Source organism: Pelodiscus sinensis, chromosome 1, assembly GCF_049634645.1.
Source record: "Pelodiscus sinensis isolate JC-2024 chromosome 1, ASM4963464v1, whole genome shotgun sequence".
Classification (NCBI taxonomy): domain Eukaryota; kingdom Metazoa; phylum Chordata; order Testudines; family Trionychidae; genus Pelodiscus; species Pelodiscus sinensis.
Genome location: NC_134711.1, coordinates 139,360,759 through 139,429,593, shown reverse-complemented (window position 1 = coordinate 139,429,593; position 68,835 = coordinate 139,360,759). Strand labels below are relative to the sequence as shown.

At 48.9% G+C, this 68,835-nt stretch overlaps 2 protein-coding genes across 2 annotated transcripts; one reads left to right on the top strand and one right to left on the bottom strand.

Moving 5' to 3' along the window:
* Positions 1-16,362: 16,362 nt before the first annotated feature.
* LOC142819224 (cystatin-A-like) lies at positions 16,363-29,954 on the bottom strand. The gene is made up of 3 exons (XM_075904523.1): positions 29,798-29,954; positions 19,810-19,911; positions 16,363-16,597 (listed from the first exon to the last, which is right to left on the bottom strand). Exons 1-3 carry the CDS (start codon positions 29,882-29,884, stop codon positions 16,469-16,471), a joined length of 318 nt encoding a protein of 105 aa, XP_075760638.1. The 5' UTR covers positions 29,885-29,954; the 3' UTR covers positions 16,363-16,468.
* Positions 29,955-47,785: 17,831 nt separating this feature from the next.
* On the top strand, positions 47,786-61,638 carry LOC142830764 (cystatin-B-like). The gene is made up of 4 exons (XM_075937938.1): positions 47,786-47,862; positions 57,075-57,147; positions 58,993-59,094; positions 60,434-61,638. The coding sequence occupies exons 1-4, from the start codon at positions 47,786-47,788 to the stop codon at positions 60,560-60,562; spliced, it is 381 nt and encodes a 126-aa protein (XP_075794053.1). The 3' UTR covers positions 60,563-61,638.
* Positions 61,639-68,835: the final 7,197 nt, after the last annotated feature.

Sequence of the window (68,835 nt, the reverse complement as noted above, 5' to 3'; positions counted from 1 at the left end):
CCCTGCATTCTAGTACTCGCCTGGCTGAGGTAATGGCCACCAGGAAAGACACCTTCTAGGAAAGCTGTAGCAGAGAACACGTAGCCAGTGGCTCAAAGGAAGGACCCATGAGTCTTAAGAGGACCAAATTTAGATCCCAGGAGGACACTGGCTTACACACCTGGGGGTAAACCCTGTCTAAGCCCTTGAGGAACTGATGCAGCATGAAGTGTGAGAAAATGGTCCTTCCCCCCGAACCAGAGTGGAAAGCCGAGATGGCTGCTAGGTGCACTTGCATGGAGAAGGAGCCAGGTCCTGGAGCTTGAGCCCCAGGAGGTAGTCCAAGATAGCTGGCACCGGGGCCTCCGTAGGGGGGACCCCCTTGTCACCTGACCATATTACAAACCATTTCCACTTCACCAGGTAGGAAGACCTGACAGGCAGAAGGCTTCCAGCTCCCTACGAGGACTGCCTGGCCTGCTCCAAGCACTGCCTCTCTGAGGCCGTTAGCCATGGAGCTTCCATGCCTTGAGGTGCAGACAGTGGAGGTTCGGGTGTCTGAGCCTGCCAAACTGCTGGGAGATTAGGTTCGGAAACAGGGGGAAGGCCAGAGGCCGCTCCACTGAAAGGGCGAGGAGATCCAGGAACCAATGCTGACGAGGCCAGACTGGGGCTATCAAGATCACTGAGGCCCGGAATTCCCTGACTCTGAGGATTTCTCTGGGGATCAGCGGGAAAGGGGAAAGGCCTACAGCAGGCCAGGGGATCGTCAACAGAGACCCCAGAGACCCCAGGCTGTGCCCAAACAGAGAGCAAAACCAGGGACACTTCCTGTTGAAGCAGATGGTGAACAGGTCCAGGTGGGGAAATCCCCACCTGCGGAAGATGGAAATGTGGAAAGAGGCGTCTTTGAGACCGAGAGCAGCGTACCAGTCTCGCGTGTCTAAGGAAGGAATGAAGGAGGCCAGGGTAACCATCTTGAATTTGGACCTTACTACGAAGGTATTCAGATCCCTCAAATCCAGACTAGGACGCCAATGTCTATCCCGCCCACGGACAAAGGGGCAGAGCATAGCCCTCTGTCCTCAGGTGGGCCGTGAGCATCTGTTCTCCCATCTGCAACCTGGTTTGATAGTGGTCCAGGATGCTAATCACCATGAGCAATAGGGCCAACCTGCTCATGGTGATTATCAGCCTGTACCATGTATCGGGAGAGAAGGGCCATTTGACCTGAAGCATCTCTTTCCCTGCACCACAGCTTTTGGTCTCAAGTGGCTGCATTCTGGCTCAAGAGTAGCAGACCTCATGGCTGGTGGAAATACCATGTGGTATTAAGGGCTTGTTCATCTTAATGTATGTATCTTCATGCTCCTCTGCTAGTGCTTCACTCCTCAATCTCTCTTTCTCTCTCCCACATGCTCATGTTGAAAAGGATCTTCATAATATGATTCTTCCTCACCTTCCTTACATGCTTTGTTGAGCACTGAAATAGTTAACATGCTGACATTTAAAATAGCGTTGCCCTTTTTGGCCCCAGTGGCTAGCCAAAATTCAGTGTGTTGCAGCGTTGTTTCTGTTAAAAAGAGAAATTGATTATATGATTCAGGTATATTCTTGGGTTTCAATTGTTTTTAAACAAAGAATGTACACATAGTCCTGTTTCCCTGCCCACAGTAGAAACAAACAACAGCAGGTGCTCTCTGCAAACCCTGTGCCCAAGAAACTCTGTCCCACTGCTTCCTCCCAGAGAATATTTTCCTTTCAGGAGGCTGGAACGCCATCTGCTGACTTCCTGTCTCCAGTGCCCAGAATCTTTAATCTATATCCTGATCCATCCCTGTGCATTTACTACAAGGGCAAACTTCCGTTTACCTCCCTAAAGTATCTCTGGCCTGCCTTGCCATCTGTTGTCTCGGGCAATAGCTTCCATTTTCTCAAATGCCTTTACTTTATATCCCAGTTCCTTCCGTTCACTCTGAGGGTATGTCTACACTACCCCGCTAGTTCGAACTACGAGGGTAATGTAGGCATACCGCACTTGCAAATGAAGCCCGGGATTTGAATTTCCTGGGCTTCATTTGCATAAGCGGGGAGCCGCCATTTTTAAATCCCCGCTGGTTCGAACCCCATGTAGCGCGGCTACATGGGGCTCGAACTAGGTAGTTCGGACTAGGATTCCTATTCCGAACTACCGGTACACCTCGTTCAACGACAATGATCAAGAGATTTGTCTCCTGCCATCCTTCTCCAGCCTCTGACAAACAGAGGCCAAGGACACCATTTTATCCCCTGGCTAATAACCTTTTATGGACCTAACCTCCATGAAATTATCTAGCTTCTCTTTAAACTCTGTTATAGTTCTAGCCTTCACAGCCTCCTCTGGCAAGGAGTTCCACAGGTTGACTACACGTTGTGTGAAGAACTTTCTTTTATTCGTTTTAAACCTGCTACCCATTAATTTTATTTGGTGTCCTCTAGTTCTTCTATTTAGGGAACTAATAAATAACTTTTCTTTATCAGCCCTCTCCACACCACTCATGATTTTATAGACCTCTATCATATCCCCCTTCAGTCTCCTCTTTTCTAAACTGAAAAGTCCCAGTCGCTTTAACCTCTCCTTATATGGGACCCGTTCTAAACCCTAATCATTTTAGTTGCCCTTTTCTGAACCCTTTCCAAGGCCAAAATATCTTTTTTGAGGTGAGGAGACCACATCTGTACACAGTATTCAAGATGTGGGTGTACCATAGTTTTATACAGGGGCAGTAAGATATTCTGGGTCTTATTTTCTATCCCTTTCCTAATAATTCCTAGCATCCTAGTTGCCTTTTGACCGCCGCTGCACACTGCGTGGAAGTTTTCAGAGACCTGTCCACGATAACTCCAAGATCTCTTTCCTGATTTGTTGTAGGCAAATTAGCCCCCATCATACTGTATGTATAGTTGGGGTTATTTTTCCTGATGTGCATTACTTTACACTTATCCACATTAAATTTCATTTGCCATTTTGTTGTCCAATAACTCAGTTTGGTGAGATCTTCTTGGAGTCCCTCACAGTCTGCTTCTGTCTTGACTATCCTAAACAGTTTTGTATCATCACTGCTTACCTCTTTCTCCAGATCATTTATGAATAAGTTGAAAAGGATTGGTCCCAGGACTGACCCTTGACCTAGTTATCCCTCTCCAATCTGAAAATTGACCATTTATTCCTACCCCAGTCTTCAAACTAATAACAGAAAGTCATTCTTCACAAATCAAATAGTCAACCTATGGAACTCCTTGCCGCAGGAGGCTGTGAAGGCTAGAACTACAACAGCGTTTAAAGAGAAGTTAGATAAAGTCATGGAGGTTGGGTCAATGGAGTGGTATTAGCTGGGGGGTAGAAATGGTATCCCTGGCTTCTGTTTGTGGACGGCTGGAGATGGATGGCACGAGACAAATGGCTTGGTCATTGTCTGCGGTCCATCCCCTCCAGTGTACTTAGTGTGGGCCGCTGTCAGCAGACAGGCTACTGGGCTAGAAGGACCTTTGGTCTGACCCAAAACAGCCCTTCTTATGTTTTTATGTTCTAAGCTCAGGGCTCAGGATCGGGGTCTCACTCGACCACCTTGATTTTCATGCATACCTGCTCCTGGGTGACCAGGCTGGCAGCTATCCTGCCCTAGACGGCCACTTTCCTGTGTCTAGTGTGGAGGTCGTGGACTTTGGAGGCTTCCCCCCAAACCTCGATGAGGTCCACGATCTCTGCACTAGACCAGGTGGGCGCCCGCCTCTTGCGTCCCCAGGCAGGCTCCTGGGAGCCGCCAGCCTGGTCCCAGGAAGAGGCGGAGGGCTGGGTGGCAGCGGGTGGCTGGCTCGTGCTGTGCCAGGTGCAGGGTCTGCTGGCTGGATGCTGGCAGGCTTGCACCTGGCACTGGCACCGTAGCCAGACCGTGCCCCTTTAAGGGCTTCGGGGCCGGGAGGGGGGCTGATGAGTTTCCCTGGTGGTGCCCAGAGTGGCCACCAGGGCAAGCTGGGAAGGGCTAGCTTCCCACTAGTTCGAATTAAGTGGCTACACAGCCCTTAATTCGAACTAGTTAATTCGAACTAGGTGTTAGTCCTCGTGGAATGAGGTTTACCTAGTTCGAATTAAGCGCTCCGCTAGTTCAAATTAAGTTCGAACTAGCGGTTTGTATGTGTAGCGCCTATCAAAGTTAATTTGAACTAATGTTTGTTAGTTCAAATTAACTTTGTAGAGTAGATATTCCCTAAGGCTATGTCTAGACTGGCCCCTTCTCCGGAAGAGGCATGCTAATTTCTAACTTTGGAATAGGGATAAGAGATCCTCCGGAATAGGGCTTTATTCCGGAGGATCATGCCAGTCTGGACGCTCTTTTCCGGCTTTTCCCCAAGCTGGAAAAAAAGTGGCGACCATGTTTATTTAAATCCCGCGGGGGATATTTAAATCCCCTGCGGATTTCCCTATTCCAAAGTTAGAAATTAGCATGCCTCTTCCGGAGAAGAGGCCAGTCTAGACGTAGCCTAATAGATTAGTAAGACAGGATTTCCCTTTATGGAAACCATGTTGACTTTTGTCCAACAAATTATGTTCTTCTACATGCTTCACAATTTTATTCTTCACTATTGTTTCGACTAATTTGCTCAGTACTGAAGTTAGACTTACCGGTCTGTAACTGCCAGGATCGCCTCTAGAGCCCTTTTTACATATTGGTGTCATGTTGGCTACCTTCCAGTCATTAGGTACGGAAGCCGATTTAAAGGATAGGTTACAAACCACAGATAATAGCTCAGCAATTTCCCATTTGAGTTCTTTTAGAACCCTTGGATGACTGCCATTCGGTCCCGGAGATTTGTTAACATTAAGTTTTTCTATTTGTTCCAAAACCTCCTCTAATGACACTTCAATCCGGGACAGTTCCTCAGATTCATCACCCACAAAGGACGGTGCAGATTCGGGAATCTCCCCAACGTCCTCAGCTGTGAAGACTGAATCAAATAAATCATTTAGTTTCTCCGCAATGGCTTTATCGTCCTTGATTGCTCCTTTTAAAGCTCGATCATCTAGGGCATTGGGGTAGCATTTTTTTATATTTAGTTAATTTATTTTATTTGGTGTTGGAGGAAGGAGATTTGTGCAGGATCGGGGCACTGGGTACAAGTAAGAGCAAGAAATCATTTTACTTTTTTTTAGTTACAAGTAATCACCTATGTAATATCAGGGGGGCAGGCTGTCTTAGCAGTTTTTTTTCCTGGCAAGAAGAACCTTTCACCTCTAGGCTGCTAATTCAAAGTCAGGCCAATGAGAACTGGCTTTTGTTACTCTCTGATGACATTTTGATATTATGAGTAACTTAAGTTGGGCTTCTGTTTCTCAGGGTTTAATAATTTCATTGTTAAGTATTTATGTTTAGTAATGTTTGAATTCTAGAGAGATTACTTTTAAGACCTATCAGTTAGCCAACTGATTAATCCACTTAGTGTGTGCCATGTCAACCATATATTGTTTCACTTTTGTAATTAAAATGTTCTGCAGCAGCAAGACAAAGGCTTTACAGAAGTCTAAGTAAATTAGTCCACACTATTGCCTTTAGAACCAAACTTACCTCATCGAAAATTATCCAGTCAGTCGGCTATGATCTACTTTCCATAAATCCATGTTGATTTGCATGAATTTAATTCTTTATAAATCAAATCCATGATCACTTTTTCCCTTATTTTACCTGGGACAGATGTCAGGCTCACATGCCTATAATTAGCTAGATTGATCCATTTATCCTTAGTAAGAACTGGCTCAGCATTAGCTTTCTTTCAGTCTTCTGGTACTTCCCCAGTACACCAAGTCTTATGGAAAGTCAGCACTGATGGATCCGCGTGGTCTTCAGCCACCTCTTTTAAAACTCTTGGATGCAAACTATCCAGATCTGCTGATTTAATAATGTCTAACTTTAATAGCTCCTGTTTAACATTCTTCTCAGATTTTAGTAGAATTGAGAAAGCATTATCATCACCACATGATGAGACTACATCAACTGTTTTTCCTCAAATCCAGAACAGAAATATGTATTAAATAATTTTGCCTTTTCTGCATTATTATTAATAATTCTGTCTTTTCCACCTAGGAATGAACCAATAACATCTGTCACGATTCTTTTAATTCCTAATGGCTGTGTCTAGACTGCAGCCCTTTTGCGGAAAAGGGATGCAGATTAGACACAGAGCAATTGATTTTAAGAGGAATAAGGGATCTTTCGGGAAAGGCTTTATTTTCCGAAAGATCCCCGTCTAGACTGGTGCTTTTTGCCGGCAAAGCCCCGAGCCGGAAAAAAGCGGCAGCTATGTTCATGCAAATGAAGCGGGGGAAATTTAAATGCCCGCTTCATTTTCAATAGCGCTGTGTCTAATCTGCATCCCTTTTCCGCAAAAGAGGTGCAGTCTAGAGACAGCCAATATGTTTTTAAATGCCCTATTATATTTACCTCTATTGGCCACAGATTTCTCCATGTGTCTCTTCGTTTCTCTTATCAGTTTTCTTCAGTTCCTAACTTCTGATTGATATTCATAACTGTCAGCTTCCCTTTCTTCCATTTGGTATCTCTGTGTGTATTTTATTTTTTACAGCTGCCATCACTTCCCCTCTGTAACTCAGATTGTTTTTTTAATTTGCACAGCCTCCGTTGTTGGATTGTGGCTTTGGGGGCACTTTGGGTACGTCTATACTACATGCTTCTGGTGACAGAGGCATTTAGATGAGTCTACCCGGCATAGGAAAATGAAATGGCAATTTAAATAATCGCCGTTTCATTTAAATTTAAGTGGCTGCCGCGCTGAGCTGATCAGCTGTTTGTCGGCTCAGCACGGTAGTCTGGACGCCCTGCAGTCGACATCAAAGGCATTTGACGACCTCCCAGGTATGCCTTCTGGGTTGAGGTTTACCTGGGAGGTCGACAAATGCCTTTGATGTCGACCGCGGAGTGTCCAGACTACCCATTTAAATTTAAATGAAGTGGCGATTATTTAAATCGCCACTTCATTTTCCTGTGCCGGGTAGCCTAATCTACATGCCTCTGTCGCCAGAAGCATGTAGTCTAGACATACCCTAAGTCAGGTGTTCTTAAATTATTCCCAATTACAATCCATATTTCCCTGATTAAATTCTTCATCCCTCTGATTTCACTCACAATTGTTTTCAGCTTTGTGATATTGGCCCTTAAAGTTGTCTGGGTGTGTCTGGGCATACGAGTTAGATTTATTCTCTGTGCACAATATAAACATGATCAAGTCATGGTTATGGCTGCAAGTTTGCCACAGAGGCCATGGAAGCCATGGGTCCTGTGACTTTCTGGGATCTCTCTGACTTTTGCCACCACCAGTGTGGATGGCCTGGGGGTCACCAGAGCACCTCAGGCAGCTCCTGGATCAGCTGCACCAGCTGCTGCTGGGGAAATAGGTACAGCACATGCAGCAGCCTCCCCTCCAACTGCCCCCAGGCGCTCCCACTGGGCTTCACTGGGGCCTTCACTAAAGGGCAGAGGGGGATTCTGTTTCCATGGCTGATTCATTTCCTAACCTCTGCTAAAATAACTGCCCTCAGCCCCCTCAGAGCCCATGTATCAGAGGCAGCAGCATGAGGGGACCAGGCAGGAGCTGTCCACTAGGGGAGCCAGTTTAAAAACCAGAATGGCTTGCAGAACGGCTGCCTGTCACCCCGCGCTGCTGCTTCTGATACAGACCCAGCATGAGCCAGAACTGAACCGGGCTGCCTGCCTGCCTGGCTCCTAATGCACTTTAAATGCAGAGCTGCCATGGGAGTAGGTCCCGTGCCTGGCGCAAGCCAGGACTGAACTGGGCTGCTGGCCAGTCTACTAAAAAAATGTCCTGACAAGCAGCGGGAGGGAAATGCGTATAGTTTATAGCATTAACCTATAAGCTTTCACTAATCGGTTAATCAACAATACAATTACATCCCTAGTTAGGGTTTCTGAGAGAGAGATGGGACAGAAATTGCTCCAGGGCACCCAGGAAACCCCCAGAATAGAACCCAGGAATCTGACATCAGTATTCCTACTGCACTGCGGCCATACCCTGTGGTTCCCCAACAGGCTGTAGGTGAAATGCTCCATAATTCAATTCCAATCTGCATCCAACTTTTAATTTTTCTATTTTCAGGATTTTATTCCCCATTTTATGAGGAAATAAAGTCCATTCTCTAGAGCATCCACTGTCATCAGACAACCCTGTATTCACCCTGCACAGATGAACATTTCCTTTAATTGAATCAGCTTCTAAGGTTTCTGCAGGAAATTAATAAAGCAGATTGATATGTCCTGTGGGCTCAATTCAACTCCTATTGAAGTGGGAGTTTGATTAAACCACACCATTCCACTATAGAGGGAAAACTTAACAACAGTTTTAGAACAAATTGTAAATTTTTGAATTTCCAATGCTTCTGTCAGACCACTGCCTCAGTATTGGACATCTCAGAAAATGAAAGCAAATTATTGTGTTAGCATATTTCTGTATCCAAAATCGTCCTACCCTCCAAAGTGCAGCCATTGCTGAAATGGAAGTTTCAACAAGCTCTCAGTAGTATTTAAAATGTGCTGCTATGTGTGTGAATCACATTCTCAAAAGATCATCCTCAATTGCCATTCTTTAAATATGGGTATATGATATCATAAGTTTCTTGATTCAAATACTATAAGAAATATCTCTTATTTTGAATAAGACAGAAATCAGCAGTTCTGACCTCTTTAAAGATCGGAAATAAAGAGCCTCTGCTATTTTTCTCAAGATTTAGAAAGCCGTTCCTGCTGCCCTCATAAAATTTCAACCTAGATGATTTCATTGTGCCTTTCTAAATCGTTTCTGCTATTTCAGTTGGATAAATTACTCTTTTTCATTTCCTGTGCTTTACTGTTTTATAGTTTTGTTCACACAGTTAAACTGCTGCCTTTCTTCAAAGGCAGTATCAGGACCAAGCCATGGGCCCCCATGCGTTCCTTGCTAGTTACCACCTTGTGGTCAGGAGACAAGTGGTAGTTTTAGGCTGTGTCTAGACAGATCTTGACTTACGTCTACACTGCAAGCACGTTCTTTCGACAGTGAATCAGCATGCTGATCTTCTTCATTGTGTGGATCTCCTTCATACCTGCCTATGCCAGTACCTATGGCAAGTTTGTCTCAGCTGTGGAGGTGATTGCCATACTGGCTGCCAGCTTTGGGCAGCTGACCTGCATCTTCTTCAACAAAGTCTACATCACCCTCTTTAAGCCCTCCCGCAACACCATTGAGGAAGTGCGCTGCAGCACAGCTGCCCATGCCTTCAAAGTAGCAGCCAGGGCCATGTCACGCAAGAGGTCTAACAGTCTGGGTGGTTCCACAGGCTCCACCCCCTCATCCTCCATCAGTAGCAAGAGCAACTATGAAGACCCCTGCTCTCTGCCGACCTCACCTTCTTGCTCCTTAGAGAAAAACACCAATGACACAGCTCAGATGAAGCCTCCACACCTTCTTGCTAATACAGGCAAAGAGACATTCACCACCAAAGGACACACAGGAGGCAGATTGTCAGAGGCTACAGCTAGGGACCCTTGTACTGACACTGTGTTTGGTTTAAAGAAATCAGGATCTGGACATCTTGAAGGAACAAGTGAAAATCTTCCCCCAGCTGGGATTTGTCTACTGCCTTGCCATTGTCAGTCCTGCCTGCCAGACTGCAGCTCAGTTGGTGTAGGTAGCGGGTTAGGCAATTTCATTTTACTCTACTTTTATGCTGATATATAAAACCCCTCTTCCCCACTGTGTATAATAGTCCCTCTGTAGACTACATGTGAGATCTCTAACCGTGTTAAGACCAAGGAAAGGACTTGGCTTTACTAAAACTGGATTTGCAGTTTGACCTGAGAAAAGGGGACTTTTAAAAATACAACAAATAAAGACATAAATATTCCGAATGCTTGGTATAGCCAACAGTCTGAACAAGTAAAGTATTTAATAGGACAGGTGGTGCTCCCTGCTATGTATCTAAGAAGATGTTCCAACCCCTGCTTCCCTTGGCTGCCAGTGTGAGCTGTAGTGAATGCCGGACAGTGTTCTTCATAGACATCAGTGCATTAGATCAAGTCACAAGTGTCCTGTTTGTCTGTTCTAGTTAACATGTCACCTCCAAGCTGCCTTTTTTGTGGAAAGGGGTGACAGCTTGCTCCTGGGGCAGAATGTTGAGCGAGTTCAGTGAGATGTGAGAAAGTAGAAAGAATTATACTGTAAGAAAAAGATGAATTGTGCTGTAATAATTGAATAAGTTGAAGGAATTCTGTTTGTCTTTTTAAGAGGAAGAAGAAAAGTATGTTAATGTTGATTGTAGGTATGCAGATCAAGGTGCTAGCCAATTTGGGCCTAAGTTTAACAGGAAAAGGAACATTAGGTGTTAGACAGAAAGCAATTCCAGATAATCAGGGAGATATAGCCAGGAGATTGCTGTGTGCTTAATATTGAAATGAAGATACTTAACCACACTAATAATGTGAAGTTTTGCCACACCCTTTGATCTTGTTAACTTGGCCTTTTGACTGTATAAATCAAGGGGTTTGAACCTTCTTTGGTGCTCACGTTTTCTGGATGCATTTTAGCAAAGCTTTGCTAAAATAAACAGAGCGGTCTGACAAATCTGTGAGTCCTGTCTGACTTTAACAGATGTATCCATTAGTTACTAGATCCCTATGCTCAATGAAGTGTCTCTCGCGCTCTCACACACTCTCAGAAACACACACACACACACACACACACACACACACTCTCATTCACAGCCACACATTCAGACAGGTGCACACACACCCTCACTTACTCAAGCTAATCAAGATGGGAAAACTGCTCCTCAAAAGTGTGTATGTTTGAGGGTACCTAAAGGAAAAATGAGCATTTGAGGGGCATACATAGACAAAAGGCTCGGTGGAGTATAATGGAAATGCATATGGGCAACCAGATGATTTGGGTTTTGTGCCTATTGAATATTTTGGAACAGCGAGGCTTTTGGAGGATTTATATGGTTGATGAACCAGGGCAAGCGTGGTCCATTTTTCAAGGGGTGTCCTTTGTCTGAAAGGGTTCGGAGAGGAGTAGAAAAGACTTTTAAAGACACTCGCTTTAATGGACTTCTCAAGGTTGACCCAATTGTCACAGATTATTCATAAGACATGCCCATTTGTCTCCCACCCACTTTGAGAATGACTGAAATGAACTTGCATGTGCATGGGTCAGTGAATCCGTGTTACTGTCTGACACACTGGTGACAATGGCGTTATAAAAGGGATTTAGTGCTACATAGATTCCAAGGCCAGAAGAGACCACTGTGATCATCTAGTCTGACCTCCTGCGTAGTGTAATTCACAGAACTTACCCTGAGCGGGGTGGGGTAGGACAGGCAGGAGGGTGGGCCTGTGGGAGTGCAATGCTGGAAGAGAGGGAGCCCTGGGGAGAAGACCTGAGCCAAAGGCTGTGGGAAGACTCAGGTATGGAGGCCCTTGGATTAGGGCAAAAGGAGTTGAGAACAAAGCGTTCCCAGGTGGGGACTCGCTGGGAGTGCCCCAGAAGAGGGCGATGGGAAAACCCAATGTACGTTTGTCTGTTGTGACCCCAAACAAGCCACTTTTCCCTAGTGTGGCACCGTGCACCAGCCATGTGATTAGAAGGCATTGTAGGGTTTGCAGTCCCAGCTTAGATTAGACTAGAGCATTTCCCTCCATTAATAAATGAACCCCACCCTGGGCAGGTAAACCAGTAGGATGATCCTCATATTACAGGTGGGAAACAACCTTTCTGTGCTTGAGTGACCTGCCCCAGGGCCACACAGTGGCAACGTCTAAACTGGCATGATTTTCCGCAAATGCTTTTAACGGAAAAGTTCTTCCGTGAAAAGCATTTGTGGAAAAGAGCGTCTAGACTGGCATGGACGCTTTTGCGCAAAAGCACTTTTTGCGGAAAAGCGTCTGTGCCAATCTAGACGCGGTTTTGCGCAAGAAAGCCCCGATCGCCATTTTCACCATTGGGGCTTTTTTGCATAATACAGTTCCCAGCTCTCTACACTGGCCCTCTTGCGCAAAAGCATTTTCACAAGAGGGCTTTTTTCCGAACGGGAGAGTCATTGTATTTGCAGAAGAACACTGACAATCTTACATGAGATCGTCAGTGTTCTTGCACAAATCAAAGCGGCCCGTGTAGACAGTCTAGACACAGCCAGTCAGTATGTGAAAGAGTCAGGAAGTGAGCTCACCTGTGCCCCAGTAAGAAGATGGCCCCTCCTCAGCGCCCCTTCCCCTATCCCCAAGCGCGCCTGTGCTAGAATGCCCTGTCCCTGGAAGGCTTTTTTCCCCATGGCATTTCCTGTCCCTTTCTTCTTACCTTTCAGGTGCATGTTGGCAATGAGTTCTTGCACTTGCGGGTGTTCAAAAGCCTTCCTCACGAGAACAAACCACTGAGCCTCGCCAGCTATCAGAGCAGCAAGACGACGCATGATGAGCTGGCTTACTTCTAGGGGGCTCTTTGAAAGAGCCCCTCTCATGTTTATAGGCCGCAAAGTGTTTCTGTACCAATGAAAATGTACTTTAAAATCTTGTCTGACACATTTTCTACAGCTCTCTTCCTTCCTCGCTATCCCTAACTCTCCTCTCACACTCGTGTAAAACAGATGTAGTTCCATTGAAATCAGTAGAGTTATGCTGGTGTAAAATCCAAATAAGTGACTGGAGAAGTGAGCTAACGAGGAAGGGAGTGTAACCAGTACAGCTGTGACGTGGGGCAGAATAGGAATTGGAATTTCTCCTAACCCTATGACAGAATCGGGATGTTCCTGATTAAATCACATTTGTTCTCTGCATATTGTTGTTAGGGAGCTAAGGATGGAGGTCGGGGAGGGGAGCGATCAGCCCCAGCAGTGGGCAGAGTGGGCCTGAGGAGGGTTCAGGCCCAGCTGCAGGTAGCACGGTACTTAGGCAGGGGGAAATCAGCATCCAGCCGCAGATAAGAGTGGCCCAAGGTTGGAGTGTGTGACCAGGCCATGGGTACTACCGAGCTCAGGGGCTGGGAGAGAGGGGCCCCCCTAGCAGTGGGTGGCCACAGGAGTCAGAGTGGGAATCAGTCCCCAAGCTTGGGGGGGTCAGCACCAGCCCCGGCATGATGGGGCTCAGGAGTCAGCCCCAGCTGTGAGCTTAGGGAGTGACGGTCAGTCCCTGAGCTAGGGTAGGAGATCAGCAGGCACAGGAGCAGGATGGGGGACAGAGGTGAGGTCGGCTGCAGGCTGCAAGGGGTGGGATGGGCATGGGGAGAGCCCCAGAGGCACGGAGAGGGCAGCTCAGTTGAGCTGTCCAAGGGAGTTGCAGCTCCCGTTAGCCCCTGGCCACCCTGGTTTCACCTTTAAGAAATTCGGGACAGGGTGTGTGTCAAGCTCTCTACTTTGCTGGAGCCAGGATGAGAACCAAGCCCCTTCTCTTCCCATGCTCTGCGGGAGGCTTGAGTCACTGCCATGCCTGGAGAGCAGTTCTGTGCACCCTCCTCAAAAAATGAGGAGGAACATTAGTTCGGACTAAGGGCTTTAGTCCGAACTAACGCGTCCCGGCGCGCACTTCCTGGTTCGAATCAGCTGTGATTCGAACTAGCGCGCCGACGAGATCATGTTAATGGAGCGCGGGATATTTAAATCTCTGCTTCATTAACTACTTCGGTTGTCTCCATTTGCATCCCTAGTTCGAACTAGGGATGCAGTGTAGACGTACCCTAAGTTCTCAAGCAGCCTGGTTCTCTCTGGGCCTGTGTGTAACTCTCAGTTGCTACGATTGAAAAGATTTTTGTCATCAGTCAGTGAATGGACAGTGCTATTGAGTTTTGCTGGCGTCTAAGGATAAGAGTCTGCTCCCTCCGAGTCCGGTGATGTTCAGTTCACAGGCCCAAACACTTGTCCCAGCTGGAATCCATGTTTCAAGGGCCTGATTCTGACTCGCACTAAGGCTGCTCTGGCTCTTTCTAAAGGAGCCTCAGTGTCAGTAGCGCTGCCAATATTAATGACTTTATGGGTCTCATGCACACAGGAGCGGCCAGGCTGGGTCAGACCACAGGCCCCTCTAGCCCGGTGTCCTGTTTGCCCGCAGCGGCCAATGCGGGTTCCCCAGAGGAAATGACCCGATCGGGGAATCCCCAAGCGATCCATCCCCTGTGGCCCATTCCCACCCTCCGGCAACCAGAGACCAGGGACACTTCAGTGCTCGTCTTTGTGGGAGATTGGAGTGTCTGTCAAAGCACTCTGGGATGAAGTGGGGGATTGTGGGGGGTTCAGAGGGAGGTTGTGAGGAGGCACGTGAGGGGGACGGGCAATTGTGGGGTCTCTGAGGGGGGAGCTGTGGAGTGGTTGGCTCGCAGGTTGGCTCCCTCCCCCCCCCCCCCCGCACGTGCCACGTGTCTCTGACCACGCGAAGTGACGTGTTCTGGGACCCCGGGTGCTCTGGGCACAGCTGCCGGGTCTGTGAGCAGGGCAGGTCTCGAGCCCGGCCAAGCCCGCCGCTCCCACTGCAGGGACCCGAGCAGCAGGTCCGTGTCTCGTGCCGGAGGTGGGGCCCGGTGATGTTGCTGTGGGAGCTGTGTGTGGGGCCAGGGCAGCCACTGGTCATTTCTGGAATCCAGCAGGCTGCACCCCTGGCAGGCACTCCTAGTTGAGAGCAGAAGCTGGGCAAGGGCCGGGGGAGTGGATGCAACTCCCAGCCACTCCCCCCGCCCAGCTGCTGCACGCAGCCACAGGCTCCCAGGGGGGAGGTGGGGCCGTGATCGGCGTGGGAGCCTCTGGTCCTGTGCACAAGCCAGGCAGGGGGAGTGACTGGGAGCCCCAGCCTCTCTGCCCGCCCCCACCAAGCTTTTGCACGCTACAACAGGCTCCCAGCACTGATCGCCCAGCTGGAAAAACAGAAAATACCGGACATTGCACATTCTCTGAATTTTTTTTTACCAGACAGAGGTAAAACCGGACTGTCCCGTAGAATACTGGACACCTGGCAACCCTACCTAACACAGCAGCCCTGCCCCTGGCAAAGGCAATAGGGGCCACCGGTCAGATCAACCCTTTGTTTCACGCTCTTCCACCTGGGTCTCTCTCCAACCCCACCCATATGCAATGCACCTTAGGGGGGCAAGGAAGCCAGCACAGTATATTACGTGCCATTCCTCACGTATGCACCAAGCTGTGGATGCCAGATCTAGGGCTGACGGTCTTGAGACAGACACCTGCTTAAGAGCAAAACCAGACCGTTTGAATGTGTTGGTGGAGCTGGTATTCCTAGAAGCAAGGTGCTGGTAAATAGCTCAGTGCAGTTTATATAATAAGGTATTGACTTCTTACAGTACATGAAGCATCAAGTTGCACATTCACATAAGCTGCCAGTGTGATACTTGCGGTCACAAAAGAATGTATTTACTGCACTGATTCAGGGAATGTTTTTCATCCTGGAAATGGGAAATTTACATTATAGCAAAAAGTCCCACAATTGCATTTGGGCACTTTGATCTTGTACAGTAGAAGCTACTGGGTCATCTTTTAATATGTGTTTGCAACCTTGGAGCCGTGTTGCTCCCAAGATGTAAAAGAGACCAAGTCAGTGAAGTTATATTTTGTCTGGACCAAATTCTGCTGATGAAAGTTACAGGCTTCTGAGCTAATGGGTCAACAGAGGGGAAAAAATCAGGGCATGTCTACACTAGGAAATTATTTTGAAATAATAATAACTTTCAAAATAGCGTGTCCACGCTATAGGGAAACCTTGAAATTAGTCCGAGGCAGGCTCCGTTAAAGTGGATGTGCTACCTTGACTTAGAGCCACAGGAAGCACTGAGGCGTAATTACTTGGAATGACTCTGGGGAGTAGTTATTTCAAAATAGCAGCAGTGGAAAGTCCATACGACCACCATTTCGAAATAACTATTTTGAAACAAGCGTTAGTCCTCCTGGAAAGCAGGAGTTATTATTTTGAAATAACCAGCCGCTTATTTTGAAATAACAGGCTTAGTAATGTGGATGCTCCGCTTGTTATTTTGAAATAACTCCCTAGTGTAGACCAGGAGTTAGTGGCTGCGTCTAGACTGGCATGATTTTCCAGAAATGCTTTTAATGGAAAAGTTTTCGGAACAGAGCGTCTAGATTGGTATGGGCGCTTTTCCCCCTCCACCAACACTATTATTTGTTAGAAGAGTTGTTTAGGAAACAATTTGATTGTTTCTTTAAATTCCTGGGTGAGATAATGTGGGCTCCTTTTTTAGTTTTTGAGAGCAGGGCCTTTGGTGAGTTAGCAGCAGTTGCTTACTGCTGGAATGAACGTACCCTTCTGTTACAAGCAACATGGAAACACAAACTTTGGTTTGAAAATCAGATTCCTTTTATTTTCATTTGTGTATTGGCATGAGCATTATGAGCCGGGACTCTGTAGAAAAAGCAGTAAAAGAGCCCATTCCAAGCGGATCATTCAGAGTTGGTCAGTGGATCACATTTGGTTTTGCCAGTCTCATAGGCAGTAAGAATGATCTCACCTTCAAGGTTTACGTACACCTCCAGGTGTACACACTCATCAGTGCTGTTGTTGACAGAGACCTGAAAGACAAAGCGCATAGGACACCCATGGACTAAGCAGATTCCAAGGAAGGGATGTGTTGGGGAGATGCCTTGCTGAGCCATTGAATAGCTCTAAAATAAAAATTAAATCCAACATGGAATACTCAAGCCCCACAACCTGGGCTGCGGAGACTGTCCCGTGTTAAACCACATGTGTGAACAGAAACAGGCCTTTGTGTCCAAACTAGGGTGCTCCCGAGGATCAGCAAAAATCGAAATGTTATCCCTGAAATCACAAGGTCAAATTCAGCCCTGCCCTAAGAAGCTGCTACTTCCATTGGTTGCCCTGGGAGTTGCACCTGTTTATGCCTGGGCTTAATTTAAGTCCCATTCTTCACACTCCAAAAATGATCCCACTCAACCCCTTATCTTCTGCACTTTGCACATCTCTGTGGGGATCCGGGCAGTCAGGGTGAGTTTGCGTTAGGAAAATCAATCATTTCAAACCTATTTTCCTAAGGCAAAGTCTCATTGACTTCCCTCACAGCCCATGGCTAGATTGGCAGTGGAAGACTTAACCCCTTGCACCCTAGAAGGGCATCGCAGTACAGACACTCGGGGGGGGGGGGAGGGGAGCAAAGAAAGCTGGGGGAAAGGAGATGTTTTCTTCATCTTCTACATGAGAGTCGGTTGACAAAAGCCAGGTAAGAGGCAAGAGGGGAGTAATGGGAAGAAGCCCTTCTGTTGAACCCTCCAGGGACTAGCTGAGTTTACAGCAAGAGCTGACATGCGTTTGCAATTTTGTTGGACATCCGTTTGCTTGGCTAAAGGACCAAACCCAAAGCACCCCACCTCCAGAAAGGAAACGGAGAGCAGTGAGTCCTAGTGGAAGTCAGTGCTTTTGTGGAAATTCAATTGGCCAGTGTAGACAGCTGGCAAGTTTTTCTGGAAAAGCAGCTGATTTTCCGGAAAAACTGGCCAGTCTAGATACAGTCTTACAGATTTATTAAAGAAGTTTATAAATCATATGGTTGCAATGGCTATTGCTCTATTTCTTAACTGCTAGCAAATATAGATCTTAAAAAAAATGGTTACAAACAAAATGAAGATAGAAAATAGAAATAATGGTACCACGTGACAGCTTAATTTTTAAAGAGCTCTATTCTATGTGTACACTTAAGACAAAGGACACATCCAGGTACAATTTTTACCCCCTTCTGTGCCTCTCAACTCCAGCGTATCAGGCCAGGGCCGGTCCCTCAATTCCTAGGAAAGACGAATACGAGGTGGGCGTCCCCATGGAACCTCGGGAGGCCAATCACCTAACCTGACCATCAGATAGGTGGTAGATTGACAATGAGAGTAAATGTGCTGCTGGACCCATCTTTATACCCATAGGGGCCCGTATCTTCTTTCTTATCTAAGATGCCAAATTGTGTTCGTCCGTCTTTGTGATGCCAGTTCTTACAAGGGAGTTTCAACTTAATTTACACTTGCAAGAGAGATAACTAAATTGTGAGTACTGGACATTCTTTACTGGGCGGGAGATCCCTCCCCCCACGGACAGCTGTGTGTTCGTATCAATATAGGTGCCAGCCATGGCAGTTGTCCCGGCCTCGAGGTCAACAATTGGCGTATCTGTTTACAGCCATCCAGGGTCACTGTGAGCTAGCATATCCAGGCCTCCTGTCAAGGCTTCACAGACTATGCTGATTTTACTGCTCTGTGTGCCCTGTATGCTTCCAGGCAAGCAAAGATGGATGTTAGAAGGGGCGTTCCTGACTGGCCACAGTCAGGAGTGTCTTTGTGTGGCTGTTGCCTGAGGCTATCTGAGGCTTGTGCTTAAAGGGACACCCCACCTATCCCTGGGCAGCCAGTTCTCAGGTTTCCCTACTTACCTGCCTATCTCGAGGGACAGCAGAGCATTTTTGCCACTGCATGCTCCGGTTGCCCATACTTGGGACACCCTGCACTCTGCAACATGGAGCCAAAGCTGCCCCTGGACACTCTGGTGCTTCTCCTGGACTCATTGCTGCGAGCCTGGCTGCACTTTCAGCAGGCTGCCATCCAGGAGGTCCATCCGGGGGCTGTCAGTATCCAGGAGGCCCTGCGGGAGAGCTTCCAGCCTGAGGAGCACTAAGAGCCTCCCTGGTCTGCTCCACTGGGGACTTGTGACTCATTCCTCCCTCACGTCCTTCCATTTACCCCTCCCTAACCCCCTTCCTGATGTCAAATAAAACACATATATTGTCATAACACAAACTCTCTTTATTTAACAAAACTGGGGGGGAGCGAATGAAACTCTGGTGGGAGAGAGGAGGGGGAAACCTGGAGGAGGGAGCTGGAAGGGGGAAGCAAGGGGAAGAAAGGGGAGAGAAAGCTCAGGGTCCAGGGTTGGGGGGCAGACTGTTCCTGGGGAGCGGTGGGGGGTGGGGAGCTGGCTGCCAGTGGCTTGCTGGCTCATTTTTTGGGGCCACTGGGTCAAGGGCAGTGACTGCTGGCTCTAGGCTGGCAGGCTTGGAGCTGGCAGAGGCACTGTGGCCAGAGTCAACCCCTTTGAAGGCTCTGGGGAGGGTGGGAGAGAGAGGACAGTTCTTAGCTGAGGCTGGAGTGGCCACCAGGGCACCCAGGGAAGGGCTAGAGGCCCCCTATTACGAAATAAGTGTCTACACAGCACTTATTTCGAAACAGCTATTTCGAATTTGGCGTTATTCCTCGTAGAATGACGTTTACCAAGTTTAAAATAAGCGCTCCGGTATTTCGAATTAAATTTGAAATAGCGGTTTGGCTGTGTAGACGCTAGGAAAGTTATTGCTGTGCAGACATACCCTTGTTGTGCTTACACAATAGCGAAGGCCAGTGCCGGAGGGTGAGAGTTGTAAAAGCCATTGGAGAGTCTGGAATGGAGATTGCCCTCTTGGCAAGCCCAAAATGTGGCAATTTACAGCTGAACACATGTGACACGTGCTTTATAATTACTTAGGTGGGATTCACAAAACCCCCTTCTTTTCTTTTCAACTCATGTAGAGAAATAGCAGCCCACTATCTCGTGTAGAAATGTTAGGTGGGCACTGAAAAAATCACGAGAGATAGTCTCTTCCTTCATTAAAAGTCATCTTGGACCTTTCCCTGCATTGTTTGCTCACCGTTGAACATCTTGCTTCAAGCCTCTGCAAATGACAGCTCCATTCTACTTAAAGTAGAACACTTGGCAAGGCTGGAAGAAGTGGGGGATTTTGTTGAGTACTGACCTTAATTAAGTAGTTTTTTCCTTCAACTATCTGTATCATATATTCAATTGCTACAAAGACTTCATATGTCACGTTCTCTTTCTCTTCCAGTTGTGGCTTCACCTATAATGAAAAAGAATGGGTTAGGATGTGCAAGAAGCTCAGCACACTCCTTCTCATCATACATTTAATGCTTCAGCTTCCCGAAGAAGGTACATCAACTTACATGCAGCAGACATTTCGCTTCTTTGGGCCTTGCTTCTTAACAAACAATTCAACTCACCTCAGAGCTTCCCGCCCTATTTCCTAAGCTCCACAGATCCTGCAACAGGCTTCACGTCCCAAAGCTAAGATTGCTGCCTGGCCTTTCCTGAAAGCTTGTACTTGAAGCTCCTGCTCTCTGCAAACATCTCCTCCTATACCCCCATCCATCCATTGATTTTGGAGTTTGTCCACCTTTTTCCATCCCCATCCTCGTTCCTCCCCATCCCCGCTCCTCCCTCTCTCCTCTGGAGCCTTGACATTTCCAGTGTGAGCTACTCCAGTGGCCTCAGGTCACATGATATATCAAGACTCTCATGATATGTTGACGAAGGAGGCACCTTGATGAGCTCTGAGCCAGGGTACTCCAGGAGTCCTGGTTCCCTGTGGCTGGCAAACAATGGTTAAAGACTGATTTGTGGGCTGGGAATATACTTTGTTAGTGTGGGAGAAAAATCAAATAACTCCAATTGTGTCTAAGGGGGACTGAGGAGGAAATCAAACACTCTCAAAGAAAACTGCTGTAAGGGTTAAACGTTTTCCAGGCCCCTCTCTCTGTAACAGAGAGAAATCATCTTAACTCTAATTAAGACCCTTATAATGCCTCCTATCTCAACTTCATGGAGACTCCTAGGCTACGTCTAGACTGGCATGATTTTGCGGAAATACTTTTAATGGAAAAGTTTTTCCGTTAAAAATATTTCCGCAAGAGCATCTAGATTGGCAAGGATGCTTTTGCGCAAAAGCATCCGTGGCCAGTCTAGACGCGATTTTGCGCAAGAAAGCCCCGATCGCCATTTTAGCCATTAGGGCTTTTTTGCGCAAAAAAATTCTTCCCTGTCTGCATTGGCCCTCTTGCACAAGTATTCTTGCACAAGAGGGCTTTTTCCCGAGCAGGAGCGTGAAAGTATTTGCACAAAAAGCACTGATTTTGTACATTACAAAGTCAGTGCTCTTGCACAAATTCAAGTGGCCAGTCTAGACAGCTGGCAAGTTTTTGTGCGCGCTTTTGCGCAAAATCTTGCCAATCTAGACGCACCCGTAGTCTGTAACAATTTGTCATGTAAACTCTTATCATGTCACAGTTTGTCTTGTAGACTCCTCCCTCAGGTTATCACATGCCTTTGTACTGTAAAACTGACTTCTGGCACAGCTGGTGTGAACAGAAACATCTCAGAGTACTTCTGCTGAGACTTTGTTATGTTAAAGAAAAATAATCAGCAACTAAACTGTCTGAACATATTGTGTAAAGGACCCCTGAAACTGTCTCTCAGGGCTGCTGCTTTCACTCTTGTAGCTGGCAGCCTGCATGCATGCATAATAAAGTTTCCTTTTAGACCTCTCTCCTGCCTCACCGCTTTGACCTCCAGCCTCGGTCCTTTCTGGGGACTCTGTACCCCAGGGGAACGAGATTTCCCTGACATTAGCTAGGACAGGTAATTTACGTGCACGCCTAATTCGTGATTAACATGGAACCATTTGTTTCCATAACTCACACTTGTTCCTATTTGAATCTGTCCATCCTTAAATAAATTCCCTTTTGTTTTACTAATAGAGATGCAGCCATGTTAGTCTGGTCTAGCTGAAACAAAAGACAGAACTGATGGATTTCCATGTCTTTTGTTTTACTGTAAGTAAACTCAAGTGCTGTGTGTGCTAGAGGAGCAGTGATTTAACGTAAAACTGGGAACGGAGGATCTTGGATTTCTGTGGGTGTGCAGAAATGAGGGGCTGGATTGGATACCACATGGGTGCACCTATTGTCCGTGTGCAGGGCAAAGGCAGGGCTGGTGCAGCCCAGAGGCGAGTGCCCCACAGGCTGGTTGTGTGGCAAAGGCAGGACGTGCTGGTGCAGGAGGCAGGTTTGGATAGATGTGTGTGTGCCTGGGGACACTTCAAATGCTGCGGATTTTTAAAAACTTATTCAGTGCCAGGACTTCAAAGCTGTGACATGGATTGAAGAGAGTTTCCCAGTGTAACATACAGCTGAGGGGAAGGGAAGCTTGAGGCTCATCAGTGAGGTAACAGGAACATTATTAACGGCCTTTACAAAGGCTAAGTGCCCACTGGCGCAGTTTAGGGCAGGGCTACTCAACACGCGGCCCGTGGCCTGTTTGTTTGCAGCGGGCAGTGCTGTTTGGGTTTACACGGGGATCAACACACGGCCCACAGGTGGGATCCTTTGAAATGGCCTCCACTGGGAACACGCTCCACAGCGGCAAGGCATCTCTCAGGGTGGGTGAGCACTGACAGATGCAAGTGGACAGGCTAGCTGGGACCGACGGGTACAGGGTGTCAGTGTTTCTAGCCCCCAGGGAGGAGGTGTCGGGAGCACCGGTGCATTGTGGGAAGTGCTGGCTGCTTAGCCTTGTGGGCAGCCTGAGAGGTGCTGATTGGCTCACACGGGCCACATTTGGGTCTGGCACCACGGCTTAAGGCTTCATCTTTATATTCATGCCACTCAGTGTGAAAGAAGCTATTTGCATATATTTGCATGTCTATGCAACCACGCTTAAGTTGTGGACCTTGGTGTAACCACCAGCAGGCGGATTTGAACCTGGGATCTCTGAAGCTTAGTATAAGAGCCTCTTCAATTAGTATAAAAGCCTCTACTGTTGCTGTGGTCTAGATACCACTTTCATTGGTCAGTAAGCACACGAGGTGTGTTGGTTACATAGGCACAATCTGTGAGTATCATTGTAACCTCCCCCTGGGCTTCCAAAGTCGAATAGCCTCGGTCTAGGGCAACTGCACCTGTGTTTCCCCTTGAGGCCACCAAGGGCACCCACTCGAGGCCCACAGCTCCTCAGCCATCACCTCTCTTGGGCAAAGGCCCTTCTCTCTTTCTTTCCTGAGCAGGGAGTCCAGGCTGCACAGCTTCCTGAGCTACTGTGTGATCTCTCCAGCAAGCCAGCCTGCCTGAGCGGGCCAGCACCTGTACGGCTTTCTCTCCAAAGGCTCTGAACAGTGCTGAGCCAGCAGCGACCGGTTATCAACTATTTAGAACAGGTTAGTAACTATTTAGAAAAATTAAACGTACACAAATCCATGGGTCCGGACTTAATGCATCCGAGGGTACTGAGGGAGTTGGTAAATGTCATTGAGGAGCCTTTGGCTATTATGTTTGAAAAGTCATGGAGATCAGGAGAAATTCCGGATGATTGGAAAAAGGCAAACATAGTGCCCATCTTCAAAAAAGGGAAGAAGGACAATCCAGGGAACTATAGGCCAGTCAGTCTTACCTCGGTTCCTGGAAAAATCATGGAAGGGATCCTTAGGGAATCCATTTTGAGGCACTTGGATGAGAGGAAAGTGATTAGGAATAGTCAGCATGGATTCACAAAGGGCAAGTCGTGCCTGACCAATCTGATTAGCTTCTACAATGAGGTAACTGGCTCGGTGGACGTGGGAAAATCAGTGGATGTGATATACCTTGACTTTAGCAAGGCTTTTGATACGGTCTCCCACAATATTCTTGCCAGCAAGTTAAGGGAATGTGGATTGGATAAATGGACGGTAAGATGGATAGAAAGATGGCTAGAAGGCCGGGCCCAGCGAGTAGTGATCAACTGTTCGATGTCAGGATGGCGGTCGGTTTCTAGCGGAGTGCCCCAAGGTTCAGTTCTAGGGCTGGTTTTGTTCAATATCTTTAATAATGACCAGGATGAGGGGATGGATTGCACCCTCAGCAAGTTCACGGATGACACTAAGCTGGGGGGAGAGGTAGATACGCTTGAGGGCAGAGATAGGGTCCAGAGTGACTTAGACAAATTGGTGGATTGGGCCACTAGAAATCTGATGAGGTTCAACAAGGACAAGTGTAGAGTCCTGCAATTGGGACGGAAGAATCCCAAGCATAGTTACAAGCTGGGGACCAACCGGTGAAGTAGTAGTTCTGCCGAAAAAGACTTGGGGGTTACAGTGGATGAGAAGCTGGATATGAGTCAACAGTATGCCCTTGTAGCCAAGAAGGCTAATGCAATATTAGGTTGCATTAAGAGGAGCACTGCCAGCAGATCCAGAGATGTCATCATTCCCCTTTATTCGGCTTTGGTGAGGCCACATCTGGAGTATTGTGTCCAGTTCTGGGCCCCCCACTACAAAAAGGATGTAGACGCATTGGAGAGGATCCAGCGGAGGGCAACCAAAATGATTAGGGGGCTGGAGCATATGACTTATGAGGAGAGGCTGAGGGACTTGGATCTGTTTACTCTGCAGAAGTGAAGAGTGAGGGGGGATTTGATAGCAGCCTTCAACTTCTTGAAGGGAGATTCCAAAGACGATGGAGAGAGGCTGTTCTCAGTAGTGACAGATGGCAGAACAAGGAGCAATAGTCTCAAGTTGTGGTGGGAGAGGTCCAGGTTGGATATTAGGAAAAACTATTTTACAAGGAGGGTAGTAAAGCACTGGAATGGGTTACCTCGGGAAGTAGTGGAGTCTCCATCCCTAGAGGTGTTTAAGTCTCAGCTTGACAAAGCCCTGGCCGGGTTGATTTAGATGGGATTGATCCTGCCTAGAGCGGGGGGCTGGATTTGACGACCTTCTGGGGTCTCTTCCAGTTCTATGATTCTATGATAAGGGGATAGCTTGATGAAATAACTTGATCTTGGTAACTAATTGACCATTCATTATCAATGGGAAATAGGTCAATGGAGGGATGATAGGAGTTACTATAGAGAACTTTCTGGGTGTCTGGCTGCTGAGTCTTGCCCACATGCTCAGGGTTTAGCTGATCGCCATATTTGGGGTCGGGAAGGAATTTTCTTCCAGGGTAGATTGGCAGAGGACCTGGAGGTTTTTGGCCTTCCTCTGTAGCATGGGGCACAGATCAGAGCTGGAGGATTGTCTGCATATTGGGGCCTTCAAACTATTTGAAGGCTTCAGTATCTGAGGGTATGTCTACACTACCCCTCTAGTTCGAACTAGCGGGGTAATGTAGGCATACCGCACTTGCAAATGAAGCCCGGGATTTGAATTTCCCGGGCTTCATTTGCATAAGCGGGGCTCCGCCATTTTTAAAACCCCGTTCGTTCGAACCCTGTGCCGCGCGGCTACACGGGGCATGAACTAGGTAGTTTGAACTAGGCTTCCTATTCCGAACTACCGTTACTACTCATTTCACGACAATGAAACTCTTAAAAGAGCCATTAAGTGGTAATGACGCCATTTGCCAACCCTGAAGTATGAACTGTCCGTTTCTGACACAAACCGTGGTGCATGGCGTATTTACTCAGAACTAGGCCCTTAAATACAATATTTAAAGCAAACTGTAAATAAGGTTGCCAGGTGTCTGGAATTCTACCAGTCTATTTTAATCTGTCTGGTTAAAAAATTCAGAAAATACCGGACATGTGCAATATCCGGTATTTTCTGGTTTTTCGGCTGGGTACTGGTCGGAAGCCTGGCAGGGTCAGGGGAGCAGCTGGGAGGCGGGGCCATGATCGGCACTGGGAGCCTGTCGTTGCATACAGAAGCATGGCGGGGGGGGGGAGAGGCTAGGAATCCCAGCCACTCCCCCTGCCCTGCCCTTGCACGTGACCAGAGGATCCCAGTGCTGATCGTGGTCCTGCCTCCCAGCTGGGAGCCTGTGGTTACGTGCAGAAGCTGGGGAGGGGGTGAGAGTGGCTAGGAACCTCCCAGCCACTCCCCCCGCCCGGCTTCTGCACGCAACCAGAGGGAGTCCCAGGTTGGGAGGCGGAGCCACGATCGGTGCTGGGAGCCACTGGTCATGTGCAAAAGTCTGGCGGGGGGAGGGAGGAATGTTTGGGATTCTCAGCTACTCCCCCTGCTGGGCTGGGAGTGACGAGATGAGAGTTCGGAGACCTACAACATCGTGGTGGATGCAATAACCTTCTGCTTTTGAGCAGAGGGGTTGCGCCGAAGCGGGATGATCTTCTACTGCTGGAAATGTAGCCAGCCTGGCAGCACCCGCCCCTCAGGAGGGCATCTCGAAACTCAGAGTAGGTGTTAACTCTCCCATGGGGAAACCCTGCCCCCTCGCCCCAGCCAGCACACGGGAGAGCATCTATCCCCTCACCCCAGCCACCAGGAGAACCCTGCCCCCATACTTCAGCCACCACATGGGGAGGGATCTCTGCCCCCAGGCACCACATGGGGAGACCCCCCCCAATCCCTTTGCTCCAGCTACCATCCCCACCAGCCCCCACTCTCAAGCCACCACATGACAGAGCTCCCGCCTCCTTTTCCCCAGCCATTACAGGATGGAATGCTAGACAAATTTTTCACCCGCATGTTCAGTATATTTTGGCAGACCGTCTGGGTACCCTAACTGTAAACTGTTGGTGAGGACTATAAAATCATATCTCTAAAAAACACTTGCATCAATTTTTAGATGCACAATTTAGGTATTCATCTTTAACCCTACATGCTTGGATCTTCAGACATATCCGTTTTAAATACATTCTTCAAAAGACCACCCTGATCAAAAATATACATGTTCATTTTAATTACCATCGAACAAAAAAACTTGCTTCCAAAGTCTTGCTGTCCTTTCTGTCCATCCCTGCTGTAATCTTTCTTCTTTCAGAGACACAACTCCCCTTTTCTTACAGATAGTTTGACAAATGAGATTCTATTGTTATTTCAAGCACACACACTACATTAGTGTTCCCTTTTCTGAACGCACAAAACCACTCTAATTAATTTAAAATAATGTCTTTGTTCCCAGGTGTTACATATGCATTGCTTGATGAAGGTTTAAGAGTACAAATATAAAGTCAGCTTAGAAATACCGATTAAGAAAATGTAAAACAGAGAAGAGCTGCATCATGTATTCCATAATATTAACTGTTGTATTCAGCAGGACGACTGACTTACCCTTCTTACAAATTTTTGCAAATAACTGTAATTATTTGGTATATTTGGTATGTCAGGTATATATTATGGTATATCTTATTTGGTATATCAGGTTTTTCCAGGGTATATCAAAAAACCTGTGGCTGACATGTTTTCCCCAAATTTAGTGCTTTTATTTAGGTACCAGTCTCGACAATCTGGCATGCAGTGCAAAACATACTCCATTTTCTTTAGAAATAAATTGTAGAAGAGGGTTTTTTCAGATGTCATTTGCTACATTTGGGTTCAGGCATTAGGCTGGAACAGGTTGAGCAGGGAGGGGGAGGGAATAGAGGAGGGTGACAGCGGGGAGGGGGCGGAGCAGGGGGGAGTATGGGCGGGGCCACAGGCTGGGGAGCTCTCCTCCCCAAGCAGCAGTTACACACACGGCCTAGGACCCAAATGCTGCAATCATGGCCCTGCGCCCAGAACCCCGACACCCCTGTTCTTGACTAAACCTTCCTCCGGCTCCCATGGAACCTCCCCTTCTGCTGCTCTCAGGAGTTTCAGGGCGCTGCACCCAGGCTTTCTGCTTCTTTGGGTGTGGCAAGTTACGCGTCCCCTCAGCCCGCTGCCCTTGTCTCAGACAAACAAGCTGTCCCCTCTCCCCGTTCACAACCCCCCAACCTCCAGCACCATTTACCCATCAGTTAGCTATTGGCCATCAAGGGAGGCCAAGCAGCCAGCTGCCTAGTCCCCAGATTCAGGCCAAGGAGATTTAAGAAGCAATCCATTCGGCTGGAGGTTGTTTCTGGACTTTTCTAAGATTAGGAGAGAAAGGAAGGGAATGCTCGGGGGCCAACACGCTCCACAGATGGATAGGGCCAGGGTGATTGGGGCTAGATTGCACTTAGGACCTTTGGCACCCTGCTGAACAGGAGAATTTTTAGCCCTGAGTTAACACCCAGGCTTCCCCGAGGCGGGTAGGCAAGGCAACTGCCTGGGGCCCTGCAAAGCTCCACTGCTCAGCCTTTGCCTTCAGCCACATGTGGGGGCGTCAACGCCGGGTGCCAGGGCTCCGGCTTCAGCTTTCTGCCCTGGGCCCCCAGAAGTCGAGCGCTGGCCCTGCTCTCTGGTTTATTTTGGGGCCCCCTGAAACCTGCTTGTGGCCCCTGGTTGAGAACTGCTGCTTTAAATCATTCCAAGTGCATGGTCCTTTCCTGAAGTCGTCCAGGTCCCTACATCGCTGCCCTCCAGAGGCTATCGTCTGCTCTCAGTGAACGGGAGGGACATTTGAAACCCTCTGCTGACCCTCATGGCAATGAAAGCAGAACCTGACTTGACGTTTCACCTTTTTGCCACATTTGTGTTCACTGTAAACCGAGTATTGTGGCCTCATTTCTGATACGTGCTGTCTGCAGATTTAAACTTGGCTTCTAAAAATTGGTTATTTTTTTTGAGGAAAAGAGTCTGTTACATTTCTACAATGCGTGCACACAACACCACCAATGTCTTGTACTTCCATGGTGCCTTTTGAGGAAGGCTCTCAATATGTCTTATTAACATGAATTCAACTTTACGGTCCCCATTTGAGGAAGGGAAGTGTCAGTCTCCCTCCTCCCCCTTCAGTCCTCCTTTTAGAGCTGAGGAAGAAGAAGCACAAAGAGGCAACATGATTTGCCTTTGGTCACATAGTGAGTCCATGGCTGAGCCAGGCAGGCCCAGGGTATTTCCCTCCTCCATACTCCCAAACCCAAACAACCTTCAAGGGGCCTTAAATCATTATCGGAAAGGCCAGCGTTATAAATCACAGCAAGATCCTGAGACACTCTGAAAATCCAATGTTTGCCAGGGATCTACCTAGCCCCTGGGCTCCTAGAAGGTTATTTGTTTTTTTAAATAGTGGAATCCAGGGTCTCTGCAATACCCACTCCCCTCTTCTATCCTCTCTCCCTCCCCCAGTCATGGGACTCTAGTTGCTGCCCTGTACAAAAGCCTGACTTCCTGGACTGCTCTGCATTAGGAAATGGGACCCCTAATGCACCAACCGTGCAGCTCCACTAGTCCAAGTACACAAGTGCCCGTGTAGACAGAACACTGATATTTTTACTGCCCCGTCAGCCAATTCTGTACAGGTCGAGCTTCGATGGCGACTTGTAAAACCCTGTCTCCACGGGTGTTTCTATCACTGCTACTATCAGTTGAACTGCACTGGCAGTTAATTGGCTGTGTAGATTCAATGTCTAGTGCTTATAAAGACCACTAGACCTTGCTGTCTTTCATCTATTTCTGTACATGTCCCCAGAGCTTTGAGAAGACTGAAAATCAGATCAGAAGATTGGAAGAAAGCTAACGTGTTACTATTTAAAGAGAATAAATGGGATAATCCAGGCCAATTGGACATTGACCATAGGTACAAAATTGAAGCAGCTGCTATGGGTCTTGATTAATAAAGAATTAAAGGAAATTAGTATACTTAATGCCAATCAGTCTGAATTTATGGAACTTAGATCCTGTCAGATTAACTCGATAACATTTTTGATGAGATTATAAAAGTGGCTGATAAAACAGACCACTGTACGGCATTATACTTGGTGCCACATGACATTTTGATTAAAAACTAGCACAATACAAAATGAACATTGCCACAGTAAATTGATTAAGAGATGGAAAAGTTCTATGCCTGTGTAAACCACATGGTTAGACTAGCTAGTCCCTTCCAATCTTGGCATATCTAGAATTTCCTGGACTGCAGTCAGTATCATCTCTTCTTAAGCAATTTCTCCAAGCCCCATGCTCTGAAGCTGTCTAGAGAACTTTCATTGACAACGCTCGATGTTAGATTTTTAAAATAAATTCTAGCTTCATTCCATAATCTCTCTGGAATTTGCTTTAAAGACATACCCTTTTTTGCTGTTAGTTTGTTTTACATCTTTCATTGGCTGTGACTCACCTCGTCAACAATCTTTTGGATTTCTGGAGTTGCAGGCTTGGGTCCGAAGAAGCCTCCGGGAGGTGTCTCAGAGCGTCTGTCACTCATAGTGGCAAATAACTTCTTAGGGTGTTTGCAAACACTGACAAGCAAAATCTAGAGCAAATGTGACCAAGAAAACTCAGTCTTCCAATGTTATATAGTCGCACAGTCACGTGATTTGTAGATGTGGATTTTACCATCATCAGGTTTGTAAGGGAAAAGGAGAGAAGAAAGGAAAGCAGTATATAGTATTTTTAATAGTAAGTGAAAGAGCATTTTAAAGACCATAATGTGTATATTGCTTTCTGGACCCCAGAAAAGAAGAAAACAAATAAGTCCCCAACCCCTATTAATTACAGTAATTGGTTCAGGCTGGTGTGGCAATTTTTTTGACTCAAAATCAGTTTCATCATATCTCATGAGGGTGTGATTCTTTGTGATTAGAAAAGTGATTGTAAACACTGAACTACACCCAAATATTTCCCAATATTAACTTAAAAATTACCTCACGTTCTCCCCAGGTTTCATTTACAGGAACAGCAATTCCTGTTTAACTTGAACCTTGGTTCTCCAAGTTACCCTAAGCGAGCAAAGGAAGCAAGCCTTTTATTTTTAATTATTTTATTTCTCTATTGCTTGTTACAAAACTGAAAGTTTTTCCAACTGTTGAAAGGACATATAAGAATGCTGGCACATGCTGCCTGCCACCCTTACCCCTTCTTTTCCTTGTATTTTAGCTTTCTATAGGAAATAATATGACCCGTTCTCCAAAAGAAGCATGCATGAATATTTCTTTATCAAACTTTTTCCAAACCTATGTGCATTTAGGAATTAGTCTTGTTTTAATTGTGCACCAGAAATAACATTTTCTTTTTCTACATGATCTCTTTAGCATTTGTCTTTATAAATTGGCAGATAGACCCGAAAGAAAGTAATATACTTCTCCACAGCCTTTTGTATTATTTCGGAATTAGCATCCATTGGATTGAATTGTATTCATTTTTGAATGACAGATACATTTTAAAGATTTAAAATATACACACAGATATACACTGCACAAATGGTCCAATGGCTGGAAAGCAAAGCTAGATGAATTCAGACAGTAAATAATGCATACAATTTAAGAATGAGCAATTTACCACTGCAACAGTTTTCCAAGGATCATGGTGGGTTCTTCATCCCTGGCAATTTTAAATCAAATTGGATGTTTTCCTAAGAGATCCACTCTGAAAATTTTTTGAGGGAGTTTGTGGCCTTTGTTACACAAGAGCGTAAACCAGAATGTCACTCTGGCCACTTGTAGCCCTGGAATGTCTGAATTTAAAGTATATCTAACAGTGTAGACGTGGTTTTGCACCCATTGCAGCTGGTCTCTAGATTATGTAGTAAGTGTATAGATTCCTTAAGAATTCCCAGTTATCATTTGCAGGATGGCGAGGGTGACCATCCGGCCCATTTTTAACAGGACAGTCCCATATTTAAACCCTTTTGCAGCTCTCCCGACTTTTTCTTAACAATGGTCAGAGAGGCAGCCGTGTTGGTCTGATCTTGGTAAAACAAAAACAAAAAAAGCAGTCATGTAGCACTTTAAAGACTAACAAGATAGTTTATTAGGTCATGAGCTTTCCTGGGGCAGACCCAAATTTTCGGCTCTGGCTCTCCCCCCTACTGGTCAGTGGCCATCCGCTCAGCTGCGGCAGCCTCATGTTTGTGGCTGGCAGGTGACTGCGGCAGGGGGTGGCCAGCAAGTGGCGCTCATAGGCAGGGCGCAGACACAGAAAGACAAGAAGCCAGTAGGAGGAGAGGCAGCCTGTGTGTGACAGAGGGGTAATGGGGATGGGTGTGAGTGAGGGGTGTGTCCCAAGGGGGGAGGGGTCTGACAGCCCTTTTAGAATGCGAGAGAGAAGCCAAGATCCCCGGGACCTTCTGTGGGGCTGAAAACTTGATCCCTGTTGGCTCTTCCCACACTGAATTCCCAGCAACCTGGAGCTGTAGCCCTGATCCATGGGGCATCCCCTGAATTGCCAGCACCACTCAGGCTCTTTTCCCACACAAGACTTCCCACCTCACGCTTGATAGCTGAGAATCATCTTTGTGATGCATGGACACATGCAAAACCAATAGTAGCCTGTGACATCAAAAATCCCTATTTCTGAAAGAGGTGCAGGGGTGGAATGTTTTCACAAAGACAGGCAACAAGGCAGCACAATACTAAGGTCTGGGAAAGGCAGGTGAGTTTGGCTTTTTTGCCAAGCTAATAGAGGCCAAAGCCAAGTGCCCCAGAGGGCTAGGATGCTTGCAAGTCAGCAGGGCCTGATGAAATGCACCCTAAAATACTCAAGGAGCTGATAGAGGAGGTATTTGAGCTATCATCTTCGGAAAATCATGGGAGACAGGATAGATTCCAGAAGACTGGAAAAGGGCAAATATAGTGCTCATTTATAAAAAGGGAAATAAGAACAACCCAGGAAACTACAGACCACTTAGTTTAACTTCTGTGCCAGGGAAGATAATGGAGCAAGTAATTAAGGAAATCGTATCTAAACACTTGGAAGGTGGCAAGGTGACAGGGAACAGCCAGCATGGATTTGTAAAGAAAAAATCACGTCAAACCAATTTGATAGCTTTCTTTGCTGGGATAACTAGTCTTGTGGATAAGGGAGAAGCGATGGATGTGGTATGCCTAGACTATAGTAAGGCGTTTGATACGGTCTAGCATGATATTCCTATCAATAAACTAGGGAAATACAACTTAGATGGGGCTACTATAAGGTGGGTGCATAACCGGCTGGATAACCGTACTCAGAGAGTAGTTATTAACGGTTCACAATCCTGCTGGAAAGGTATAACAAGTGGGGTTAAACGGGGGTCTGTTTTGGGACCGACTCTGTTCAATATCTTCATCAACGATTTAGATATTGGCATAGAAAGAACACTTATTAAGTTTGCAGATGATACAAAGCTGGGAGGGGTTGCGACTGCTCTGGAGGATAGGGTCATAATTCAAAATGATCTGGACAAATTGGAGAAATGGTCTGAGGTAAACAGGATGAAATTTAATAAAGACAAATGCAAAGAGCTCCACTTGGGAAGGAACAATCAGTTTCACACATACAAAATGGGAAGCGACTGTCTAGGGAGGAGTACGGCAGAAAGGGATCTAGGGGTTAGAGCGGACCACAAGCTGAATATGAGTCAGCAGTGTGGTGCTGTGGCAAAAAAAGCAAACACGATTCTGGGAGGCATTAACAGATGTGTTGTGAGCAAGACACAAGAAGTGATTCTTTGCTCTACTCTGCGCTGGTTAGGCCTCAGTTGGAGTACTGTGTCCAGTTCTGGGCACTGCATTTCAAGGAAGATGTGAAGAAATTGAAGAGCAACAAGAATGATTAAAGGTCTAGAGAACATGACCTATGAAGGAAGGCTGAAAGAACTGGCTTTGTCCTTCCTTTCTTCAGGTAGGGCTTTATCCTGATTAAACACAGGCAGCGCCTAGTGTCAAACACCCTCCCCTCTGTTGATTACAGATAACATAGATGAATCACATTCAGACATTTTCTGGAATTGGGTTATGACATTCACTTGAATAAACATGCTTTCAATGCAAGATTTCCCAATGAAAAGATCTGTAGGTGATCATTGCCTTACATCAGATATAACTTCATGTTTAATAGGGTTCCGTTCCAGCTGGATTCTGGCTAAAGGCGCACTCTTAGCAAACTCATAGAGGGTTACCATATTCACACTCCTTTCTGGTAAATAATCTTCCCCTCTGGTAAGATCTGCTTAGTTGGTCAGATCAAAGGTCCAGCTAGCACAGTACTCTGCCTGCCAACAGTCGCCAATGCCAGTTGCCCCAGAGGAAGGGTGCAGAACAGAGAATCCTTGACCTGCTGCTCACAAACAGGGAGGAAGTAATAGGGGAAGTCGAGGTGGGTGACAACCTGGGAAGCAGTGATCATGAGGTGGTCGAATTCAGGATCCTGACCAAAGGAAGAAGGGAGAATAGCAAAATACACACCCTGGTCTTCAGGAAAGCAGACTTTGACTCTGTCAGGGAACTGATAGGCAGGATCCCTGGGATGCTGACAGGAGGGAGAAAGAAGTCCCGGAGAGCTGGCCATATTTTAAAGAAGGCACAGGTAGAAACCATTCAGGCATGCAGTAAGAAAAGCAAATATGGTAGATGACCAGATTGGCTTACATGGATGGTAGACATCCATGGTGAGCTTAAACACAAATAGGAATCTTACAAGAAATGGAAACTTGGACAGATGACTACGGAGGAGTATAAATATGTTGCTCGAGAATGCAGGGGAGTTATCAGGAAGGTGAAAGTGCAACTGGAATTGCATTTAGCAAGGGATGTGAAGAGTAACAAGAAAGATTTTACAGGCATGTTGTTAGCAATAGGAGGGTGATCAGAGGGAGTGTGTGGCCGTTACTGGATGAGGGAGGTAACCTGGTGAGAGAAGATGCAGGAAAAGCTGAAGTACTCAATGCTTTTTTACCTCTGTCTTCACAGAAAAGCTCAGCTCCCAGACTAATGCACTAATGCATCCTATCTGCTAATGCTATAAACAATTGGGGGGACTTGCGGAAGGGCCTGGTCTTCTAAATAAAAAACTAAAGCACTCCTCACATCAAATGTGTGCAACGCCTGTTCCATCCCAGAGCTACGGGGCTTAGGGTAATACACAGGGACACTAATATTCTGCTGAACATGGAAGTAAGACACCGGTTTGGGCAAGAAAGCCGTGTAGAGGCACAGCCTGATCTTATCCTTAAAGAAGACCGTATAAGGGGGGTCCACTACGAGGGCCCTGCATTCTAGTACTCGCCTGGCTGAGGTAATGGCCACCAGGAAAGACACCTTCTAGGAAAGGTGTAGAAGGGAACACGTAGCCAGTGGCTCAAAGGAAGGACCCATGAGTCTTAAGAGGACCAAATTTAGGTCCCAGGAGGACACTGGCTTACACACCTGGGGGTAAACCCTGTCTAAGCCCTTGAGTAACTGGTGCACCATGAAGTGTGAGAAAATGGTCCTTTCCCCCGAACCAGAGTGGAAAGCCGAGATGGCTGCTAGGTGCACTTGCATGGAGAAGGAGCCAGGTCCTGGAGCCTGAGCCCCAGGAGGTAGTCCAAGATATCTGGTACCAGGGCCTCCGTAGGGGGGGACCCCCTTGTCACCTGACCAGATTACAAACCATTTCCACTTCATCAGGTAGGAAGACCTGCCAGGCAGAAGGCTTCCAGCTCCCTACGAGGACTTCCTGACCTGCTCCAAGCACTGCCTCTCTGAGGCCATTAGCCATGGAGCTTCCATGCCATGAGGTGCAGACAGTGGAGGTTCGGGTGTCTGAGCCTGCCAAACTGCTGGGAGATTAGGTTCGGAAACAGGGGGAAGGCCAGAGGCCGCTCCACTGAAAGGGCGAGGTGGTCCAGGAACCAATGCTGACGAGGCCAGGCGGGGGCTATCAAGATCACTGAGGCCCGGAATTCCCTGACTCTGAGGATTTCTCTGGAGATCAGCGGGAAGGGGGAAAGGCCTACAGCAGGCCAGGGGATCGTCAACGCTTCCCCCAGAGACCCCAGGCTGTGCCCGAACAGAGAGCAATACCGGGGACACTTCCTGTTGAAGATGGTGAACAGGTCCAGGTGGGGAAACCCCCACCTGCGGAAGATGGAAATGTGGAAAGAGGCGTCTTTGAGACCAAGAGCAGCGTACCAGTCTCGCGTGTCTATGGAAGGAATGAAGGAGGCCTGGGTTTCCATCTTGAACTTGGACCTTACTACGAAGTTATTCAGATCCCTCAAATCCAGAATAGGACGCCAATGTCTATGCCTCCCACTGACAAACGGGCAGAGTATAGCACTTTATCCTCATGTGGGCCATGAGCATCTGTTCTCCCATCCGCCACCTGGTTTGATAGTGGTCCAGGATGCTAATCACCATGAGCAATAGGGCCAACCTGCTCATGGTGATTATCAGCCTGTACCACCTATCCGGAGAGAAGGGCCATTTGACCTGAAGCATCTCTTTCCCTGCACCACAGCTTCTGGTCTCAAGTGGCTGCATTCCAGCCCAAGAGCATCAGACCTCGTGGTCGGTGGTAATACCATGTGGTATTAAGGGCTTATTCATCTTAATGTGTGTATCTTCATGCTCCTCTGCTAGTTCTTCACTCCTCAATCTCTCTTTCTCTCTTCCACATGCTCATGTTGGGAAGTATCTTCATAATATGATTCTTCCTCACCTTCCTTACATGCTTTGCTGAGCACTGAAATAGTTAACAATGCTGACATTTAAAATAGCGTTGCCCTTTTTGGCCCCACTGGCTAGCCAGAATTCAGTGTGTTGCAGCGTTGTTTCTGTTCAAGAGAGAAATGGATTATATGATTCAGGTATATTCTTGGGTTTCAATTTCTTTTTCAACAAAGAATGTTCACATAGTCCTGGTTCCCTGCGCACAGTAGAAACAAACACCAGCAGGTGCTCTCTGCAAGCCCTGTGCCCAAGAAACTGTCCCATTGCTTCCTCCCAGGGAATATTTTCCCTTCAGGAGGCTGGAACGCCATCTGCTGACTTCCTGTCTCCAATGCCCAGAATCTTTAATCTATATCCTGATTCATCCCTGTGCATTTACTACAAGGGCAAATTTCCGTTTACCTCCCTAAAGAATCTCGGGCCTGCCTTGCCATCTGTTGCTCGGGCAATAGCTTCCATTTTCTCAAATGCCTTTACTTTATATCCCAGTTTCTTCCGTTCACTCTGAGAGAGTACTTTATACACACATTGGTTTTAATGAGCTTTATGATTAAATTTGGATTTCAGGGCTTGTTTATATGAGCACCGAGTGCACAGCAAACTGAGTGGCACTATTAATCTAGACAGGCTCCTAGAGCCACTGCTTGCAGCCATTAGCATCTTTCAGCATAATAATATCGTTTGCAGCAGAGTCAGCATCTGTTGAAATGAATGGGACAGTTCACCCCCCAAGCTATTGTTTCCGTCTCCCTGAAGCTCACGAAGATTCTGCATCAGTTTGGTTTGTTTTGCCTGTTGAAAGTTCTATTCACAACCAGAAATTTACACTTTTCTAAAATGAAACTTCATAATTGGTGAACAATTAAGCCAGGGCAGGGAACCTTTTTTTTTAGCCACAGAAAAATCAGAAGTGGCCTGACTCCAGATAAGATGGAGAAAAACCCCTCACTGACATGGCCCCCGACTGAGATGTGTGGAAGAAAGAGAGACACTTACCTCGCTCATGCAGCTTCAGGCGGTAGGATTTCGATTACACCCCAGCCCCATGGGAGAGGCGCTGAGGCTGAGGGTTTCCTCAGAAACTCAGGTACTATGGATGTGACAGTTTGGGATCCTTGGGATGCCAGCTGAAGTGCTGCGATACCTCTGAGTCAGCCTATTCTGCCAGCCTGGGCCATCCTTAAACCTTGTCTTGCTGAGCCAGGCACAAAGTCTCCAGCAAAGCCTCCCCTAGCTCCAGAACAATGGACACTGAGATCAGCTCTGGGAAGACTCAGATTAAGGGAAGGGACTTGCTCCAGCACCCAAATGTCCGCCCCTTCCCCCCCCCCCCCCCCGCCATGCGGTACTAAGCCAAAGTTGTATGAAGTTCGCTTCCTTTCTCAACATGAAGGAAGATATGCACATCCTCCCACACCTCCCCCAGCTCGAAATTATATACACTAGATTATATTATAAACCAGGAATGCATTTATTAACTATGAAAAGGTGCATTTAAGTGGCAAAGGAGATAGCAAACAGAACAAGGCAAATTACTAAATTAAATGCAAAGTGCAAAATCTAAACTACTGGCTAAAGAAACTGTTATAACTAATAGACGAGTGGTTATAACTAGACATTATTTCGGGTTATGTCTACACTACAGCACTAATTCGAACTAACTTAATTCGAATTAGTTAATTCGAACTAAGCTAATTCGAACTAGTGCATCTAGACCTAAAAATTAGTTCGAATTAGCATTTTGTTAATTCGAACTAGCATGTCCACATTGAGTGGACCCTGAACCCAAGTTAAGGCTGGCCGGAAGCAGTGCCAGCAGGGCATCAGGTTAGGACTTAGAGCGTGGAGCTGCTGTCTCAGGCTAGTCGAGGGCTGTGCTTAAAGGGACCCAGCCCCCATCCCGGACAGACAGGTCTCAGGGTTCCCTGCTTGCTTGTCTACCTCGATGAGGGACAGCAAAGCAGTCCTGGCTTGGAGTGCCCTGAGTGCCCAAACTCAGCACATCACAGCACTTGGCCATCAGCCCGGCTGCACTTGCCACAGACTGCCTTTCGGGGGAATCAATCAGGGGGCTGCAGGAGAGCTTTCACCCTGAGGAGCCCGCAGAGCCACCCTAGTCCTCCCCATCGGTGGCTCGTACTCCATTTCTCCCTCACCTCCTTCCACTTATCCCTTCCTAGCCCCCTTCCTAATGTAAAAAATAAAGGACACGTGTGTTCAAAATTAGAAACTCTCTTTATTTAACGAAACTGAGAGTGGGGGGGATTAACCTCTGGGGAGACTGGGAAAAGGAGGTGGGAGAGGAGAAGGGAGAAGGGAGGGGGAAACCTGGGAGGAGGGAGCTGGAAGGCGGAAGCCAGGGGAAGAAGGAGGAGGGGAAGTATAAAACGATGGTACGCCATATCTTCAGTACAGTGTACAGACGTGGTCTCATCACCTCAAAAAAGATATTTTGGCCTTTGAAAACACTAAATGAAATGAATGGGTGGCAGGCATCAAATTAATAAGCGAAAGTTCTTCTTCACAAAGCAAATAGTCAACCTGTGGAACTCCTAGAGGGCTAGAACTATAACATAGTTTAAAGAGAAGTTGGATAAAGTCATGGAGGTTGGGTCCATGGAGTGCTGCTAGCCAGGGGGTAGGAACGGTGTCCCTGGCCTCTGTTTGTGGAATGTTGGAGATGGATGGCACGAGACAAATAGCTTGGTCATTTTCTTCGGTCCATCCCCTCCGGGGTAGCTGGTGTTGGCCGCTTGTCAGCAGACAGGCTACTGGGCTAGATGGACCTTTGGTCTGACCCAGTACGGCCGTTCTTATGTTCTTATGTTCGAAGTTCAGGGCTCAGGTTTGGAGGTCTCACTTGACCACCTTGATTTTCATGCAAACCTGCTCCTGGGTTTGCATGTGGCCTTTGGTGGCCAGGCTGTCATCTATCTTGCCCTAGACAGCAGCGTTACTGTGCCTAGTGTGGGGATCGTGGATGTTGGAGGCTTCCCCCCAAACCTCAATGAGGTCCACGATCTCCACACTAGACCAGGTGGGCACCCGCCTCTTGCAGCCCTGGGAAGGCTCCTGGGAGCCACCAGCCTGGTCCTGGGAAGAGGCGGAGGGCTGGGTGGCAGTGGGTGGCTGGCTCGTGCCGTGCCAGGTGCAGGGTCTGCTGGCTGGGTGCTGCTGGTAGGCTTGCACCTGGCACGGGCACCGTAGGCAGACCGTGCCCCTTTAAGGGCTCCAGGGCCGGGAGGGGGGCAGACAAATTTCCCTGGTTGTGCTTAGAGTGGCCACCAGGGCAAGCTGGGGAGGGCTAGCTTCCCACTAGTTCGAATTAAGTGGCTACACAACCCTTAATTCGAACTAGGCGTTAGTCCTCGAAGAATGAGGTTTACCTAGTTCGAATTAAGCGCTCCGCTAGTTCGAATTAAGTTTGAACTAGCAGTTTGCCTGTGTAGCGCCTATGAAAGTTAATTCGAACTAACGGCTGTTAGTTCAAATTAACTTTGTAGTGTAGACATGCGCTCAGAGTGAAGCCTTCAAAGGCCAACGGTACCCTGTCTGGCCTGGGTCCAGCAGTTCTTCCCCCACCCTTTTAGATACATTCCTTTCTTTTTCCTGATGTTTTCAAGTTTCCCTTTGGGGAGGGGAGGCAGAGGTAAAGCCAGCTGCGAACAATAATTGTTTTCCTCCCCAACCTTGTACTGAATTCCCATAAGGCGGGAAACTTTTGTTTCCTTCCCCCGGTCCCCTGTGGAACTGTTCAGCAGTCCAAGATGCAGGTTAGTGTTAGGGATGTGAATGGGTAACCACTTACCCGGTAAGCATCACCCTTATTGGGTGATATTAACCAATACTGGTTAACCAGTACCCAGGAGCAGCTCCCCGCCCATGGCCCGCCACAGACAGAGGTCTGCTCAAGCCTCATAGGGATCAGGAGCCAGCCCAACCCCTGTTGTACCAATAAAAGCAAGCAGGATCTTATGAGGGGGATAAGGCAAAAAGCCACATTTATTGTAAAGATAATAATAAAGAATAAAGAAAAGATAGAAGCAAACAACGTTGTTTAACTACTTAACCCTTATACATATAAACATTCATTCATCCATTCATTCAGGTTCTGTGTATTGTTATAGTTACCAGCCTGGAAGTTGCTTGTGACAGAATACTGGCCAGGTACTCTGTACACAAGTGATGGGAGTGGGGAGCGAAGTCCTGATCAGATGCGCATCTGAAGCTCCTGGTGGGCTGGCAGCAGAACCTTGGACTCTGATTCCATAGTCTTTTAGTCCAGTTCTTATAGGAATTTCTTCCTAGGCCAGTCTATGGAAATTGCTGCATCATGCTGATGTCTCCAGGGTGGCTGCCAGGTGCTCGTCAGTAATCTCATCGGGTGGACCTCCAGTACTTGGTTTTCTCCACTTGACACCTTTTGGTTGCACTGGCACCTGACGCCTTCTTCAGCCCTTTTTTCCTGTATTCTCAGGCAGGCACCTCTCAGAACCATTCATTCATCTATCCAAGCACTCTCTCTCTTACATACATTCCCATGCCCATACAGTATTTGTATAATAATAAAAGTTGTAGTTACAAAAGTTTCTGGGTGGTATTGCTTAAAACATTCTGGGTATGTCTACACTACAAAGTTAGTTCGAACTAACGGACGTTAGTTCGAACTAACTTTAATAGGTGCTACACTAGCGCTCCGCTAGTTCGAATTTGAATTGAACTAGCGGAGCGCTTAGTTCGAACTAGGTAAACCTCATTTTACGAGGACTAACGCCTAGTTCGAACTAGCTAGTTCGAACTAAGGGCTGTGTAGCCCTTTAGTTCGAACTAGTGGGAGGCTAGCCCTCCCCAGGTTTCCCTGGTGGCCACTCTGGCCAACACCAGGGAAACTCTATGCCCCCCTCCCGGCCCCAGACCTCTTAAAGGGGCACGGGCTGGCTACGGTGCCCGTGCCAGGTGCAAGCCTGCCAGCACCCAGCTAGCAGACCCTGCACCTGGCACGGCACAGAGCCACCCACCCGATGCCCCCCAGCCCACCCCCTCTTGCCGGGACCAGGCTGGCGGCTCCCGGGAGCTTGCCCTGGACCGCAAGAGGCGGGCACCTTCCTGGGCTAGTGCGGACATCGTGGACCTCGTCCACGATCTCCGCACTAGGCACAGGAAAGTGGCCGTCTAGGGCAGGAGAGCTGCCAGCCTGGCCACCCAGGACCAGGTGTGCATGAAAATCAAGGGGGTCCACTGAGACCCCCGACACTGAGCCCTGAGCTTACAATGGCCGTACTGGGTCAGACCAAAGGTCCATCTAGCCCAGTAGCCTGTCTGCCAACAGCGGCCAACCCTAGGGACCCTGGAGGGGATGGACCGAAGACAATGACCAAGCCATTTGTCTCGTGCCATCCCTCTCCAGCCTTCCACAAACTTTGGGCAGGGACACCACTCCTACCCTCTGGCTAATAGGACTCCATGGACCCAACCTCCATCACTTTATCTCACTTCCCTTTAAACTCTGTTCTAGTTGTAGCCTTCACAGCCTCCTGCAGCAAGGAGTTCCACAGGTTAACTATTTGCTTTCTGAAGAACAACTTTCTCTTACTAGTTTCAAGCTTGCTACCCATTCCTTTCCTTTGGTGTCCTCTAGTCCTTCTTTATGGGAACTCAGGAAGAACTTTTCTGAATGCACCCTCTCCACCCAACCCCTGCTTTTAGAGACCTCTATCCTGTCCCCACTCCGTCTCCTCTTTTCTAAGCTGAACAGTCCCAGTCTCTGTAGCCTTTCTTCATCTGGGACCTGTTCCCAACCCCTGATCATGTTAGTTGCCCTCCCCTCTCCCAGCCTTTCTCTTCCCCTCTCCCACCTCCTTTTCCCAGTCTCCCCCAGTTTTTTTTCAATAAAGACAGAGTCAATGTTGGAAGAAACGTTATCTTTATTTTGTACATCAATAAGAAGGGGGGCTAAGGAAGGGTAAGTGGAAGGAGGTGAGGGAGGAATGGGGTACGAGCCCCCGATGGGGAGGACTGGGCTGGCTCTGCGGGCTTCTGGGGGTGGAAGCTCTCCTGCAGCCCCCCAATTACTCCCCCTCCCCAGATGGCAGCCTGCGGCAAGTGCAGCCGGGCTGATGGCCGAGTGGTTTGATGTGCCCAGTGTGGGCACTCAGGGCACTCCAAGCCAGAACTTCTTTGCAAGCGGGGCACCCCTTAGAACTGTGTGTCCGGGGTGGGGGTCGGGACCCTTTAAGCGCAGCCCTCGGCTAGCCTGAGACAGCATCTCCATGCTCTAAGTCCTCCTTTTATGCCCTGCCGGCACTGCTTCCGGCCATCCTTAAGCCCTGTTCAGAGTCCACTCAATGTGGACTTGCTAGTTCGAACTAGCAAAACGCTAGTTCGAACTAGTTTTTAGTTCTAGACGCGTTAGTTCGAACTAGCTTAGTTCGAATTAACTAATTCGAACTAAGTTAGTTCGAACTAGCGCTGTAGTGTAGACGTACCCTCTCTGAGTGCTGAGTAAAGTTACATGACCTAATACATTATATTCTAAAGGGGCAATAATAATAATGAATCTAAACATATAACAATCTTAACAAATAATAATAATAATAATAATAAAAAGAAGAAGAAGAAGAATTAATAATAAATCTAAACACTTTAAGTTGTGGGGAACAAATTATGGGGAGTCACTTCCATTTGGGGGAATCATTTTAAATACATTAATATGTTATCCCTACACCCCCAAGCAGGGGAGTCAACAGTGGGAGCCTCACACATGATGGGGGGCAGCAGTGGCAGCAGGGACCCCACAGGGGTTCTCAAAGTTTTGTGATACCTCAACCCCCCTCTAAGTTGCTCGTGACCCCCCAGGGTCAACTGATTAACTGATTAACTGGGACTTTACATCCCTAGTTAGTATCAGGTGACCTGATTCTCTAGCATCCATGGCTGAATAGTAGTGTGGTGTGTCCCCAGAAAGGCCAAGCCTGTTCACAGACCATTGTCCTCACTGATGGGCCAGCAGCTCTTTCTGGATTTCCTATTGTAGTACCCGAAGTGTCAGCTGAGGGAGTGACCCAAGCAGCCAATATGAAATATAGACACACAGGTCAATATTCCTAACTTCAGGCACAGACCTGATACAGGCACACAAATGGAATAATCATATTCAGCAATTCGTAACCTTTTCAATGATACCTTGTATGAGCCATCTTGCATAGAGTGTATCTCATTTATGTCATAGTCATATCCTAAGCATATTTCATAATGCATATGGAGAGTCCCATCACAATAGGACTTTAGGTACCAGGTGTTTTGAGGATCTCAATGGCAGTTAGGCACTGAAATCCCATTATGTGTCTAGCCTATTTCTATTCATTTCATTTCTAGCAGTTTTTGAAAATCCTCCCAAGTGCCTGTCTCCAATTTTAGGCAACTAAATACCTAAAAATCTAGCCCGTCTCCCTTTTGAGGGTTAAACCGTTTCTTGAACATAAGAACATAAGAACGGATGTACTGTGTCAGACCAAAGGTCCGTCTAGCCCAGTATCCTGTCTGCCGACAGTGGCCAGCACCAGGTGCCCCAGAGAGGGTGGACCGAAGACAATGATCAAGTGATTTGTCTCCTGCCATCCTTCTCCAGCCTCTGACAAACAGAGGCCAAGGACACCATTTTATCTCCTGGCTAATAGCCTTTTATGGACCTAACCTCCATGAAATTATCCAGCTTCTCTTTAAACTCTATTATAGTTCTAGCCTTCACAGCCTCCTCTGGCAAGGAGTTCCACAGGTTGACTACACGCTGTGTGAAGAACTTTCTTTTATTAGTTTTAAACCTGCTACCCATTAATTTCATTTGGTGTACTCTAGTTCTTCTATTTAGGGAACTAATAAATAACTTTTCGTTATCGGCCCTCTCCACACCACTCATGATTTTATAGACCTCTATCATATCCCCCCTCAGTCTCCTCTTTTCTAAACTGAAAAGTCCCAGACGCTTTAACCTCTCCTCATATGGGACCCGTGCCAAACCCCTAATCATTTTAGTTGCCTTTTTCTGAACCCTTTCCAAGGCCAAAATATCTTTTTTGCAGTGAGGATACCATATCTGTACACAGTATTCAAGATGTGGGCGTACCATAGTTTTATTCAGGAGCAGGAAGATATTCTGGGTCTTATTTTGTATCCCTTTCCTAATAATTCCTAGCATCCTATTTGCCTTTTTGACCGCCGCTGCACACTGCGTGGAAGTTTTCAGAGAACTGTCCACGATAACTCCAAGATCTCTTTCCTGATTTGTCGTAGCCAAATTAGCCCCCATCAGACTGTACATATAGTTGGGGTTATTTTTCCTGATGTGCATTACTTTACACTTATCCACATTAAATTTAATTTGCCATTTTGTTGCCCAATCACTCAGTTTGGTGAGATCTTCTTGGAGTCCCTCACAGTCTGCTTGTCTTGACTATCCTAAACAGTTTTGTATCATCTGCAAACTTTACTACCGCACTGCTTACCCCTTTCTCCAGATCATTTATGAATAAGTTGAAAAGGATTGGTCCCAGGACTGACCCATGGGGGACACCACTAGTTACCTCTCTCCAATCTGAAAATTTACCATTTATTCCTACCCTTTGTTTCCTGTCTTTTAACCAGTTCTCAATCCAAGAAAGGACCTTCCCTCTTATCCCATGGCCATGTAATTTACATAAGAGCCTTTGGTGAGGGACCTTGTAAAGGCTTTCTGAAAATCCAAGTATACTATATCTACTGGATCCCCCTTGTCCGCATGTATGTTAACCCCTTCAAAGAACTCTAAGGGTATGTCTACTCTACAGCACTAATTCGAACTAACTTAATTTGAATTAGTTAATTCGAACTAAGCTAATTCGAACTAGTGCATCTAGACCTAAAAATTAGTTCGAATTAGCATTTTGCTAATTCAAACTAGCATGTCCACATTGAGTGGACCCTGAACTGAGGTTAAGGATGGCCGGAAGCAGTGCCAGCAGGGCATCAGATTAGGACTTAGAGCATGGAGCTGCTGTCTCAGGCTAGTCGAGGGCTGTGCTTAAAGGGACCCGACCCCCACCCCAGACAGACAGTTCTCAGGGTTCCCTGCTTGCTTGTCTAACTTGATGAGGGACAGCAAAGCAGTCCTGGCTTGGAGTGCCCTGAGTGCCCACACTCGGCACATCACAGCACTCAGCCATCAGCCCGGCTGCACTTGCTGCAGGTTGCCATCTGGGGGGGCGGTTAATCGGGGGGCTGCAGGAGAGCTTCCACCCCGAGGAGCCCACAGAGCCACCCCAGTCCTCCCCATCGGGGGCTCGTACCCCATTCCTCCCTCACCTCCTTCCACTTACCCCTCCCTAGCCCCCCTTCCTGATGTACAAAATAAAGGACATGTGTGTTCAAAAATAGAAACTCTCTTTATTGAACAAAACTGGGGGAGACTGGGAAAAGGAGGTGGGAGAGGGGAAGAGAGAGGCTGGGAGAGGGGAGGGCAACTAAAATGATCAGGGGTTTGTAACAGGTCCCATATGAAGAGAGGCTAAAGAGACTGGGACTTTTCAGCTTAGAAAAGAGGAGACTGATGGGGGATATGATAGAGGTCTATAAAAGCATGAGTGGTGTGGAGAGGGTGCATAAAGAAAAGTTCTTCATTAGTTCCCATAATAGAAGGACTAAAGGACACCAAATGAAATGAATGGGTAGCAGGCTTCAAACTAATAACAGAAAGTTCTTCTTCACAAAGCAAATAGTCAACCTGTGGAACTCTTTTCTGCAGGAGGCTGTGAAGGCTAGAACTAGAACAGAGTTTAAAGAGAAGGTAGATAAAGTCATGGAGGTTGGGTCCATGGAGTGGTATTAGCCAGGGGGTAGAAATGGTGTCCATGGTCTCTGTTTGTGGAAGGCTGGAGATGGATGGCACGAGACAAATGGCTTGGTCATTGTCTGCAGTCCATCCCCTCCAGGGTACTTAGTGTGGGCCGCTGTCAGCAGACAGGCTACTGGGCTAGAAGGACCTTTGGTCTGACCCAAAACAGCCCTTCTTACGTTTGTATGTTCTAGGATAAGGGCTCAGGGTCGGGGTCTCACTCAACCACCTTGATTTTCATACAAACCTGCTCCTGGGTGGCTAGGCTGGCAGATATCCTGCCCAGACTGCCACTTTCCTGTGCCTAGTGCAGAGGTCGTGGACTTTGGAGGCTTCCCCCCAAACCTCGATGAGATCCACAATGTCCGCGCTAGACCAGGCGGGTGCCTGCCTCTTGCGGCATCGGGCAGGCTCCTAGGAGCCGCCAGCCTGGTCCCGGGAAGAGGCGTAGGGCTGGGTGGCAGCGGGTAGCTGGCTCGTGCCGTGCCAGGTGCAGGGTCCACTGGCTGGGTGCTGGCAGGCTTGCACCCGGCACAGGCACCACAGCCAGACCGTGCCCCTTTAAGGACTCCGGGGCCGGGAGGGGGGCAGACGAGTTTTCCTGGTGTTGGCCAGAGTGGCCACCAGGGCAAGCTGGGGAGGGCTAGTCTCCCACTAGTTCAAATTAAGTGGCTACACAGCCCTTAATTCAAACTACTTAATTCCAACTAGGCATTAGTCCTCGTAGAATGAGGTTTACCTAGTTCGAATTAAGCGCTTTGCTAGTTCAAATTAAGTTTGAACTGGCGGTTTGCCTGTGTAGTGCCTATCAAAGTTAATTCGAACTAACATCTGTTAGTTCAAATTAACTTTGTAGTGTAGACATACCCTAATAGATTAGTAAGACAGGATTTCCCTTTATGGAAACCATGTTGACTTTTGTCCAACAAATTATGTTCTTCTACATGCTTCACAATTTTATTCTTCACTATTGTTTCGACTAATTTGCTCGGTACTGAAGTTAGACTTACCGGTCTGTAACTCCCAGGATCGCCTCTAGAGCCCTTTTTAAATATTGGTGTCGCGTTGGCTACTTTCCAGTCATTAGGTACGGAAGCCGACTTAAAGGATAGGTTACAAACCACAGATAATAGCTCAGCAATTTCCCATTTAAGTTCTTTTAGAACCCTTGGATGAATGCCATCCGGTCCTGGAGATTTGTTAACATTAAGTTTTTCTATTTGTTCCAAAACCTCCTCTAATGACACTTCAATCCGGGACAGTTCCTCAGATTCATCACCCACAAAGGACGGTGCAGATTTGGGAGTCTCCCCAACATCCTCAGCCTTGAAGACTGAAGCAAAGAAATCATTTAGTTTCTCCGCAATGGCTTTATCGTCCTTGATTGCTCCTTTTATAGCTCGATCATCTAGGGCATTGGGGTAGCATTTTTTTTATAGTTAGTTTATTTATTTTATTTGGTGTTGGAGGAAGGAGATTTGTGCAGGATGGGGGCACTGGGTAAAAGTAAGTGCAAGAAATCATTTTACTTTTTTTTAGTTACTAGTAATCACCCATGTAATATCAGGGGGGCAGGCTGTCTTAGTAGTTTGTTTCCTAGCAAGAAGAAACTTTCACCTCTAGGCTGCTAATTCAAAGTCAGGCCAATGAGAACTGGCTTTTGTTACTATCTGATGACATTTTGATATTATGAGTAACTTAAGTTGTGCTTCTGTTTCTCAGGGTTTAATAATTTCATTGTTAAGTATTTATTTTTAGTAATGTTTGAATTCTAGAGAGATTACATTTGAAGACCTATCAGTTAGCCAACTGATTAATCTACTTAGCGCATGCCATGTCAACGATATATTGTTTCACGTTTGTAATTAAGATGTTCTGCAGCACCAAGACAAAGGCTTTACAGAAGTCTAAGTAAGTAAGTCCACACTATTGCTTTTATAACCAAACTTATCTCATCAAAAAGTTATCAAGTCAGTCGGATATGATCTACTTTCCATAAATCCATGTTGATTTGCATGAATTTAATTCTTTATAAATCAAATCCATTATCAGTTTTTCCCTTATTTTACCTGGGACAGATGTCAGGCTCACAGGCCTATAATTACCCAGATTGATCCATTTATCCTTATTAAGAATTGGCTGCTTCTGATACAGACCCAGCATGAGCCAGAACTGAACCGGGCTGCCTGCCTGCCTGGCTTCTAAAGCACTTTAAATGCAGAGCTGCCATGGGAGTAGGTCCCAGGCCTGGCGATGCTGGCCAGTTTACTAAAAAATTTCCTGGCAAGCGGGGGGAGGGAAATGCATGTACAGGCAGTCCCCGGGTTACGTACAAGATAGGGACTGTAGGTTTGTTCTTAAGTTGAATCTGTATGTAAGTCGGAACTGGCGTCCAGATTCAGACACTGCTGAAACTGACCGCCAGTTCTGACTTGCATACAGAATCAACTTAAGAACCCCAGGCGTCCCCAAGTCAGCTGCTGCTGAAACTGATCAGCAGCTGATTCCAGGAAGCCCGGGGCAGAGCAACTCTGCCTGGGGCTTCCTGTAGTCAGCGCTGGTCAGTTTCAGCAGAAGCTGACTTGGGGACGCCTGGGGCAGAGCAGCTGGGGTGCTACTGGACCAACCCAGCAGCACCCCATCTGCTCTGCCCCAGATGTCCTGATTCAGCCGCTGCTGAAACTGACCAGCAGCGGCTGAATCAGGACCTGGGGCAGAGCAGCTGGGGTGCTGCCGGGTTGGTCCAGTAGTGCCCACGGGCGCTGCAGGACCAATCGGCAGCGCCCCAGCTGCTCTGCCCCAGAGTCCAAAACAAAAGCCTGGTCTGCTGGGGGGGGGGGGGGGAGCACACTAGCTGCGCCCCCCCCCCCCCCCAGCAGACCAGGGACACGGGGAGCAGAGCCGCAGTGGCAGCGGGGTGCCGCGCCTCTGAGGCTTTGCTCTGGCAAAGCCTCAGAGGCGAGGGACCCCGCCACGGCTGCGGCTTCAGTCTGGGTGCCTGTGGTCTGCTGGGGACGGTCCCCAGCAGACCACAGGCACCCGGACTGAAGCCGCAGCTGCGGGGGGGTCCCGCGCCGCTGAGGCTTTGCCAGAGCAAAGCCTCAGAGGCGCGGGGAACCGCCGCTGCTGCCGCTTCAGTCAAAGCGTAGCTAAAGGAAAAATGAGCATTTGAGGGGCATACATAGACAAAAGGCAAGGTGGAGTATAATGGAAATGTATATGGGCAACCAGATGATTTGGGTTTTGTGCCATTTGAATATTTAGGAGCAGCGAGGCTTTTGGAGGATTTATATGGTTGATGAGCCAGGGCAAGTGTGGTCCATTTTGAAAGGGTGTCTGGTACGTGATGTGTGTCCTTTATCTGAAAGAGAAGCTTTAGAGTGTGGGAGGGGAGCAGAAAAGACTTCTAAAGACACTCTCTTTAACGGTCTTCTCAAGGTTGACCCAATTGTCACAGATTATTCATAAGACATGCCCATTTCTCTCCCACCCACTTTGAGAATGACTGAAATGAACTTGCATGTGCATGGATCAGAGAACCCGTGTTACTGTCTGACACACTGGTGACAATGGCGTTACATCAGGGATTTAGTGCTACATAGATTCCAAGGCCAGAAGAGACCACTGTGATCATCTAGTCTGACGTCCTGCGTAATGTAATTCACAGAACTTCTCCCAAATAGTTCCTAGAGTACATCATTAGGAAAACATCCACTTTAAAGGTAGACCCCTTTTTGCAACAGTTATCAGCCTGTGTGAATCTGGTTTAATCTTCTCTCAAAACACAATAAAATGCTCTTAGTCACTGCAGCAATACAAGATGGCCTTAGGCTTATGGTGAACACGGACAAACAAAGGTCTGTGGAAATGTGCTGGAAAAAACATTGCTATTGTTGGTTGGTTGGTTGTCATTTTGTTTTTTGTTTTGTTTTGTCAGGGCAGGAAAATAAAACTTCCTGGTGATATTGCCATGCAAGGGCTTGCTTTACAATCTGCACTGTTAGCTGAGGTGGAATATTGTGGGGAACAAAAGGGTAATCAGAATTTGTAGAGATGCTTTTTCAAGTTACGGATTAATTAACCTTTTCTTTGCTGTGTGTGCATATGCCTGCGACTGGCAGAGCTTCTGTTTCTGTGTAGAAAAACACCAGCAAATTAATTACAGTAACCATCATATTAAAATGACATTTGAGGAAAAACAAGGAAACAGCAGGGAGAAAACTTAAAAATACACATCATGGTACAATTTTTAAAAATAGCCTCTGCCATTGAAGCCAGTGGGAGCTTCGGGTACTCATAGCTTCTCAAAATTAGGCTATATAGAAGTGCTTATATGTGTGTTTAGGAGCCTAACTTTAGGCACCCAATTTTGAAAATCTTGGTTCTTGGGCTTTAATTGAGTGAAAAGAAATGGCCACTAGATGGCAGACATAGCTAAAGAATAAGACAAATGGATTCCAGCCTATACATGAGAATTAGTTCAAAAGATGGTCTACAAAGTGGTAACCCTCCCTGAGACTCACCTGGCAGAGTCAGTCCTGCTGACTGCATTAAATGGCACAAATCCGCAGAGTCATGGGCCAAGCCCCAGCTGCACCCAGTAAGGGAAAATAAAGTATAAACAGGAAAACAAACACAAACACATATCTCCGCACATACTGCAGGCAGGAGAATTGGAAAGTAACTTAGGGCTCCTTTCTGTCAAGATTCCTCACTTAACAGGCTGAAACGAGTGGGTTTGTTTTCCGTGGATAATTTCATGTTTATTTCCAAGTTTGGGGGGTTTATAAATTATTTATATTTACAAACAGTGTGGTCCTGGTCTGAAAAGTGACTTTGCTATCACGAGGCCCTGTGGTGGGTCAGTTACCCCTCCCTACCCCCTCTAGGTCAGAGGGAGGTCGCACTGCCTCACTGTGTCACTGCACTGCTAGGAGAATTAGAAGGCTAGGCACAGGGTCCCAGGCTCAGCTCCCAGCAGCCAATAGCTCCTCGGCCCTCCGGCCAGGTGGAGCCAGTCAGCAGACCAGGCGCTCTAACCCCAGGCAGGGGAGCCCTGGCAAAGAGCCTGTAGTGCTCCGGTAGGGAGGCTGCCATCCCAGGGGAAGGTGGCAGAGACAGGGGAATGCAGGCCCGCCCAGCTCCGTTACGTTCAAGCCCAGGGCCCCTAACAGCGGCTGAGTGTCCTACGACTGGGTGAGCGGGACTCTTCCCCCAATACTGTCCCACTGTCAAGCCACAACACTGTTAAACAAAAGCCCTTCGGTGGCTTCCTTCCCGGCTCTGGATCAGGTTCCTCCAGGTATTTGGCCACCCGTAGTCCCACCAGCTCTGGTCCTCCTGCGCCCCAGGCCTCACCAGCTCCAGGATGCTTCCTGGCTCAGCAGTAGGTCAGCGGACTGCAGCCAACAGGGCACGTCTGTCTCCTTCCCTTGTTTGGCTCCCATTGAGCTGGGTACTCTGCCTTTTGTACTCCTGCTCCACTTCCAGCGGGCAGGGTGAGCTCAGCCTGGCTCCGCTCAGCTGAGCTGGGCGTGTGGCTCTTCCCCCTCTGGCTTCAAGGGAGGCCACACTGCCTCACTACAGGCCCCAAAGGGGTCACCAGGGACTCCAGATCAAATGTCGTTAGTTTGTAGGTAAAGAAATTGTGGGAAGGGTGATTCCAATTGTCACCAGAACACATTTATCTTGGGCTCTGGAGTCGTCCTGGGCTCTGTCTTTGTGCAGCTTTGCCAGCAACTCTGAGCTAGTACAGTAGGTGCAGTTTTGGTGCAACAGAAGTCCTGCCATTCAAGCTGTGTCACCAGCCACGACCATAAGCTCTTCACCTGGCATCTCCAAGATGGGAGGAAGCTGTGATAGGCCCTGTGTCTAAAAACGCCTGGCAGCACACACAGGTCGCTAAACCTAAAATCAACTTGGACACCCAGTCGGCCACCCTGGAGACACAGCAGACTGTGGATGAGGTGAGGGAGCGCGGGCGCGCCAGGGAGCTGCCGCCGGCACAAGGGGGCGAGTGGGGGGTTGCGCTCAGTGCCTGTACGGGGGAGGGATCGGGGGGTCGGGCTCAGAGCCTGTACGGGGGGGTAGGGGGAGCGTGCACCACAAAATCAAAGCAGCGATTCTCTCGTGTGGAAACAGGGAGCGCGAGCGGCCAGAGGCGCTGCTGCTGCTGCTCAGGGCATGAGACGATGCCACAGACAGTGCGCTGACCCCACGCACGTACAATAACTCTCTTTGTGCCTTCCACTTGCTGATGGGCATCCGTTCCTGCACATGCACTTCCCCTGCAGCCTCCTTACCAATGGGCCCGTGTTTCCACCACTTGTCAGATTCCTTGTGGATTGTCAGGTCAGAGGAACCGTCAGCTCCTCCAACTCCTTTTCCCCTACTGTTTTCTGCCCTGGGCCCTTAACTGTCAGTTCTCTGATTTTGCTAAAGTCTGCTTTTTGTAAAGTCCATTTGACTTACTTTGCTGATCTCGCTCCTTCCTTTCCTTTCATCACGAAATCCATCTTTTCCTACTCACTGTCACTCAAGCTGCCTTTCACCTTCAGTTTCGGTACCGATTTCTCCTTGGGCAACATCATGTGTAAAATGGCTGTGTCCCCCCCCCCCTTTACTTTCTTTTCTTTCCTGGACCAAAACTTGTTCCCAGTACATACAAAGAACTTTGTGGCGATTTTGCCTTTTACTTCATTACTTTACCAACAGATGTGTGATTAAAGTCCCCCATTATTGCCAGGTCCTGTGTTTTGGTTATTTGTTTTTGGAATGATTGGGTGGTCCATAGTAGCCCCCCCCACACACACACACATGCAACATCAGTCTTATTTGTAACCCTTGTATCTTTACACAGAAACTCTCAACTTGTCTGCCTCTCACTTCCTAGACCACGGAACCCTTATCCCTGTGAGTACACCTTCCTCCCAGGAGTGGAGATGCCTGTCAGTCACATGCTTTTGTGAGTCAGTGTTTCTGTGGTAATAAAATCAGCTCCAGGGCTGCATGAGACTCTAGCTCATCTGTGTCTGCAGCGGGGAGCTGTGTTGTGCTTTAGAGTGGAAAAATAAAATATGCCGAAAATGTTGCAGCATTTTCTTTTTATTTGACTTCATATTAAATGAACACTTAAAAGTCATGCACCATGTTAATTATCCCTTCCATAACATTTTACACAAAATATATGATATTTGTTAACATCCAAACCAGCTGTTACAGTTTATTATCAACCTCCCCCACCAAGGGTCTCATTCCACCCTGTGCACCCTTAGTCTCTCTGTGCTTGACCACAGTCCCTTCGCTGTCCTTTCTGCTAGTCCGCGGACACTCGGGCCGCAAGAGGGAAGAGAGACCTGGTCCTCCCTCACTCGAGGTCTCAGCCCAGGACCCTAAGAACAGGCACGATAGCCACCTGTTCGGCCGGTGGGGGCCATGCTGCAACTCACCAGCCCACGGGCCTAATTCTGCCCTGTCATGGGCTGCTTCCTTCCCTCTTGTTCCACTCACCTCACCGCCTCCATCGTGGCTCCATCGCTGGTGGACTTTCTCTCTCTCCTTCCTCCTCGGCGGCGCTCCTCCTCTCGTCCCGCTCGCCTGCCTCCTTTGCCTAGCTTGCCTCACCGCTCCATCCTCTCCTTCGCCCGGGTGTTCCCTTTTTAAAACTGACGCTCTCTCCTGTCCCGTGGCCCAGCATGGCAGCCCGGGGGATCCCTGTGCATGTGTGTGCCACGGCCTCCGAGCACACCTGGCATAGCCACTTGTCTCCCGCGGTGCTGGGGCTAAACGCCCTTTCAGTGCGGGGAGCGGGGTTTTCCCTGTCAAGCCCCATCACACAGGACCTCAATAGTGGTGCACAAGACAAAACTCCCTCCACTAATGGGTGGAATGGAGGTTGGGTGCAGAAGGGAGCTTGGGGAAAGGGGAGGCAGTTGTGACCTGGGGCACTGGGCTGGGGCATTGAGGGGGTTGGATTGTGAGCTAGGGCATGGAAGTGTGGTAGAGGAGAGGGTGCAGGGGTTTGGCTTGTGAGCTAGGGCAGGAGGGGACTGTGACAGGAGATTGGGGTGCCAGATCTGGGAGCGGATATGGGTACAGGAAGGGGGTAGAGGATTTGGGTGTTATGAAGTGGGGGGCAGAGGGCTGGGGAAGGGAGGGTCTCGGGTGCTGGAGGTTGGCTCTTCCAGGAGACTTACCAGCCAGCAGCTATTCCTGAATCTGCCTCCGTGCCTGCCCTGTCCCCGCACTGTCTGCAGCCTTGTGTTCTGTAGCCCTTTGTGCTTTGTGGCTGTCTGATTTTGAAACAGGCAGCTCCCACTGGCCAGTTTCTGGCCAGAAACCAGCCGATGAAATTGTTCTGGGGGCAGGAGCAGCTCCTAAATTTTCCCTCCTCCCCTCCAGACTCTCAGTTTTTAAAGAAGAACCTACCCCACAGCCACGTTTCCGAGCAGCGTGCGGGTGGGATGAGGCAAGTGGGAAGCCTGCCTGGGACTCCCTGCAGTGTCCACGGGCTAGATCCAGTGGCTTGGTGGGGTGGATGCAGCCCGCAGGCTGTATTTTGCCCAGGCCTGGCCTACAGTGTAGCTAGTCTGCTTACGTGATCGGAGCACAGAAAGACAACCAGTAATTTGTGACTTCTCTCAGGTTCTGTCACTGTCTGTGATGTGAGAAAAGTCATTTCCTCGCTCTGTGACTCAGTTTCCCATTCAGTAAAATGTGACTAATAATATCTAGCTCACAAGAGGCTGGCAGCCTCAGTGAAAGATTGAAGAAGTTATGAAATGCAAAACGCTTAATACTTCATAACACTTTTTTATTATTGTCATCAGTCACAAGCAGGTATCGTACTCTGAAAGAACCATTCAACAGAAACTATGTAGGCACCTACATCCCTGACACCAGGCAAAGGGTTCCTGTTTGTGCATCACTGGACACAGAGAGGCGCCTCACCTGCAGCCCAGACTTAGGCACCTGTATCCACTGGAGGGGTGGAGATGGGCATAACTCTTCTGTCCGCATCAGCTCCTAGAATGCTGCCTCTTCGTGGCTCTCCGTCTGAGACGCCTGCTCCTCCCGAATCATTGTAACGGGAACTTGGGTGCCTAGGTCAGGCTCTGTGGATCAGAGTGAGATGCCGTAAAAATCACAAATGCACCGTAGCAAATGCATGGAGCGTGGCAATGCCTAAGGCCTTCAGTGCATCCATGCCAGCTTTTAATTTTGAAAAGGACACGGGGTCCAAAGTGGACTCGTGTTGCCCAGGAGTGGTTTTGTCGGCTTATCACACCCCTGGTTTTCAGCCGTCAACTTCAAAGCATTTTGCATGGGTGGGTCGACATGCTTTTCCCACAGCACACAAGGGGAAACAGACTCAGAGACCGTAACTTGCCGAAGGTCACAAAGGAAGGTGGCTGGTTAGCTAGATGTAGAATCCAAAGCTCCTGACTTCCAGCCTCCTACCCTGGCTGCTGAGCCATGCTGCTTCCCCAGCTCACTGCCTGGCTGGAGCTACGACCAACTGATGAGCCTGATTCACAGCTCGTTTCCCCTGCGCGCTCCCTGACGGGCACCCGCTCTAGACTCCCCGCTTCTCCGCCGTCACTTCCTTGGCTGGTGACATGTCCCGTTCCCTCCTTTTTTCCAGGGCTGTTTTCCAGGCTGCAGAGTTCCTTGCCCAGCAAGCCAGGTGCCTAAGCAGGCCAGTGTCTGGCTCTCGCTTTCCCTCCAGGGCTCTGAAGAGCTGCAACGGCCAGCAGCGACAGTCATCACACAGCTCCTTCTAAGCCAGCACCTCTGTTCTTCAGGTGGAAGCAACACAGAGAAAACATTACAAACAAGAAAAGAACCTGCCCACCCTTGTGCACTTACCAGAGGTCACCCTGTCTCCAGCCAGGGCTCTGGTAGGAGTCGGCCCTTCGAATCTCAAAGGGGGATTTCTGTGGTGACGAGTTCAGGACAGCCTTGGCTCAGGACTAGCAGGCCCACCAACAGGCCAAACCTCTCAGCACAAGACTGGCCGTACTGGGTTGGACCAAGTGTCCATCTCGCCCAGTGTCCTGTCTTCTGACAGTGGCCAATGCCAGGTGCCCCAGAGGGAAAGAACAGAACAGGTGATCCTCAAGTGATCCATCCTCTGTTGCCCATTCCCAACTTCTGACAGAGGCAAGAGGCTCCATTCCTGGCCAGCCTGGCTAATAGCCATTAATGGACCTATGCTCCATGAATTTATCTAGCTCTTTTCTGAACCCTGTTAAAGACCTGGCATTCACAACATCCTCTGGCAAGGAGTTCCACTGGTTGGAGCCCTGCTGCAACCACCAGGGCCGATAATTTCTTGGCCTGTCTGGCTATTATCGGCATTTTGTTCCCCAATCCGCAGCCATTGCAGCCTCCCTTGCCTCGCTCCGGAAGAAGGACAGCCCCTGACAAATCAGCAGCACTGCTGAGCGTGAAGAGGCCTTTGGCACCCTGAAGAGGATTCTGTCGCAGGACCCAGTGCTTTTTAGTCTGGATTTTGATAAGGGATTTGTGCTACAGACAGAAGCCTCTGAAGTACGGTTGGGGGTGTTCCTCTCACAAGAGGGGGAGGGAGACGAACTCCTTGCCTTGTATTTGAGTAGGAAGCTGTTCCGCGGGAGTGCAAGTACTCCACGATTAAAAAGGAAGCCCATTGAGGCTCCATTATTATTTATTAGGTGCTCCCTTTGTCCTCGCGACGGACCATGCCCCTCTGCAGAGGCTACAGCGGATGAAAGACACCAATGCCCGCCTCACGCTGATACCTAACACTGCACCAATACGCCCACCCCGGGGAAGAGCCAGAATCCAGCCCCGGAGACCCAAGACTGGGTTTGCAGGAGGAGATTAAAGTGAATCAGTGCGGCCACCCGGCCCCACCCACAGGAAGCAGAAGGGCGGAGCCAGAAGTATAAAAGGAGGACCTCCCGCCTCAGTAGAAGCCCGGCTGTTGAGCAGGCCAGACGCTCGGCCCAAGTTCCCTAGGAGGAAGGCCCCACTGCGCTGCCCTCGGCGGGAGGACTGGTCCGGGCTGCCATGACCGCTGCTGGGCCCTGACGACTGGGTGGGGCTGCAGAGACTGCTGCCAGGGCCTGAGGGTTTCCCAGGACCCAGAGCCCATGGACACGCTGCCAGCCCCTTTGCCCTGCAGCAGACCCTGCGGAGCTGAGTTGGAGCCAGGTAGGACCCCAGGAGGAATCGGGAAGCAGCCCAGGGGCAGCCAGCATAAGACCGGCAGAGGAGACAGAGGTCAGCTGGGCGGCATGTTGTGGCCAGGATCCCTGCTGACCTGTGACCTGGTTGGTGTGTTGCAGCCAGGATCCCCGCCAAGCAGCCTGCACGGCCACTGTTAGGGCCCTGGGCTGGGACGCAGTGGAGCGGCTGGGCCTGCGTCCCCCCTGCCACACCTCACCTTGGGTGTCAGGATCCCCCAGTCGGGAGAAAACCCCCTCGCCTGTCGGCCCTCTGCCTGCAAGAAGACCTGACCCCTGCTTGGCCTGCAGACAGGCCTGAGTGTTGAACTGCTTAACTGTTTGTCTGCTGCTCCGCCCGGACCCAGGGCCTGGGCTCATAAACTGCTACTGGGCCTGTAGTCTGGCCCGAGATCCGGACTTCTGCTCCTGGAAGAGAGTCAGCCTGGCCTCCCGCTGACTGGAACCATTACCCCAAACTGGGTTGGACCAAGGGTCCATCTAGCCCAGTATCCTGACTTCTGGCAATGGCCAGTGCTAGGTGCCCCAAAGGGAATGAACAGAACGGGTCATCAGCAAGTGATCCATTCCCAGCTTCTGACACAGACTAGGGGCTCCATTCCTACCTGGCCTGGCTTAATAGCCATTGGTGGACCTATCTTCCATGAATCTATCTTGCTCTTTTTTGAACCCTGTTAAAGTCCTGGCCTGCACCCCATCCTCTGGCAAGGAGTTCCACAGGCTGACTGTGTGTTGTGTGTGAGGAAAAACTTCCTTTTGTTTGTCTTAAACCTTCTACCTTTTAATTTCATTTGGTGACCCCGGTCGTTCTTCTGTTATCTCCTTCATACAAAATGGGCCTTTAATCTTGAGACTCGGGGGTGATCAGCAGACAATCGTCCTCTCCTCAGGGTATAGCTTCAAAAGACTGAGTTTGGGGCATCACTGGAAGTAGGGAATTTGCTTTCAGCTCCTCCTGAAGAGACGCCAGCCAAACCACTTGATACTATGTCCCAAAAGCCCCTTGTTCTCAGGCACAGTATGCAGTACAGTCGGGAAGTTCTACTTCCCAGGCTTGATATCACATCTCCCCGTGTAGAGAGAAAATACAGTCCCAGCCCACAGTACTGTGTAGCCTTTGGGTTTAATACACTGGATTCCAAAGATACTCACACTTCATTCAGTGAGGCTTTTCGGGGAGAAGGCACGAAATTGCCATCTGTTAAAATCAGTGGTGGGCGACTTGTGGCCCATTGGAATTCTACGTGTGGCCCGTGAGACATTTTTGTTCCTGCTGCGCACACACAGGGTTGCCCGATTCTGCTGGGTTTTGTCCACATTGGTTTTTTCTTACTGGCATTACTGGAGTGACCACACGTACAGCAAGGGCACGTGAAGTGAGGTGCAGGCCGATCGCACACAACTCTGATTGTAATTGCCGAGTGCTCCCTCTGCCACCAGTTAAAGAGGGGCTGCTTTGCGGGAGGTTCAGTCAGCGCACCCCTCAAATTCCAGGTGCCCAAGCACAGACCACAACACTGCCCTAGCCCAAGAGAACATCTCGGTTAGGACAATCTTGTGGCTCGCTGAGCGGAAGGAGGGCCGCTCATGCAGCCACTCACGAGCCTAGGTTGCCCATCGCTCTGTTACATCCTGCTGTATGGAACATCTCCTACTTCAGCCATTCTGTTTTGGAGACGCGGGAAGTGCTACATGTGCACAGACGCCCCGGCAGGGTGACCTGTACTGATGGAAACACTGATCGTGGGGCGCCTGCGTTCCAGACTTTGCATCTGCCTAGACTGAGCACTAAAAACTCTTCTGTTTCCTTAAGGTGAAGCTTCAGGTGGAAGAAAAAGAAGGGAAGAAATTTGAGGTCTTTAATGCTGTGGAATTTAAAACACAGCTGGTTGCTGGAATAAACTACTTCATCAAGGTACAGGGCAGTGGGGAACAGGGTCTCAATTTGAATCTTATCTGCATAGTAATTAGTTAATTACAAAGAGCTGCCTGTGATTTGGCCCTTAGAATGAGTGCCGCAGGGTAAAAAGGGCTAAAAAGTACTAACTGTGTAAGCGATTACAGTTCCACCGCTTACTTGGTTAAACGGGCTCTGCGGGCTGCCAGCCCTGTGGGCTCCCAGCACCACTTACCTCACCGGCTACTGGCAGCTCCAATCCTGCAAGAGTTTAACCATTCACCGAAACCAATAAACATCAGTATATCAGACACCCAGTTAAACTGCTACATCCATATCCCAGAGAGACTGGACCCTTTAAGAGGGAGTGGGGTGCAGCACACCTGTTACTCATCAGCCCTCCCTCGGTTGGGCTTAAAAGAGGGCCCTGTGCGGGGTGGGGGTGGGGGCATATTGGCAAGTGAGAACTGTTTGAGACCAGGAGAGAGCGAGAGACCTGGAGAGTCTAAGGGGATACGGAGAGGGACAGGAAGCAGCAAGGAAGATCTGACAGGAGCTGCTTGGCAGAGAGCCGAGTTTAGAAGGAGACCCAGTAGGTGTGAGCTGCTGGAGAGGAGCTGGGAACCCCCCAGACAAGCAGAAGTCTCAGGCAGCGTCCCCTTGTCCAAGGGGAAGAGCTAGCTCAGTCTGGGGAAGCTGAGCCTGGAAGTTGAGGGTTTTGCAGGAGGGTGGATTCACCTGAGCAGGGTGGGGTAGGACAGGCAGGCGGGTGGGCCTGTGGGAGTGGAATGCTGGAAGAGAGGGAGCCCTGGGGAGAAGACCTGAGCCAAGGGCTTTGGGAAGCCTCACGTATAGAGGCCCTTGGATTAGGGCAAAAGGAGCTGGGAACAAAGCGTTCCCAGGTGGGGACTCGCTGGGAGTGCCCCAGAAGAGGGCGATGGGAAAACCCAATGTACGTTTGTCTGTTGTGACCCCAAACGAGCCACTCTTCCCTAGCGTGGCACCGTGCACCAGCCATGTGATTAGAAGGCATTGTAGGGTTTGCAGTCCCAGCTTAGATTAGACTAGAGCATTTCCCTCCATTAATAAATGAACCCCACCCTGGGCAGGTAAACCAGTAGGATGATCCTCATATTACAGGTGGGAAACAACCTTTCTGTGCTTGAGTGACCTGCCCCAGGGCCACACAGTCGGTATGTGAAAGAGTCAGGAAGTGAGCTCACCTGTGCTCCAGTAAGAAGATGGCCCCTCCTCAGTGCCCCTTCCCCTATCCCCAAGCGCGCTTGTGCTAGAATGCCCTGTCCCTGGAAGGCTTTTTTCCCATGGCATACACTGTCCCTTTCTTCTTACCTTTCAGGTCCATGTTGGCAATGAGGAGTTCTTGCACTTGCGGGTGTTCAAAAGCCTTCCTCACGAGAACAAACCACTGAGCCTCGCCAGCTATCAGAGCAGCAAGACGACGCATGATGAGCTGGCTTACTTCTAGGGGGCTCTTTGAAAGAGCCCCTCTCATGTTTATAGCCTGCAAAGTGTTTCTGTACCAATGAAAATGTACTTAAAAATCTTGTCTGACAATTTTTCTACAGCTCTCTTCGGGTATGTCTACACTACAAAGTTAATTCGAACTAACAGCCGTTAGTTCGAATTAACTTTGATAGGTGCTACACATACAAACCGCTAGTTCGAACTAGGTAAACCTCATTCTACGAGGACTAACGCCTAGTTCGAATTAAGCAGTTCGAATTAAGGGCTGTGTAGCCACTTAATTTGAACTAGTGGGAGGCTAGCCCTCCCCAGCTTGCCCTGGTGGCCACTCTGGGCACCACCAGGGAAACTCATCTGCCCCCCTCCCGGCCACGGAGCCCTTAAAGGGGCATGGGATGGCTACGGTGCCCGTGCCAGGTGCAAACCTGCCAGCACCCAGCCAGCAGACCCTGCACCTGGCACGGCACGAACCAGCTACCCGCTGCCACCCAGCCCTCCGCCTCTTCCTGGGACCAGGCTGGCGGCTCCCGGGAGCCTTCCCGGGTCCGCAAGAGGCGGGCGCCCACCTGGTCTAGTGGGGAGATCGTGGACCTTATCCATGACCAATGCACTAGGCACAGGAAAGTGGCCGTCTAGGGCAGGATAGCTGCCAGCCTGGCCACCCGGGAGCAGGTTTGCATGAAAATCAAGGTGGTCCACTGAGACCCCCGACCCTGAGCCCTGAGCTTAGAATGGCCGTACTGAGTCAGACCAAAGGTCCATCTAGCCCAGTAGCCTGTCTGCCGACAGTGGCCAACACTAGGGACCCTGGAGGGGATGAACCGAAACAATGACCAAGCCATTTGTCTCATGCCATCCATCTCCAGCCTTCCAAACAGAGGCCAGGGACACCATTTCTACCCCCTGGCTAATAGCACTCCATGGACCCAACCTCCATGACTTTATCTAACTTCTCTTTAAACTCTGTTCTAGTTCTAGCCTTCACAGCCTCCTGCAGCAAGGAGTTCCACAGGTTGACTATTTGCTTTGTGAAGAAGAACTTTCTGTTATTAGTTTGAAGCCTGCTACCCATTCCTTTCCTTTGGTGTCCTCTAGTCCTTCTATTATGGGAACTAATGAAGAACTTTTCTTTATGCACCCTCTCCACACCACCCATGTTTTTATAGAGCTCTATCATATCCCCCCTCAGTCTCCTCTTTTCTAAGCTGAGAAGTCCCAGTCTCTTTAGCCTCTCTTCATATGGGACCTGTTCCCAACCCCTGATCATTTTAGTTGCCCTCCCCTCCCCCACCCTCTCTCTTCCCCTCTCCCACCTCCTTTTCCCAGTTTCCCCGAGTTTTGTTCAATAAAGAGTTTCTATTTTTGAACACACGTGTCCTTTATTTTGTACATCAGGAAGGGGGGCTAGGGAGGGGTAAGTGGAAGGAGGTGAGGGAGGAATGGGGTACGAGCCCCCGATAGGGAGGACTGGGGTGGCTCTGTCAGCTTCTCGGGGTGGAAGCTTTCCTGAAGCCCCTTGATTGACCCCCCCTCCGGATGGCAGCCTGCGGCAAGTGCAGCTGGTCTGATGGCTGAATGCTGTGATGTGCCCAGTGTGGGCACTCAGGGCACTCCAAGCCAGGACTGCTTTGCAAGCGGGGAACCCCTGAGAACTGTCTGTCCGGGGTGGGGGTCAGGTCCCTTTAAGCACAGCCCTCGGCTAGCCTGAGACAGCATCTCCATGCTCTAAGTCCTAACCTGATGCCCTGCCGACACTGCTTCCAGCCAGCCTTAACCTCGGTTCAGGATCCACTCAATGTGGACATGCTAGTTCAAATTAGCAAAATGCTAATTCGAACTAGTTTTTAGGTCTAGATGCACTAATTCAAATTAGCTTAGTTCGAATTAACTAATTCGAATTAAGTTAGTTCGAATTAGTGCTGTAGTGTAGACATTCCCTTCCTTCCTTGCTATCCCTAACTCTCCTCTCACACTCGTGTAAAACAGATGTAGATCCATTGAAATCAGTAGAGTTATGTTGGCGTAAATTCCAAATAAGTGACTGGAGAAGTGAGCGAAAGAGGAAGGGAGTGTAACCAGTACAGCTGTGACGTGGGGCAGAATACGAATTAGAATACGAACAGTATTGGGATGTTCCTGATTAAATCACATTTGTTCTCTGCATATTGTTGTTAGAGAGCTAAGGATAGAGGTTGGGGAGGGGAGCGATCAGCCCCAGCTGTGGGAAGAGTGGGCCCAGCTGCAGGTAGAGTGGGGCTTAGGCGGGGGGGAAATCACCATCCAGCCGCAGATGTTGGGGTGTGTGACCCCGTCATGGGCACTACCGAGCTCAGGGGCTGGGAGAGTGGGGCCCAGCCCTAGCAGTGGGTGGCCACAGGAGTCAGAGTGGGAATCAGTCCCCAAGCTTGGGGGGGGGTCAGCTCCAGCCGGCATGATGGGGCTCAGGAGTCAGCCCCAGCTGTGGGCTTAGGGAGTGAAGGTCAGTCCCTGAGCTAGGGTAGGAGATCAGCCCCGGCAGGCACAGGAGCAGGAGGGGGGACGGAGGTGAGGTCGGCTGCAGGCTGCAAGGGGTGGGATGGGCATGGGGAGAGCCCCAGGGGCACGGGGAGGGCAGCTCAGGTGAGCTGTCCAAGGGAGTTGCAGCTCCCGTTAGCCCCTGGCCACCCTGGTTTCACCTTTAAGAAATTTGGGACAGGGTGTGTGTCAAGCTCTCTACTTTGCTGGAGCGAGGATGAGAACCAAGCCCCGTCTCTTCCCATGCTCTGCGGGAGGCTTGAGTTGCTGCCATGCCTGGAGAGCAGTTCTGTGCACCCGCCGAGGCTGCCCGCCCAGCCGGAGCATCTGTGCTTAACGGGTTATTCTTCAAAAAGAAGGTGTTTGTTGTGCTGTGCAGGAATCACACGCATCCATGGCGATTCATTGCCAGCCCTACTGGAACTCCCACAAACTCTGTGGCTAGCACCCAAAGCCTCAAAGGTTTTCAGGCCTTTAGCTCCCACTGTACCCTAAATACCTCTGAGGCTCTGGGCCTGGGGCCCTGACACTTGGGTTGCCAGATGGTCTCCCAAAAAATACCGAACACGCGGGCTAAAAATTTGTCAAACAAACAAAAAAAAAACCCCATCCGATTCCCAGCCGGAAAAACAAAAAGTATCGGACATTGCACGTGTCCGGTATTCTCTGAATTTTTTACCAGACAGAGGGTGCAAAAACCGGACTGTCTGGTAGAATCCCAGACACCTGGCAACCCTAGTTTTCACAGCAGTGGGAAATGATACGGGCAGAGGCAGGCAATATTTGGCTCAGACAGTAGCTATGCAGTGACAAACACTGAGATTCAAACAGTAAAAACTTCATTGTTAAACCACAAATTGTCAATGTGACTCTCACAACGGACAAAGTCCTAAGCGCTAAGTTCTCAAGCAGCCTGGTTCTCTCTGGGCCTGTGTGTAACTCTCAGTTGCTATGAATGGAAAGATTTTTGTCATCAGTCAGTGAATGGACAGTGCTATTGAGTTTTGCTGGCGTCTAAGGATAAGAGTCTGCTCCCTCCGAGTCCAGTGACGTTCAGCTCACAGGCCCAAACACTTGTCCCAGCTGGAATCCATGTTTCAAGGGCCTGATTCTGAATCGCACTAAGGCTGCTCTGGCTCTTTCTAACGCAGCCTCAGTGTCAGTAGCGCTGCCAATATTAATGACTTTATGGGTCTCATGCACACAGGAGCAGCCAGGCTGGGTCAGACCACAGGCCCCTCTAGCCTGGTGTCCTGTTTGCCCTCAGCGGCCAATGCGGGTGCCCCAGAGGAAATGACCCGATCGGGGAATCCCCAAGCGATCCATCCCCTGTGGCCCATTCCCACCCTCTGGCAACCAGATACCAGGGACACTTCAGTGTTCGGCTTTGCAGGATATTGGAGTGTCTGTCAAAGCACCCTGGGGTGAAGTGGGAGATTGTGGGGGGCTCAGGGGAGGTTGTGAGGAGGCACGTGAGAGGGGACTGGGGCAATTGTGGAGTGTCCGAGGGGGGAGCTGTGGGGTGGTTGGCTCACAGGAGCTGCCTGCCCAGGGTGAGGACCCGATGCATGTCCCTCCCACTCTCCCACACGTGCCACGTGTCTCTGACCATGCAAAGTGACGCGTTCTGGGACCCCGGGTGCTCTGGGCACAGCTGCCAGATCTGTGCGCAGGGCGGGTCCCGAGCCTGGCCGAGCCCACTGCTCCCACTGCAGGGACCCGAATGGCAGGTCCGTGTCTCGTGCCGGAGGCAGGGCCCAGTGATGTTGCTGTGGGAGCTGTGTGCGGGGCCAGGGCAGCCACTGGCCACAGCTGGAATCCAACAGGCTGCGCCCCTGGCAGGCACTCCTGGTTGAGAGCAGAAGCTGGGCAAGGGTGGGAAGAGTGGATGCAACTCCCAGCCACTCCCCCCGCCCAGCTGTTGCACGCAGCCACAAGCTCCCAGGGAGGAGGTGGGGCCGCGATCGGCGCTGGGAGCCTCTGGTCGTGTGCAGAAGCTGGGCAGGGGGAGTGACTGGGAGCCCCAGCCACTCTCCCCCGCCCTCTTCCCCGCCAAGCTTTTGTACGCTACAACAGGCTCCCAGCACCGATCTCTGCCCCATCTCCCAGCTGTTCTCCCACCCCCACCAGCCTTCCATCCCATGCCCAGCCGGAAAAACAGAAAATACCAGACATTGCACATATCCAGTATTCTCTGAATTTTTTTTACCAGACAGAGGGTGCAAAATCGGACTGTCCGGTATAATACTGGACACGTGGCTACCCTGCCTAACACAGCAGCGCTGCCCCTGGCAAAGGCAACAGGGGCCTAAATTCAACCCTTTGTTTCACGCTTTTCCACCTGTGTCTCTCTCCAACCTCACCCATCTGCACTGCACTTTAGCGGGGGGCGAGGAAGCCAGCACAGTATGTTATGTGCCAATCCTTACCTATGCACCAAGCTGTGGATGCCAGATCTAGGGCTGACGGTCTTGAGACAGACACCTGCTTAAGAGCAAAACCAGACCATTTGAATGTGTTGGTGGAGCTGGTATTCCTGGAAGCAAGGTGCTGGTAAATACCTCAGTGCAGTTTACATAATAAGGGAGGGTACGTCTACACTACAGCGCTAGTTCGAACTAACTTAGTTCGAATTAGTTAATTCGAACTAAGCTAGTTCGAACTAACGCGTCTAGAACTAAAAACTAGTTCGAACTAGCGTTTTGCTAGTTCGAACTAGTAAGTCCACATTGAGTGGACTCTGAACAGGGCTTAAGGATGGCCGGAAGCAGTGCCGGCAGGGCATAAAAGGAGGACTTAGAGCATGGAGATGCTGTCTCAGGCTAGCCGAGGGCTGCGCTTAAAGGGTCCCGACCCCCACCCCGGACACACAGTTCTAAGGGGTGCCCCGCTTCCAAAGAAGTTCTGGCTTGGAGTGCCCTGAGTGCCCACACTGGGCACATCACACCACTCGGCCATCAGCCCGGCTGCACTTGCCGCAGGCTGCCATCTGGGGAGAGGGAGTAATTGGGGGGCTGCAGGAGAGCTTCCACCCCCAGAAGCCCGCAGAGCCAGCCCAGTCCTCCCCATCGGGGGCTCGTACCCCATTCCTCCCTCACCTCCTTCCACTTACCCTTCCCTAGCCCCCCTTCTTATTGATGTACAAAATAAAGATAACGTTTCTTCCAACATTGACTCTGTCTTTATTGAAAAAAACTGGGGGACACTGGGAAAAGGAGGTGGGAGAGGGGAAGAGAAAGGCTGGGAGAGGGGAGGGCAACTAACATGATCAGGGGTTGGGAACAGGTCCCAGATGAAGAAAGGCTACAGAGACTGGGGCTGTTCAGCTTAGAAAAGAGGAGACGGAGGGGGGACAGGATAGAGGTCTCTAAAAGCAGGGGTTGGGTGGAGAGGGTGCATTCAGAAAAGTTCTTCCTGAGTTCCCATAAAGAAGGACTAGAGGACACCAAAGGAAAGGAATGGGTAGCAGGCTTGAAACTAGTAAGAGAAAGTTGTTGTTCTTGACAAAGCAAATAGTTAACCTGTGGAACTCCTTGCTGCAGGAGGCTGTGAAGGCTACAACTAGAACAGAGTTTAAAGGGAAGTGAGATCAAGTCATGGAGGTTGGGTCCATGGAGTCCTATTAGCCAGAGGGTAGGAGTGGTGTCCCTGCCCAAAGTTTGTGGAAGGCTGGAGAGGGATGGCACGAGACAAATGGCTTGGTCATTGTCTTCGGTCCATCCCCTCCAGGGTCCCTAGGGTTGGCCGCTGTTGGCAGACAGGCTACTGGGCTAGATGGACCTTTGGTCTGACCCAGTACGGCCATTGTCAGCTCAGGGCTCAGTGTCGGGGGTCTCAGTGGACCCCCTTGATTTTCATGCACACCTGGTCCTGGGTGGCCAGGCTGGCAGCTCTCCTGCCCTAGACAGCCACTTTCCTGTGCCTAGTGCGGAGATCGTGGACGAGGTCCACGATGTCCGCACTAACCCAGGAAGGTGCCCGCCTCTTGCGGTCCAGGGCAAGCTCCCGGGAGCCGCCAGCCTGGTCCCGGCAAGAGGGGGTGGGCTGGGGGGCATCGGGTGGGTGGCTCTGTGCCGTGCCAGGTGCAGGGTCTGCTAGCTGGGTGCTGGCAGGCTTGCACCTGGCACGGGCACCGTAGCCAGCCCGTGCCCCTTTAAGGGGTCCGGGGCCGGGAGGGGGGCATAGAGTTTCCCTGGTGTTGGCCAGAGTGGCCACCAGGGAAACCTGGGGAGGGCTAGCCTCCCACTAGTTCGAACTAAAGGGCTACACAGCCCTTAGTTCGAACTAGCTAGTTCGAACTAGGCGTTAGTCCTCGTAAAATGAGGTTTACCTAGTTCGAACTAAGCGCTCCGCTAGTTCGATTCAAATTCGAACTAGCGGAGCGCTAGTGTAGCACCTATTAAAGTTAGTTCGAACTAACGTCCGTTAGTTCGAACTAACTTTGTAGTGTAGACATACCCGGATTGACTTCTTACAGTACACGAAGCATCAAGATGCACACTCACATAAGCTGCCAGTGTGATAGTTGAGGTCACAAAAGAATGTATTTACTGCACTGATTCAGGGAATTTTTTCCTGGAAATGGGAAATTTACATTACAGCAAAAAGTCCCACAATTGCATTTGGGCACTTTGATCTTGTACATTACAAGCGACTGGGTCATCTTTTAATATGTGTTTGCAACCTTGGAGCCATGTTGCTCCCAAGATGTAAGAGAGACCAAGTCAGTGAAGTTATATTTTGTCTGGACCAAATTCTGCTGATGAAAGATACAGGCTTCTGAGCTAATGGGTCAACAGAGGGGAAAAAATCAGGGCATGTCTACACTAGGAAATTATTTTGAAATAATAATAACTCCCAAAATAGCTATTTCAAAATAGCGTGTCCACGCTACAGGGAAACCTTTAAATTAGTCTGAGGCAGGCTCCGTTAATGTGGATGTGCTACCTCGATTTACAGCCACAGGAAGCACTGAGGCGTAATTACTTGGTATGACTCTGGGGAGTAGTTATTTCAAAATAGCAGCAGTGGAAAGTCCATACTACCGCCATTTCAAAATAATTATTTTGAAACAAGTGTTAGTCCTCCTGGAAAGCAGGAGTTATTATTTTGAAATAACAGGCTTGGTAATGTGGGTGCTCCGCTGGTTATTTTGAAATAACTCCCTAGTGTAGACCGGGACTTAGTGTGTTTGATCTAAATTCAAGTTGGGACAGACTATTAGGTGTAAGGAGTAATGTCTGTCTTAGGACACCACTTGCAGGGTTAAACTGTTATGTAAAAGGAGTTTGAAGTTGGCCATTAAGCATTAGCAGATAGGTGCTATTACACATTACTGTAAAGACCATGAAACTAGCGTCCCTCTTAAATTCATGCTTTTTAGTGTCTAGCGGTATTATAAATTTAATTTTCCAAACTTGTTATTTGAAGGTGTTGTACAGGTTACCTTTGAGAACAAATATTGACAGCTTCGACATAGAGTGTGAAAAGTGTTCGCCTACTGGTGACATGGGTGGCTTTGTCTGCTCCAGAATATAAAAAATGCTGCACAAAGTATATTAAAATTCTGCATACATTATATGTCAATATATGACACTATAATAATGCCAGTTTCAATTGTTTTGGTAATTTAGTTCAAAATACCTGTCAGCAAGTTTGTCTTATAGTATTTCCCACACCCCTCAGACACAGTGAAAAGACTGGGGGAGTCTGAGAGAGAGGGAAGGAGCCTGGAAGTGAACCTGGAGGACTTTTAGGTGT

Bases quoted from the DNA above. Each gene is read 5' to 3' on its own strand.
- LOC142819224 (XM_075904523.1), bottom strand. From the start codon at position 29,884: ATGAGTGACAGACGCTCTGAGACACCTCCCGGAGGCTTCTTCGGACCC. The intron at 19,912-29,797 runs GTGAGTCACAGC...TTTTCATTATAG, and splicing joins TCCAAAAGATTGTTGACGAG to GTGAAGCCACAACTGGAAGA. The intron at 16,598-19,809 runs GTCAGTACTCAA...TTTGTCTTTCAG, and splicing joins GAAAAAACTACTTAATTAAG to GTCTCTGTCAACAACAGCAC.
- LOC142830764 (XM_075937938.1), top strand. From the start codon at position 47,786: ATGTCAACGATATATTGTTTCACGTTTGTAATTAAGATGTTCTGCAGC. The intron at 57,148-58,992 runs GTAGGACCCCAG...TGTTTCCTTAAG, and splicing joins CGGAGCTGAGTTGGAGCCAG to GTGAAGCTTCAGGTGGAAGA. The intron at 59,095-60,433 runs GTACAGGGCAGT...CTTACCTTTCAG, and splicing joins GAATAAACTACTTCATCAAG to GTCCATGTTGGCAATGAGGA.